At 37.6% G+C, this 61693-nt stretch overlaps 3 protein-coding genes and 1 pseudogene across 5 annotated transcripts; 2 read left to right on the top strand and 2 right to left on the bottom strand.

The window, feature by feature from the left end:
* Window positions 1-1552: 1552 nt before the first annotated feature.
* On the bottom strand, window positions 1553-2875 carry LOC143853838 (protein FAR1-RELATED SEQUENCE 5 pseudogene; annotated as a pseudogene).
* A 6387-nt stretch (window positions 2876-9262) lies between these two features.
* Window positions 9263-15389, bottom strand: LOC143854718 (BTB/POZ domain-containing protein At5g03250-like). Its single transcript, XM_077364817.1, has 4 exons — window positions 15259-15389; window positions 12942-13011; window positions 11362-12558; window positions 9263-9961 (listed from the first exon to the last, which is right to left on the bottom strand). Exons 1-4 carry the CDS (start codon window positions 15315-15317, stop codon window positions 9464-9466), a joined length of 1824 nt encoding a protein of 607 aa, XP_077220932.1. The 5' UTR covers window positions 15318-15389; the 3' UTR covers window positions 9263-9463.
* Window positions 15390-21693: 6304 nt separating this feature from the next.
* On the top strand, window positions 21694-30956 carry LOC143854184 (uncharacterized). 3 transcript variants are annotated; one of them, XM_077364021.1, is made up of 12 exons: window positions 21694-21864; window positions 21950-22027; window positions 22113-22186; window positions 22271-22341; window positions 23024-23077; window positions 23221-23295; window positions 29837-29907; window positions 30005-30082; window positions 30177-30250; window positions 30336-30406; window positions 30541-30594; window positions 30730-30956. In XM_077364021.1, exons 1-12 carry the CDS (start codon window positions 21848-21850, stop codon window positions 30817-30819), a joined length of 807 nt encoding a protein of 268 aa, XP_077220136.1. In that variant the 5' UTR covers window positions 21694-21847; the 3' UTR covers window positions 30820-30956. The 3 variants fall into 3 exon arrangements, with proteins under 3 accessions (XP_077220136.1, XP_077220135.1, XP_077220134.1); XM_077364020.1 differs by having other exon boundaries at window positions 21705-22027; window positions 30669-30800; XM_077364019.1 differs by having other exon boundaries at window positions 21706-22027.
* A 19317-nt stretch (window positions 30957-50273) lies between these two features.
* LOC143854400 (Plasma-membrane choline transporter family protein) lies at window positions 50274-60115 on the top strand. The gene is made up of 3 exons (XM_077364362.1): window positions 50274-51433; window positions 58720-59068; window positions 59704-60115. Exons 1-3 carry the CDS (start codon window positions 50406-50408, stop codon window positions 59965-59967), a joined length of 1641 nt encoding a protein of 546 aa, XP_077220477.1. The 5' UTR covers window positions 50274-50405; the 3' UTR covers window positions 59968-60115.
* The last annotated feature ends 1578 nt before the right edge of the window (window positions 60116-61693 follow it).

Genomic DNA, 61693 nt, shown 5'->3' with positions numbered 1-61693 from the left:
CCCACTTTATCTTGTACGCCTAATTTAGGGTCACTACCATCAAATTCAGAAAAATCTGTGCAGCCATCCTGTAAAAAATTCACCCAACCAAATTTTCTGATAAATTATTCATCAAAAATGCAAAATTAGCAGTTCATATAGCAAACCAAAACTCTGAACTGACCTGTCAAGATTGCAGAAACTACAGTGGATCTGTCTAATAACTTGCTATGCTTTATAATAGAAAAATGGAAAGATAAATTCACCCCGGTTTACCAAACAATAACCAAGTTCACAACAATAACCAAATGTCCGTTGACAAAACCATCTCAAAAAAAAAAAAAAAGTATCCCTTGACAAATGATCACTAATTCTTTGCAACCACTAGTCTGCAACCTGCTACATGAATCCTGGAACACCAGAGGCAAAAAAAATAAAATAGCAGTTATGAAAGAGAACTACCCCGATTAGAATTGACAGTAATTTGAAGAATAATAACACTTACCTCAAATGTGATGCTTCTCCACCTTTAGTTTCTCCATTGAAATTTCCAGCCACCTATATTCACAGCTTGTTCTCATTTCCACCCACTTGTTAGCAAGCACAATAGTAGATATTTAAACAAATAAGAAAAAAATGCGGAGCATAATAAAATGACATGAGTAATAACCATATTTTGTTTCACCTTAGCCCTCTTTTGACAGCTTGTTCTGTAATGTCCATATTCCTCACATTTTTTGCACTGGCGTTGCTGTTTTTGTGCTTGAGTGGCCTCTATGCCAGATACATGACGCGTTGCGCGCTTCAGCCTGCTCTTCGTCCTTACAATTTCGGGGTCTCGAATTGTAAACCCAGGTATTTGACTGGAATCAATGTTTGACTGAGGTATTTGACTGGGACCAATGTTTGACTGAGGTATTTGACTATGACCAATGTTTGACTGAGGTATTTGACTAAGACCAATGTTTGACTGCACTTGGCTACCAAATGTAACCAAGTCACTCTGCGGAGAGACAATCTCCTTCTCCTTCTTTTCAACTTCTACAGCAAGCTCCGTACAAAAATCAGTCATCTTCTTGAAGAGAATCTCGTCATTGCCAACTTTTTCAATCAGTTGCTGCCATGTTGACATTAGACACCACCTCTTCAGTCCATTCACGCCACTAGTATCTCCTTGGGTTTCAGATGTTGTGCCCCCAGCTCGATACCTTGCATCAATTGACCATCTCTTTAATAAATAGCGTTTGGTGATAGTAGGTACTTGCTTTCTATCCATAACGTGAATGATATGTCTGCATAATATTCATTCCCTCTCAAACTTAGCACATTGACATGTCGCAGTTACATCGTTAGAACTGTCAAACGGAACCCTGAAGTATTTCTTCTTGTCATCTGTCCTAATTCTTACACTGTATTCCACAACATTACCGTTATTTCCCAACTTGTCTTTCCATAAGGCAAAATTACCCATCATCTCATCTTTGAATATGGTGAACATCTTCTTCGTATAGAATTCCCCAGCCTTTCGTTCCAATGGGCTGGTTGTCTTCAATTTGGCAATTGTATTTTTAGACTAAAAATCTTCTTCGGATTCAGCTTTATGCCGCTCAACCAGTGCCTTATCATATTGACCAAAGAATTCAACTAAGGAGGTGTCCTGGTTAACATAACCATCAAAGAAGGAATTTATGCTTTCACTCCGTTGACTAGATGTCATTTCTGCTGTGAATGTGTCTCTCCCATAGGCGGGGACCCAATGCTCACGGAGATCCCACATTTTTCCTAACCAATGATTTTCATCAATATCATATTTATCAACCAAAGTTTTCCATTCTGACTCAGAATCCTCTATTTTCCTCCTAAAAAACCAATGATTGTAATCTTTATAGAAATCACTGTCGGCATCTCTCATGTCTGCAACATGCTCAAGGAGATGCTTCTTTATGTGCCACGAACAAAACTGATGTCTGGTCTGTGGAAACACTTTCCTAATTGCATTTCGCATAGCTCCGTCCATATCAGTTACTATAGCACCTGGAGCTTTACCAAACATACACGTGAGCCACTGCTCAAATAACCAGGTGAAAGTTTCCTCTCTCTCGTCTGCAAGAAGTGCACATCCAAATAGAGTCGACTGTCTATGATGGTTAACTCCAGTGAACGGTGCAAACGGCATTTTAAACCTGTTCGTTTTATAAGTGACATCAAATATGATCACGTAACTAAAGGTAAGGTATGCTTCTCTCGCCCTTGAATCGGCCCAGAACATCGAATGCAAAGTCCCATTCGCGTCTAACTCCAACTCGAAATAGAAGTTCGGGTCTTCAGACTTTCTCTTTTGGAAATGGTTTGCCACTGTCACCATTTTTTTACCCATATTGTTCTCCCTAAGTGCTCTCAAATGGGCAATAACTTGATTTGTTGAGACCACAGGAGCATTGGAAGTAAAGTTAATGGCGTTTTTTACCTGAGCAGGCTTGAAATTGCTTCCGCCGAGCTGTTCAATAAAATTCTTACAACTTTTGTTATTACAGAACTGACTATGTGAATGATGCATTTGCCTTTTAAGTGGGGAAGTAAGCTCATGAGAATGGATGTCGTCGAAAGTTGTAATTTTCCACTGATTATCTCTGAACTTGATGATCATCTTCGCTTTACAATTCATTCTGGTAAGCCGACGCTCCCTCAACTCCTTAACATCATCTCTCTTCTCCTTAACCCTTTTCTGTCCCTCTTTGTCACATACAAACTGTCTCGATATCACCTTCTTCGTTATATTTGACTTCATTGTACTAGATATTCGTAGTCCAAAACCAGTAGCGTACGCATAATTATTGTAGAACTCATATGCAGCTTCCCAAGTTCCAAAAACTTGATCCACAAACGGCTTATTCATAACACTTTTCTTACCGGCAACCTCATTGGGACTAGTAACTTCGTGACTACAACCCTCATCTCAGCATCATTGAGATTCACCTCATAATTTTCCTCCACTATAGTCCCATCCCACACAAAATTATCATCACAGAGATTAAACCTATTGCCAAACTCAATTAATCCATTTGCATCTACTTCGTCAATAGATTGATCCATTTTTTATACCTAAAAAATACAACATAGAAATGGTTATGTGTAGAACTAAGAAAATCAGAGACAAGAATAGATGATAAAGATAATCACATTTTTTTATGTTGTATTGCTGACAGGGACATATATTGGCTCAATATTACTCCACTCATTGCATGATTTAGCCATCTCTTACATGATAAACTTGTAAATTCTATTTTGTTTTTGTTGTTCTTTTCCCCTATATAGGCTCAGCAGTCCTTGATGCCAAGACTCATGTAATTTCAATCATTTTACAAATCACACATAGGTTATGAATCACCTGTTTATCGAATGCACAGTTCTCAAATAGGATGTAAAGCTGGGATTAAGGCCAATTCACTGTAGACGATATTAGATTAACCCAATGATATTGGAATGGTATTCACATTGTGGTTTCTAGGTGCTTTGTGTCACTGCCATGAGGTTCTGGGCTCATCCAGCTACCTTGAAAATAAAATGAAGAAAATCTGCTTTTCTCTAGTTTCTTTTGGATATAATAATAGATGGGAGCTTACTACATGCTACAATTGTCTCATTTTGCAGATGAACGCGCAGCATCATATGGGCAATGTGCAGGGTAAGAACTAGCTAGTTTATTTCTGCTTGTGTTCCGTAAGATAAACTTAGTTCTTTCTTATCATCTTCGTCCTTCTTCAGTGAACTCATAAACATTAAAAACATGTTACTAAATAATATAATAATATGAACTTGATGAACCTTATAAAATATTACCAAATCTTTAGTTTAGAAAATTTACAGCTATTTGAGCTTGTATGTTGGTTCCTGTTTGCGTTATCATATTTGGAATGACTTGCCATTGGCAAAATTACTGAAAATCTCATTATTGAGAAACCAGCTATGGAATATGCTTTTCACCTTCTCAAAAATTACTGGAAATCTCATTAGCGATATGAGCTCGTGACATGGTAAAAATTAAACATCCCTCTTTTTCCAGGGAGAAAAAACCCTCTTTCTTATGTAAAAATTAAACCCTATTTCAGAGAGAGAAAATCGAAAAAAAAAACCAAATTAAAGGAGGCATATACGCTATTTTGCCAAATCTAAAACAAAAAGAAAATCTTCATGTAAACCCTATTTAACGAAAATAACTTCATTTAGGGCTGCTAAAAAGAAAAAAAAGAAGAGATACACAGCATATGAAGAAAGAAATGCACATGGTAATGGGGTTTAGGGTCTTCCTCCGCCGTAGAGAAGCTCGGCTGGATGGAAGAGAGGCCGGAGAGAGAGAGAGAGAGAGAGAGAGAGAGAGAGAGAGAGAGAGAGAGAGGTTTAGGATTTTTTGTTTTGCCCAAAATTCCCAACAGAGAGATTGTAGGAGAAGGGTTTTTTTTTTTTCGAGGGTACGTCCAAGACGCACCCTCCATAACGCCGCTCCTCTTTTTTTAAATCACGCGATTGGGCCCACCTTCTGCAGCCAATAAGAAGCTCTCTCTTTCTTCAAGCGTACCTACTCAGATGCGCTTCAAGCGTATACTCTTTTTCCTATATATATATATATGAAAGTGTTCCTAAGCTATAGCTCAAAAACACATGTGGCCCAACATAGATAAGCTTATCTAAGCTATATATGAAAGTGTTCCTCATATATATATATATATATATATATATATATATATATGAAAGTGTTCCTAAGCTATAGCTTAGATTAGCTTATCTAAGCTATAGATAAAAAACACATGTGGCCCCACATTTTTTGGGGATCCAAAGCATTCATTTGGAAGGCCCTTACAAGGATAGGGTGTGTACCAAAAATCAGCCCTATAGGATCATCCTAACCCTGCCATCTGTGTAGGGAAAAAATTGGCAGAAACATGGACACACATTGTTTATTTGTTTATATATAGGAGAAAAGTATGTATGTATGAACAAAAAAGTGATTCTGCACGAGCGCACATATAATTTATCTATGGGATTAGGGCTGCAAATGAACCGAGCCGGCTCGTGAACATGTTTGGGTTCGGCTCGTTAAAAGCTTGGCTCGGGCTCATTCGTTTACTAAACGAGCCGAACTCGAGCCAAAAAATTAGGCTCGCTAAATAAACGAGCCGAACTTGAGCTTTGTATAGTTCAGCTCGAAAAAGCTCGCGAGCTTTTTAGGCTTGGTTCATAAACGAGCCGAGCTTTAAAGCTTGGATTATGTTTGTTTTTTATATATAAAATAAAAGAATGTGGGTTGTTTATCACAAATGAAAGTTTGGCCGAGTGGTTAAGGCACTGGATTTAGAGGGGGCTCGGGTTCATAACCACAGATGTATGTTTTTATCATTCTTGAGACGAGCCGAGCTTAAGCTCGGTTCGTTCCACTTAACGAGCCAAGCCGAGCTTTCTCGAATATTTCACGAGCCGAGCCGAGCTTTTTTGAAAACTAAACGAGCTGAGCCGAACACGAGCCTTCATAAAAACTAAACGAGCGGACCCCAAAGCTCGGCGCATTTGCAGCCCAATGTGGGATCGCTCATCTACACAATTCCATTTGTTAATTTCACTAGGAGGGATGAACATTGTAAAAATACAATTCAAGAGAAGAGAGAAAGGTCATGCGAGATAAACCCTAAAACCCTAGCTCCTGAAGAATCGATTTTTCCTCTCTATCTTAGACAACTCGATTCGAATCGCTTGAAAGGACAATTCCACTCGAAGAGCCCTAGTTTCATCTATTTTAGTTTCCTCCCAATTCGTGAGGAAGTATGCATGGAATCCTTCTTTCTCCCTCCTCTAGAGCTAGGGTTTTGGGGTTTTGATGTTCTAATAGCAAAGTGAACAAGGGATTTGAAATAACTAGGGTTTTCCAAGATCGTGATTTGTCTTTTAGGGTTTTTGATGTTCTAATAGCAAAGTGAAATGGGAATTTGAAAAAACTATGGTTTTCCAAGATCATGATTTGTCAAATTAGGGTTTTCTCATATGGAGAATCACAGAAATTACTATCTTTTTCATGGCTTTCTCTATGTTACTATTTGAACCACCCATAAGTCTCTTTCAGAAGCCCAATGGCTTTGTCTGTGTTGCTATTTGAACCACCCCTTTGATTATTTTTTTCTCTTTTTGTCTGTGTGTCTGTTTGATTTTTTAACTCATCTATGTACTGTTTATGATTATCACTTTCCATGTCTATGCAGAGCAGTTAAATTAATCAAAATTGGTTTCTTGCCTCATTCCATTAGAAATAAGGGCTTGTTTGGATTGCAAGGAAACAAATTCTGATAGGAATAAAAGTTGTTGGGAATTTTTTTTCTTTCCATGATTAAAAGGGAGACGATCTGATTATGCTTAATTTAGATTAGGATAATTCATATTCATGTGATAATGGAATACGGTGTTTAGAATAGGATAATTCATATTCTAAACAAAGTCATTACTTATTTCTTCCATTCATTTTTTGTCTACTTATGAATTCATCTTTTATTTTTTGCATGTTAGAGAAGCTTAACCGATGGCTTCGTTAAGCAACAATAGTGGTAACTTAGATGATTTAAGACTACCTTCCAAATACAGTTACTGTGGTAAGATAGCAGTCTTGAAGATTACTCAGACTGATAGGAACAATAACAAAGATTACGTGTATTACAGTTGCTATGGAAACACCGTGAGTAAACATTCATTACATGTAATTTAGTTTCTTGCTAACTTTTCAAACATTTATGCAACATGCAGGAAGGCAACAAGTGCAAGTTTTTATATTGGGTGACTTCGATTTGGATGGCGCCGAATTTGGCAGCAAAAAGGACTCTAGGATTGACAATGGACGCGAAGGCATTGACGAGAATAGGTGGATCAAGACCGCTTCAAAAGACTCGAGAATGAAATTATCATGATTAAAGTGTGAGGAACTATGGGATTTTTGTTCTTATTTTTCTTGTATCTTTCTAGTATCAAGTGAGTAGAATTTGAAAGAAATTTGAAATTATGGACATTTTTTATTAGAAACAGGTTTAAAATAGAAATGTTTCACTGAATTGGTACCAAGTTCATGACTTTATGGATTGAAGGATTTTCCTGGGCTTTGTTTCTTGCTTTATGAGCAGCTCTAGATCAATTCTTCTCCATATTCTGGTTTTTTGCTCCATTTTTTTAGCATATACTATTCATTCTTTTGAATTAGGTGGCCAGCACTATTTTATGTGCAGAAGAGGCTCCCTGTGGAGGCCTTTAATTTATTTTTTCACATGTATTGAGAATTTCAAATAAATCCAATCCCTGTTGCCAGTTCATTATTTTGTACAGGTGTGGAAGTTTGGATACTGGGGATATGGATCCATGTCTTCCTTAACAAGTGCACGTGAAGTTTGCTTTCTCTGCATTAGCTGTCAGTTCTTTCCATATGAAACCGGATGGGAACACCAAGCTCAAATAGGTGAAGTTTTAGATAAGAAATGTTAAAAGGAATCAAAGAAGTAGGAAAAGTATATGGTAGGAATTTACATTAAATACCAGAAGAGTGATGGAAAATCAATATTAAAATACCTCCATGGACTCACTTTTCAGATTGCAGGAATTTTCTGGAAAAGTTTGGAAAGGGAATACTTTTCCAGAATCTCTTGCTTTTCAACTGTTTGGTTACGCGTGCCAAAGAAATAATAATGATAACTTGAACCAACACGATTCAAGTCATACTTAAAGGGACCTTAAATTTAGGAGACAGATATTCACGCCACCATGTTTTGATAATAGGACGAACTCACCTTGTTTTACATGTTTTAATCGGGTTTCAAAGGCTGTTACAATTTCAAAAAAGCGCTTAAAAAGTGTAAAACAAAGTACTTCCCACTATCAAAACATGATCACACGGATATCAATAGCTTAAATTTAATACAATAGTGATATGGAAACCGAGTTGGGGACCTAGAGTGGAACTGAACAAATAGCCTCTCAACTAGGGGTGTAAACGAGCCGAACCGAGCCGAGCTTGGCCTAGCTTGGCAGGAGCGGCTCGCGAGCCTTACCGAGCTCGTTAATGGTGGCAATATATTTTCACTCCCCTTTCCTTCCTTGGACAGCCCACCATGTAGTATATTTTTAGACCATTATTTTTACTCTAGAGGGGTGGCCTGGGTAAGAATAGGGGGCGACTATCTTGAAGAAAAGGAAAATGGAATATTTGCTCCCCTCTTTTCCCTCCCGGACAGCCCCATTTGGTGGATTTTGCTTTTGTTTTTTGGTTTACGAGCTTGGCCTAGCTCGGGCTCGGCCCATTAATGATTCAAGCCAAGCTAGAGCCGAGCTTGAGCGAGCTTCTGAGCCCGAGCCCAAACTGACACCCCTACTCTCAACACATTAGCAATCTTTCCCTTATTTTTCAATGAAAATGGCAAAACTACCCTTCCCATGCCATGTGGGGATTTGTTAGGTTACACTCTTGGTTTCACTCTCGGACTCCATAGCAGCACTCAATTTAATATGATATCCCTCTAAATATACCATTGTAGTCATCTTATTTCCTTCTAAATTGTGAAAGGGAAAAAAATCCTAGGAAATTTTTTTTCTCCAAACCAAATGGGGTTTGAGTTCTAGATAATTAAATTTTAGCACAAGGTGTAGTTGCAAACTAGTAATTCCATGCAGTCTATTCAAACCGATTAAGATAGGGTTGGTGACTATTCAAACTGAAGAAGATAGGCTTGGCGATCAGAATATGAGTTAGGTGTAGTTGCAAACTAGTAATTCCATGCAGTCTATTCAAACCGATTAAGATAGGGTTGGTGACTATTCAAACTGAAGAAGATAGGCTTGGCGACCAGAATATGAGTTAATCCTCCAAGGCCAATCTTGTAAAGACAAGTGATAAGAAATCACCTATGAAAATTACTGTTACAATAGATGTTACTAGCATTTTTTTGCACAGTACTTATTGCCCAAAAGTAAGGGTATTTTCATTTATAAGAGGCATGATAAGCTTAAATGCCCATCTCAAGACATGTTGCAAATGTTGGGTTAAGTGATGGGCCTACTGTGAAAAAATCAATAATTTTGGAAGCAATGGCAATCCAATTCATTGTCAATAAATGATCAATTGAAATGAAAATAGGGAAAAAACCAACAGTTCATATACAACATCATGATGGTCTTCAAATTTAGATGGCTACTGAATTACAACTGAACTGAATTACGAACTGCCTCTTAAGCATAATTAAAACGATTAATTCGCAAACAGAGGAATCAAAACTCATCAACTCTTAAAAGAATGAAAAAGTGGAGAAATAATCGGATATATACATACATATGTGCGTACACGCATACATAAATGTGTATATGCAGGAATGCATGTAAATATGCATGTATATACATCATAAAATTCAGAAGAATTTGTTAGACTGAGCATTAAAAGATAGGAAGAAAAAGAGGAGAGAAGAATTTGTTAAACAAGGGACTTCCACCGATTCTTTACATTTGCAGGCACTTCCTTCCCATTGCAGGGATGCGGCTTTAGTCTAAATCCGAGCTTTCTTGAGAAGATATTCCACGAATTCTTTGTTTTCCCAAGCTTCTCGATCTCTTTCCTCATGTCTAAGCACTCCTTCTCGAGCTCTAAGACCCGTGATTTCATGTCATCAATACCTAAGGGCTGACTTTCTATTGGATCATGGGTGGGTTCGCTTTGGGCTGACCTGTCATTCTTAGGAAGCGCAAGATTCGCATGGAGGGGTTGTGAGTTCTCTAAGTTATCAGAGACGAAGAACCACCCAGCAATCGAAGTCCGAAGCCTAAGCTGTTCAAAGAAGAGGACTTGGACAACTACTCTGAGAGGTAGCCTCTCATTCTGGGCTGCATGGGTGCAGGCCTCTAATGAGAGCTTTTGGCAGTTCATTAGCCTACAGAGATGCTCCCTCTCAGAGTCTGTGAGCCATGGGTGTGCCTGTAATTAAGAAACAAATTTGACGGCCTTAAAGTAAAAGGCAACAGCATATGAAATTAATTTCATGCTATGTACATTTAGTATGAAGAAATTGCTATATGGAATTATGGATATGTATGTAAAGTGTATCTACTTGCAAATGAATTTGCATTTCCACAATGTGTAAGTGCCTCTTTGGGTGCCACCAAGTTTTATCTTATGTGCAAATAATATTATTTTAATTTAATCTTATTTGGAAATGGAGATTAAGGCCTTCGGACGCCATTAACTATTAGTTTTTAGGACTATCATACCCATTATTTGCAAATAATTATATTACTTTCAAAGCAATTTGTATAAAGATTATGTGCAAATACTTTCTAGAGATATCTATCCCAAGAGGCTCGAAGTATTGAGCATTGACACGGGGTCCACAAAATGATGCACATTGCACAAAAATATGTGTATGTATTTACATGTATGTACGAATGCACAAAAACAAGTTCTTGAAAGTAATGTTGCAAAGAGGAGAAACAATTAAGACTCATTAGTTTTAGGCAACTGATATTGGCACTGCAATGTTTTGATAGTGGGGTGAACTTACCTTGTCTTTTATTATTTAACCAGATATCAAAAGCTATTATAATTCCCAAAAAGTTCTCAGCAGCCAGTTAAAAAAGAAACGACAAGGTGAGTTCAGCCTACTATCAAAATATTGCAGTGCCAATATCAGTAGCCTAGTTTTATTATGTTTCTGTATAGAAACATATAACATATGACTGAGAAACAATCTTTATGTGTATCTATGCAGATGTGTCTACCTGCAAATGGAAATCTGTGTCTGTAACATGTAATAACACTGACAAGAAAATCATGCAATGATGCTTATGATATATTTGTAAAAAATGCATAAAAAGTTTCTAAATTTGTATATTCATGTAAAGAGTATTTGTCGAAACCATGCAACTTGTTATGTATGTATGTCAACATGCCTGTGTGTGTGTGTGCTGAAAAAAGGATCAGAAGTCAAAGTTCCAAGTGAGATTAGAAAGTTGAAACTGAAAATAATTTAATGTAAACTCTGAAATTTAAGAATCCAAAGAGATCACCATTCAGAAGCGAAAAGAAAGAACCCACAGAGATTAATTGGTGAAAAAACCCCAGACATGAAATAAAGTCAATCAGGGGATCACGTATACTAATATAAATTGTTCAAAGATGGAAAATGGGGGGTCTACTGTATATTATTCCTATTGTTGAATCACTCCTCCCAAATAAAATTCAGCAGCACTTTTATTAAAAGAAGAAAAGAAGTAAGAAATCTTGGATGCATGTGTAAAGGTGATCAAGAAAAATGAATGCAATGTTCTATATAAGCAGAAGAAAGTGGGAGATTCAAATGAGAGTAGAGAAATTCTTACCTTTAGGAATATATCAATGGCACGGTAGATTCCGTCATCTAGTGGCCTGGCATATTCGGGGATGACAGCTGCTAGTGACTGAAATTTTGGGAACTTCAAGTTGACATCTGGTGCAACCTCTGCAAGGTAACCATCCACTAGTTTGGCAACCATGGTGATTGGTGTTAGATTAGGGGAACCAATCCCATCAACGACAATGCAAGGAGAAGAAGATGCGGGACCCAATTGATCCACCAATAGGAAATGGTCGAGAATTCGTTGAACACAGTCGATATCGTAAAGGGTCTCAACTGAGTAACCCAAATTTGGTATAAGAAGATCTTCCAATGCTGCTTGGTCCAACTGTGCTCCTATCCTTTTCTCCAAGTTCTCTCTACACGATGGACTCGCGTGTAAAATCATTGAAGTGCGAAGCAATCCAAGCAAAATCTTGGTTGATGTGACGCCCTTCTTCATGGGAAGCAAACCCACAATCTCTTCAAGGAGAGCTCTCTGATCCCTCTCTGAAGGTGCGGAAACAGAAGCACCGCGGCTGGTATTTTCACGAAAGCTTGAGTGCCGGCTCAGTCCTGGAAGATACCGCTTAGCATAGAACATGAGAGATCCCGCAATGCTCTCGGGCTTCATCCCTCTTGATTCCACAGCTAAAACCAGTCTTTTATATAGGTTTAAACTAAGAAAAGACACATCCTCATACCACCAATCTTCACTCGCAGTCCTTGGTTTAGCTCCACTCCCTATTCCATTCCACAAAATGGTTTCATTTGGGCTCTGTAAAGATGTAGGCCAACCAAACAAGGTTGGGTCAGAACAAGCTTTCATTGCCAATGAGTTGATACATCTCGAGACAATGTGGAGCTCTTCTGCGTGTGGAAGAACGTCCTCACATGTTTCAAGAGCCTTTATGGAGTCTTTCCAATTACTGAAAACTTCGTTAAGGAAACATTCGGTCTGTGCGATGAGATTTCCTTCCCCATAGTCTTCTGTCATACGAAGGTGCTCGGCAGCACACCGGAGATAGACCACATTCAAGGCCGTCAGTTCTAGTTTAACACCATAACAGAATTTTGCTACAAGCTCGAAAGCTTTGGCACTTCCTGGGATCTCGTGAAGTTGCAATGTACAGATAGTTCCATCCTCACCAGAGGAATCTCCAATCAGTTTTTCCAATGTTCCACTCCGGGAAAGCAATGGAAACTACATGAATAAGCAGACAACTGTCAGGAATGTGCACCAATTTTATTTTATTTTTTGAATAGAAAATATCTTTCTATCTATATATACTGAAATATTAAGCAAAATAGTATGGACAATCTTAATACAAAAGGAACAAATAATTATAAGATACAAAATAAATGGAAAATCAAGGTATTTGCACTCCATCAAATAATATGCACATGTTTTTTCAATTGAGGCTGAAATTTTTGATAGAAATTTGTTAAAAGATTTATGTTTTTCAAAGGAACGGAAGGTCATTCAATGAATTATTATTGTAATCATCTTAAATAATTTAGTATTAATTATTTATAACCTTGTGAAAAATGAAGGAAAGAAAGAAAATTAAACCAAGTGAACAACACCTTGTGGAGATGAAAGGACATTTCTCCAACTTCAACAACAACATCACTTGGAAGCCCAGTTGTACAAACCCTGCAGAAAGACAAGTACTCTTTTTAATACAAAGAGATATAAAAAAAAAAAAAAAATACATCAGCAAAAATGTTATATTTGATTCTAATGAAATCTTATGGAATTATAGCATAATCCCTGTGAACAGGCATGACCATTCTGAAGAAAAGAAACTATCATCTCTAGGTAATATCCATTATCAAAGGGAGAAAATGCGATATGGAAGGGGATCAAGATGTCGCATGGAAAGACCCTTGAAAAAACTCATTAATTTGGCTTACTTAGAAGAGTACAGTGGATGAAAACATAAAAAGGAGTAACTTATCTTTTTACAGATCAACAAGCCTTACTTGAACACACAAAAGACATGTTTGAGGATTAGTAGAACTCTACAAGATAAACTAACTCAAAAAAAAAAAAAAACCTTGATCAGGTACTGTACCGAGTTTCAAGTCACCTAGGACTTGGGCCGTTAATGAGCCTGAGTTTGCTTTTGTACTTAAATCCTTGATTTACTACTCGGCCATTGATGAGTATGCATTGACTCTGATTCTTTAGACATTGACTTGCATAAAACTAGTACTCTGTTAGCACTTAGGACTAACCACTTTGACTTCTAGTCATTGATTAACCATATATTCATTCACAAGTGACTCAAAAAACTGGTTGATGATAATAGGTTTGATTAAGAGATCAGTGCACTTAGGAGATAAATATGTTTTTTGTAAATAAACGTTTTAACCTTTCAGTGAATTTGAAACTTTCAGCGAAAGCAAAATCAACGCATTGTCATTGTTTCAAGCCACCTAGGACTTGGGTCTTTAATGAGCCCTAGTTTGCTTTGGTACTTAAATCCATGATTTACTACTCGACCCAAATGCCATCTAAATGCATTGTCCATCCAAATGCCCGGTTAGAGAATCAGATCAAAACATAAGATTTTTAATCTTGACGAACTTGAATAATAGACAACCAGTTTTTAGCTTGACTAAGTTTCAGCCACCACTGAGTCCAAACTGACTTTCGAATAAGCATTGCCACCAAATTCCAAATGTATGTATCTCATTCAAGGAAACCAGATCTGAAATATTAAAGCTGTAAGGGTGGGGCAGGGGAAGGGATCAAGAATTGAAAGGGGAGGAGATTTTGATAGTTTTATACTTTTATCTACAATAGATGAAGCATACATAGAGTTCTTGCCACATGCTTTTACATAAATAACTAAATGGAAATAAAAAATTGAAATTGTCCAAGGCAAAGATCTTTTCCATCAAAAATCATGAATTGCTTGATCAAATTGTTGAACTCCTACAGATTCCAGGAAGGCATTCTTTTCCTACTCAGATCTATCCAGATCACCATCTATGAACTAATGATTTTGACCAGAATCTTAGGATCCAGCACATTCTCGCAAAAACCTCTATTTTTGCATGGGACTACAATTCCAAGTCAATTATGCTCTATGCCTTCCTCACATTTACTGTTTCCTATGAATTGCTCTGTGGTAGAGCTTCCATCATGGAACAAATGAAACATATAGTTTTGGACTATTATCAGCTGTTCATTACACCCCAAAGCCAAGATATCCACAATCCCCCACATCATTTTTCCTACTTTATACTTTTACTTTGCTGGTAACATATGGAATAATATTTCCATTCACATTTTACAAGAACATCAAGAATCACAGAACAGATCATTTCTACAGAGAAGATACATTCTCCATCTGTAAGTAGATACATATACACATAAACATCATATGCATGCATTCATTTTATTGATGGGTAAGTCAAGATTGAACCTGGAACATTGCATTCATACATACATACATCAAGCAGGAATTAGTCTACTCATTTTAGCAATGAAATACATCCATACGTTCATAAGCATGTATACATACCCTCTTGTAATTTCCATTTCAGCATAAAACATAATCTTCCTAATTTTCCAAAATTTTCAGAAACCCATCAAAAGTAACAAAAACCCACAAAAACAAATGAGGTGGGAATGAAAGAAAAACAAGAAAAACCGTCCCAGTAGGGAAATGGTCTCCCACATAAGCATTGTAGCTTCCATTTCAGCATAAAACATAACCTTCTTAATTTTCCAAAATTTTCAGAAACCCATCATAAGTTATAAAACCCACAAAAACAAATGAGGTGGGAAATGAAAGAAGAACAAGAAAAACAGTCCAAACAAGGAAATATTCCTGTATACAAAAAGAATACACAATGAAACGTATAAATATACAGATAGGTATAAACATACCATGTTTGGCCGTCCCGTTGGAAGGATTCTGATTTGGAGCCCAGCTTCATGCAAGCCATGTTTCTCAGATCTTTTGAGTTTTTTTTATCAGAAGAGGAAAAAGCAAAGAAATAAAATTGGTTTAGCTTCGTCTTGCCATGAAGAAAATAAACGTGGAGAAATGAAATAGAGAGAAAAGGATACATTTGTTTTTTTCGTAGGCTACTGATATTGGCACTACCATGTTTTGATAATTGCATTAACTCAGCTTGTCTTTTATTATGTAAATGCTATGAAAGGATTCTACAGTTCCCAAAAAGCTCTCAGAAGTTTATTAAAAAGGAAAAGACAAGATGAGTTATTGTAATTATTAAAACATGGTAGTGCCAATATGAATAGCATTTTTCGTTTTGTTTACGTTTTCAGTGAGATGGAATGGATGGCCCGGGTCTAAAGGAAAGAGTAGAGAGCAGATTCGTTATTAAGGGCACTTGGGTCAATAAGGGGGTGACACGAAGGCAAACTTTTCCTGAAAATTTTCATTAGAAGATTTACTTTGTTTTTAATTGGCCATTTATTGATTTATTTTCAGATTTAGATTTAGATTTGAAGTATTTATCTTGTATTAATTAAGTAAACCGAAACCCCTGCTTTCAAGGGAATTTATGGAGTTCATTGACCTCCCAAAGTTAATGCGTTTTGCTAGAATAGAGTTATAGAGATGGTTAAAGATGGTTCTTTTGGTAGTTTTTTTCTTTTTGGGGGCAAGTAAGCTTGGACCCAAATCGCATTTATTAAAAGAAGAGTAAGAATTTACAATGGAGAAATTTCAACTAGAGTAAAACCATCAAATATGATATAAAAAATATCTTGTAGGTATTAACAACTACAAATAAATTCATGATAAAACTTCACAATAAAGTTCTATTGAAGGAACTTTGAATTCAATATATCCTTGAATATACATGCATTTTTATATACAAATAGGGCAGAACGAATCCCATATTTGGGATTGTGATTAGAGGAAAAAGAATACATTTTGGGTTCCTAATTGAAGATAGAAAAGGAAGAAAATATACATTTGGATATACATCATATTATTGCGTGTTGATGCAAGTGTGTAATTACTTAGGGGTGCAACTTGGGTCAGGTTTTACCTGACCCGCATTGACCTGACCCGAAAATTGCATGGGTCCGGTTTAGAAATCATGGGTCTTGGCTAGGGTCGGGTTTTAGTTTAAAAACCCGGCTCAATCTTGGGTAGGGTCGAGTTTAAAGAAAAAAAACACGAAACCCGACCCGACTTATGTAGGTGTACTATGACATTTTTAATTATCTCTTGAATAACATAGGAAATTATTTTTCAATATAATGATATAATTGTTTTCATTGAGTTGATCATGTTTGTGATGTGGAAATATAGTTTCCTTCTTAAATTTATACACTTGATTACAAAAATTTAGAGATTTTTTGTGTGAAGAATTCTTTTTTTTTTTTCTACAATGCGTCAACGTAAAAAAACCCGACCCGACCCGAGAATCATCATTAGGGGTGGACATGGTTCGGTTCGGTTATGGGGTATACCCAGAACCGAACCATATATAATCGGTTCCCAGAAATTGGAACCAGAACCGAACCATTTATCTTTGGAACCGAACCGAACCAGAACCGAACTTGATCGGTTCGGTTCGGTTCTGGGTTTACCCAATCTTTGACCAAATGGAGATATTTTGCCTACTCTTATATTTTTCCTAATCTTCTCAATAGAGAAAATTTTCGTGTGGTTTTCTGCTCCATGAACTACAAACAGTTATATTGGTTTTCTATCAAATATTCATCATTGCGTCCACATCAAATTGGCATGAGAGCCTCTACAATCAATGATTTTAGAAGGATTTATCATGGTTGGTCATGGGAGAAGATCAAATCCAGATGATGTTTTGGGACATTTGGAGGGTGCAAATTATCAAGGGTACCTGGGAAAGGGGAAGTTGCTCCAATTTTGGTCAAGACATCGAGCAAGTATTCCTAAACTTGTAAAAGTGGAAGAATTTTCCGGCTAATTGTACAAGACTTAGAGGTTAACGCAACAATACAATGTCTGAAAGCCCCCTAATATCCAATGCAAAAATCAAATCAAACCAATTCCTCAACCGCATATCAAGGTCAAGTTCCACAATCGGTTGGGGGGTGATTTTATCCGTTAGGGGGCGCATCACCCTTGGTTCTCGGTTCCAGGAATGCAAACCCAGAACCGAACCATATATAATCGGTTCCAAACACTTGAACCGGAACCGAACCAAACCAAACCAAAGTGACTAGTTCGGTTCGGTTCCCCGGGTTGGACCCGAACCATGTCCACCCCTATTTATCATGGGTAGGGCCGGGTTTGGGAATCGTGGGTTTTCCGGGAAAAAACCGGACCGGACCGGACCCATGATATTTCTCGGGTAGGGTAGGGTTCTTCAAAACCCGACCCGCACGACCTGAGTTATAACCCTATTATTATTATTACTTATATGTCATATTATTGCATGTTGATACAAATGTGTGGTGATCCATTTATTTCCCAATAATCCTTGACAGAATATTTAGTGAGGATATAGCTGGGTATGCTTTCCCTATATTATGTGACAAAATATTGTGTGCGGATTTTTCTGGGTATGCTTTCCCTATATTATGTGACAGAATATTGTGTGCAGATTCTCCTTTCCGAATACACCCCCTCAAGTTCGAGTGTGAATATTGAACTTGAGAATGAGTTTATGAAATTGCACAGTACCAAGAGGTTTAATAAATAAATCAACGGGTTATCGGTGAGTAAAAATGTAAGATGTACGAAGGACCTCCTTCCTGAATTTGTTCTCAAATGATGTGACAGTCAATCTCGATATTCTTAGTGCAATAATGAAAGATTGGGTCGGCGGCAATGTGTAAGGCAGCCTTATTTTCACAAAACATTAAGGCATGTTGAGAATGGAACACTTCAACATGAAGGCATGTTGAGAATGGAACACTTCCAGATCATGAAATAGATAAATAAGCCAAGTGATTTCACAGCCGGTGACCATTGCTCAATATTCGGCCTCAACAGACGCCCTAGAGATTGTGATTTGTTTTTTATTTTTATTTCCAGGAGAAGAAGAGGAGCCTAACATGATGCAATATTTGGTGGTAGATCACCGTGATTCTGCATAATTGGCCTGATTAGAATCACAAAATGCCTAAAACTAACGAAAGCTAGAAGATGACAAGAGAATGTCTTGACCAGGAGATAATTGCATATAAGCTTCTTCGAGATCGTCATTCAATAAGGCATTGTTGCCATTGTTGGATGCCAACCATGACTAATTAGGTGCGACCAGTAACCAAATTAGCAACAGGAGCAAATGTTTCTTCATAGTCCAACCCATCTTTTTACTATAGCCCTTGGCAGCAAGATGCGGCTTGTAACGTTCAACAGAGCCATCAGGGTTATACTTAATTTTTCAGACCCACTTACACCCAATGGGCTGTTTGTGAGAAGAAGATGAGTAAGAGTCCAGGTTTTATTGTCCTAGAGGCCCCAATTTTAGCATCCATGGCTTCACACCATTTGGAATCACAAACAGCAACAATAGTTGTCAAAATATTAGAAACGTGTTGCAGCAACCATCAATAATCGGCAGCCACTGAGTCTGCAATTAATAACTTGTAACTTGCAGCCGGCTACCTTCATATGATGGGAAGAATGACAAACATTTGACCTGTAGCTTTGATACCATAACAAAACTTCACAATAAAGGTTTATTGAATGAACTTTGAATCCATTATATCCCAGACTATACATGTATTTTTATATACAAACAAGGCAGAAAGAAATGTATACTATTCATTTTGGGGTTTCTAATTGAAGAATGCTGGACCCCACAACAGTAGTTTCGTCCTGAGTCGAATTTTCTTTACATTCCCTCCAACTCTCGCGAGTGAACCTCTAAGATCGGTCAGTAGACAAAAGTTCTAACAATTATTGCAAGATTGCATGTGATTTAATTGTTTGAATTAAATTAGTAACGTGTGGTTACACGAAGATCCTTGAACTATATTGCATGACCCGTAGCATATACTCCAAGTACTTGATAATTAACCCTAAGTGTAAAAATAATTGGATTTTACAGTCGTGCTATTAGCAACTTGTATAAGTCAAAGATATGTGGTGAGACATGGTTATTTCCAAGTGGACTTGAGAACAAGTATGGCCTTGTGCCAAAGTTTGGATCCGTTGGATTGTCGCAGTTACACCTAGCATACCCATTGGTCTACAGGATCTTGGTATAAGCCATAGTTGGAGTCTCTTGCGGGTTTAGTAAGGACTAGTCTCTCGCGGGTATTGCGACTTTGCGAGGACGGGCTGATTCACGATCAGTGTTAAAATATAAAAAATAAATAACGCGCTTTTGGAGAAGTTGGTAAGTTAACATGGTATCAGAGCCAAAGGTCTTGAGTTCAAACCTCCCGGATAGTAAAAATCCACATGCGATGGTCGGCCCAAAGTGGGACCACATGTGCCACGTGTTTGCCAAGTAGGTCACACATGCGGGGGAGTGTTAAAGTATAAAAGATAAATAACGCCTTTTCTCCAACAGCTTAACTCCAGCAGCTTAAGCTTTTGGAGAAGTTGGTAAGTTATCAAGTTGTCTACTGCAAGTATTACAGGGACAATATTTATCGCAGGATTGCAAATATTTTCCGCGAGCATTGCATGGATCTCTCACGAGTTTAGTGATCGAGGATCTAGTTGTCTCTCACGAGTATAGATGAGGACATGATATTCCACAAGTTGGTGGGGATTTGGCTTACCACGGGTATAGCGGACCTTGACTAGTAGACCATTGGGGTTGTGGGATGCCAGATTTTATTATTTCCAGTTATATTGCACCAGTTCTGTGCTAGATCTGATGTTTTAGTTACAATTATTGCATGGATTTGCTAGCACAATTGATTGTTTATCAATATTTCTTATGCTTAATATTCATGCTTATTATTAAAACTGTCTATCATTGAGCGTTAGCTCATTTGTGTTTATTTATGTTTTACAGATAATAAACGGTAGAAGGTTTTGACTGCGGGATCGGAGAGAAAGAAGATATTCGAAGGATTTAGGATCTAGTTTGTTGCTTCAATTACAGACATTATTTTTAGTTGAGATTAATCGGTAGATTTGTAGCCGTTGGGGCAAAGTAGTTGATCACAGTTTATTCTCACTCTCTGATGATTAATATTTAATTAATAGAATTTATTTAGTTTAAGTATGCTCCGCTAATTGCAAAAATCATTTTGATGCCTTAATATTTGTGGCCATGGGCATAAATATGTGTAGACCTGGCAAACGGGTGGGTCGGGTCGACCCGCTGGTCATGCGGGTGCGGGTCATGCGGGTTGCGGGTCAAAATGACCCGCATTCCTGTGGGTCAGCAAACAAGTGACCTGTGCCAAGTGCGGGTGGGTCGGGTCGACCCGCATGTTTTTACAAAAATGAGTTTTTATTGGGCGGTGATAAATTCACCCCCTTCCGTTCGTTTCTTCCGTGAAGATCGAGGACTCAAGGACAAAAAAGAGGTCCGATTTTAGGCGGCGCACCCCTTCTTATCCCACGCATCATTTCACTTCACCACCATTTTGCTTCCTTCATTTTCCAGTTTCAGAGAGCTCCGAATCTGTCACTTCAATGGCATCTCAAAATCCCCCACAAAAGCTTTTATTAATTCAGCTGTAGCTCTCGTCCTTCGTTTCTGGTTATGGGGAAAAACGAAATGGGTTTTTTTGTAGTTGTGGTAGGTTTCAAAGGGGTAAGATGATGGAGAAGGTGGTCGGAAAGGGGAAATGGAGCGGACGGGACGGAACAGATCGGAGAAGATGCTCAGATCCATTCAATGAAAATGAGAGAGGCCCCTTCAAACCCTAAAACAGTCTAAACAAAAGAGAGAATGAGAAAATCGAAATGGCCTCTCTTTTATGTTTTATTCTTTTAAAACCCTAGCTATGATCTGAGCCCTTGATCACATTTTTTCTTTTAAAATAAAAACTGTTAAACAAAAAAGCTAAAAACCCGCGGGTACCCGCAGGTTGACCCAACCCGACCATGTTTTTGCGGGTTGGGTGACCCGTGGGTTAGTTCTGACGGGTCACTAAAAAGCCAACCCGTGCCCGCAAATTTGCGTGTGGGCCGGGTTGACCCGCGGGCACGAGTCACATTTGCAGGTCTAACTATGTGGCGCTGTTATTTACCTGGACCGAATCTCGGTTTTGGGGGTGTGAAAAAAAATTATTTTTTGTTACCTGTCGTCTATATACAATTTTGTTTTTTAATCACAGCCTTTAAAAAATGAAAGTCATGCTTGATGATAAGGACTCCACTAAAATTGAACGGCTCAGATTGCCCAATAATCACAAGATAATCCTCGCCCCACGTACTCAAAACACAAACGCATGGAAAGTTGAAAAAAGAATAGAATATGAAAGAAAGCACAAATCCATGCGCCAAAAAACAACTAACGCCCATCTTTCCCTTGAAATTGAATGGTTTTCTCCTCAAAACAGGAGGAAATTTTCCATATAAGAAAAACCTTTCATGGACACTCAAAAGAGGTAATTATTTTCACCAAATTGCATTTTCCAACATGGGTTTTTCTTGGATAGTCTGTTTTTGTTGGATTTTTCTTCTGTGTTACAGCACTGAAGCAGTTGTGACCGTTGATGTCCATGCTGCTAAGGATCTCATCCGTTCAGGCCACCGTTATCTGGATGTCAGGTTTGGGTTTTTTTTTTTATTTCCTCTTATAAAATTGGATTGATTTTTTAAAAATTAAATTTGGTGTTTTGTTTTTTTAAAACAGGACAACTGAAGAGTTCAAAAAAGGGCATGTGGAGAATGCCTTGAATGTTCCTTACTTGTTTATTACACCACAAGGTATTTTCAGTCTCTGAATCTTCTAATTTCCTTTTATGGATTTTTTTTTGTTGAAAATAATATATTATTTTTTTTTTAATTCAGGTAGGGTTGAAAACCCTGAATTTATGGAGCAGGTTTTGAAGGTTTGCAACAAGGATGATCATCTAATCGTGGTAATTTTTATTTCATTATTTCAATTACACTATTACAGGGAGATGATATATGCACTTCTTCATTTTGATATCTGCACTTCTGGTAAATGAATTTTCTAGCGTTTGGTAAACTCATTTTCCATGGGGTTTTTTTCAAAATTGAAAATTTTCTTCTTTTTTTCTTCAAGGTTCTGTTCACTTGTTTTCTAGCTGCATGAAAAGAAAAGAAAGCAGAAGAATCTTATGTGGAAAACTGGAAAAGAAAGGAAAAGAAACTGTGAGAAAATTCCATTTGTGAGAAAATTCCGTTGTTCACTTGGCCGAGAAAGGAAAAGAAAGTATTTAGGCGAAGTGCTCACCCTTTTGGTGAGAAAATTTAGAGGGAAAGTGCAAGAAAGTTGGTTTTCCACGTCATTATTTATATTTTCCACCTGTATAATTCCGCTTTCCAGAGAAAACAAGTGAATGGCGGAAAACGTCAAATCATGTCCAATCACGGGAAAATTTGGCTTACTTTCTTCTCCTGACCTTTCTCAAGAAGGCAAGTGAACAAAGCCCAAGAAAAACTTCAAACCTACTAAACCTTTATCTTTTTCCATGAAACATTTTTCTTATGGAAAATATTATTGTCCATAATTTTCTCTTCTCTTGATAAAAAAAAAAACAGTACTGGAATTTGATTTCTTGGGATGTAATTGTGAAGGGCTGTCAAAGTGGAGTGAGATCATTGTCTGCATCTCTTGATCTTCTCAATGCTGTAAGTTTTATTTCTTATGTGGAATTCTCAAAAGTTATAATTTTCTTATTAAATTAGTTTTTTTTTTTTTTTTAATCTGAGGCATATAAAGAAAAAAGGTAGAAAAGAGAAAGGAAATAATTGAAATTGTTTTTTAATGGCAGGAATTTAAGCATGTAAACAACATGGGAGGAGGTTATCTTGCGTGGGTAGAGAACAGTTTTGCTGTTAAGATACCAGTAAGTTGAGTTGTGAAAATGTTATTCGACTTGATAAATTCTAGTATGAACTTAAAATCCATACTTGAGGAAAGTAAAGGAAATTAGTAATCTTAAAATACTAACTTTGAAATGCAAATACTACTTTTTCTTTTTCTTTTTCCAGTGTGATTTTTGTGTGTGTATCCACAGATTCTACACAACAAATGACAATCATAGTTTTAGAACACCCATTTGTCGTGGTGCACCTGTGTCTGCCTCCTAGTGTAAAAACCAATTACTCTAGAAGCTTAAGATGTTAGAGTTGGTGTTATTTAATCAATTATACTTTCAACACTCCCCCCCTCGTGTGGCCTCTCTTTTTGGATTGATTGCACACATGGCTCATGTGACTCTTTTGGATTGGCCGACCATGTGGAATTTTAATATCAAAGAGTTGTTGTGTTTTGAACCCATGACTTGCTATGAGAAACAACCAATTACTAAGCTTAACCTGTGAGAGTTGGAGTTATTTAATCAGGAGGTTTGCTAGGAAAGGGGGAATCGGTTTTGGGAAAAAAATGGGCATCAATCAGTGGAGCCACGTACACTAAAAGACAAAGGAAGGGAGTTCAAATCCCCATAAAAGCAACAAATATGCCTTTGAAAAGGTCTAATCAACGGTTAAGTCTATCCCGTTTTTATTTCCCACTAGTTACAGTCCCGTGCGATGCACGGGGCGAAGAAAAATTAGTATTCTAAAAAACTATCTATAACCCTCTCTCTATCTACGGAATTGCAATTTTTATTTTTTTTAATTTCGTGTGTATCTATTCATAGAAGTCCAATAGGCATTACTCTCCATAAATATAGCGTGTATCTAATCTATACACACAACTTCTATGTATCGTCTCTTTTAAGAGAGAGAAAAATATACATGCCAGTTCCGTATATAGACAGACCCTTAATTTTAGGCGATATTTCCATTCCTTGATTTTAGCCTTTTTTTCGAATCCAAAATAAGAAGCGTATTTTACTAATTTAGGAGATTTAATCTGTCGAGAGATATTATTTTAATCAATCCTTGATTTTTGGCAGTTTTTCCATTCTTTGATTTTAGGCGTTTTAAATTCCAGGTGCCACATCCCCTTAACATGTTTTTAAGTTTCCTTATTAAGGTTACGTGTGATAAAGGAATATGTGTGAAATGGTGTGCCACATCCCCTTAATGCGTTATTAAATTTCAAAATGCAATGGGGGTGACACGTGACGCAGCCTCAGCTTCTCACATTTAGCTTTATATATATATATATATATATATATATATATATATATATATATATATATGAGAGAACATTTCCTACACACTTGTGTAGGTAAGTTACCTACGCACTACCTTAAAATACAGTGGGGGCCCACATTGTTTGGGTGATCCAAACAATTCATTTGAATGGTCCTCACATAGATAAGATGTCCATAAAAAATCAGATCCATAGGATCATCCTAACCATTCAAACTATGGAGGCAAAAAATGGACTAATTTGTGAAGGTTTATACACGTCCATTTTACCTCCACAAATCGTAGGGTTGGGATGATCCTATGGATCTGATTTTTTGTGGACATCTTATCTATGTGAGGACCATTCAAATGAATTGTTTGGATCACCCAAACAATGTGGGGCCCCACTGTATTTTAAGGTAGTGCGTAGGTAACTTACCTACACAAGTGTGTAGGAAATGTTCTCTCTCTATATATATATATATAGAGGAAAGTGTCTCTAGTCTCTCCCCTAGATAAGCTTATCTACTCCTCCCTTTAAAAAAACACAGTGGGCCCACACTGTTTGGATGATCCAAAGCATTCATTTGATAGGTCCTAACATAGATAGGGTGTGCCCAAAAAATCAGCACCAAAGGATCATCCTAGAACTACGTTTTGTGGGGCACACCGTGTCCAAAATGGACTCATATAAACGTGGACGTTTATATGTGTCTATTCTGGGTACCACAAGGCCCCACAAAACGAAGTTCTAGGATGACCCTTTGGTGCTGATTTTTTGGGCACACCCTATCTATGTTAGGACCTATCAAATGAATGCTTTGGATCATCCAAACAGCATGGGCCCACTGTGTTTTTTTAAAGGGAGGAGTAGATAAGCTTATCTAGGGGAGAGACTAGAGACACTTTCCTCATATATATATATATATATATATAGAGGAATAAGATTGTACGCTCGACCGTACCTAAAGTTAGGTACGGTAGAGTGCCAAATCACATGGGTCCCACATTTTTGGTGAGCATCTAAACCATTCATTTGCAAGGCCTCATCATAGAAAGGGTGCATACCAAAAATCAGCTCCATAGGATCATCCTAACCCATCCATTTGTGGAGGCCAAAATGGACAGACAGTGTTTGTCCACAAATCTGCCCATTTTGGCCTCCAGTTTTGGAGGGGTTAGGATGATTCAATGGTGCTGATTTTTGGTATGCACTCTATCTATGATGGGGCCTTGCAAATGAATGGTTTAGATGCCCACCAAAAATGGGGGACCCATGTGATTTGGCACTCTACCGTACCTAACTTTAGGTACGGTCGAGCGTACAATCCTTTTCCTCATATATATATATATATATATATATATAGAGAGAGAGAGAGAGAGAGAGAGAGAACGGTTTCTACACACGTGTAGATAAGTTATCTACACACTAGCTTAAAATACAGTGGAGGCCCACATTGTTTGGGTGATCCAAACCATTCATTTGATTGGCCCTCACATAGATAGGGTGTCCACAAAAAATCAGCTCCTTAGGATCATCCTAACCCTTCGAACCGTTGAGGCAAAAAATGGACAAATTTGTGAAGGTTTATACATGTCCATTTTACCTCCACATATCGTAGTGTTGGGATGATCCTATGGAGCTGATTTTTTATGGTATGTGAGGGCCAATTAAACGAATGGTTTGGATCACCCAAACAATATATATATATATATATATATATATATATATATATATATATAGAGAGAGAGAGAGAGAGAGAGAGAGAGAGAAAACGGTTCCTACACACATGTGTAGATAAGTTATCTACACACTAGCTTAAAATACAGTGGGGGCCACATTATTTGGGTGATCCAAACCATTCATTTTTAAGGCCCTCTCATAGATAGGGTGTCCACAAAAAATTAGATTCATAGGATCATCCTAACCATTCGAACTACGGAGGCAAAAAATGGACTAATTTGTGAAGGTTTAAAGACATCCATTTTACCTCCACAAATCGTAGGGTTGGGATGATCCTATGGATCTGATTTTTTGTAGACACCCTATCTATGTGAGGGCCTTTAAAATGGATGGCTTGGATCACCCAAACAATGTGGGCCCTCACTGTATTTTAAGCTAGTGTGTAGAGAACTCTTTACACATATGTGTAGGAACCGTTTTCTCATATATATATATATATATATATATATATATGTATGTATATGTATATGTATATGTATATGTATATGTATATACATATATATATGAGGAAAAGTGTTGGTGAGCTTAAGCTCACCAAACTTAAAGTGTTGACAAGTTATCTACATACTAGCTTAAAATATATATATATGTATATGTATATACATATACATATATATATGAGGACAAGTTATCTATATTTTAAGCTAGTATGTAGATAACTTGTCAACACTTTAAGTTTGGTGAGCTTAAGCTCACCAACACTTTTCCTCATATATATATATATATATATATATATATATATATATATATATATATATATATATATATATAGAGAAAACGGTTCCTACACATATGTGTAGAGAGTTCTCTACACACCAGCTTAAAATACAATGGGGGCCCACATTGTTTGGGTGATCCAAGCCATCCATTTTAAAGGCCCTCACATAGATAGGGTGTCTACAAAAAATCAGATTCATAGGATCATCCCAACCCTACGATTTGTGGAGGTAAAATGGATGTCTTTAAACCTTCACAAATTAGTCCATTTTTTGCCTCCACAGTTCGAATGGTTAGGATGATCCTATGGATCTGATTTTTTGTGGACACCCTATCTATGTGAGGGCCTTAAAAATGAATGGTTTGGATCACCCAAATAATGTGGCCCTCACTGTATTTTAAGCTAGTGTGTAGATAACTTATCTACACATATGTGTAGGAACCGTTTTCTCATATATATATATATATATATAGAGAAAACGGTTCCTACACACATGTGTGGATAAGTTATCTACACACTAGCTTAAAATACAGTGGGGGGCACATTATTTGGGTGATCCAAACCATTAAATTTTTAAGGCCCTCACATAGATAGGGTGTCCACAAAAAATCAGATCCATAGGATCATCCTAACCATTCGAACTGTGGAGGCAAAAATTGGACATAATTTGTGAAGGTTTAAAGACATCCATTTTACCTCTACAAATCGTAGGGTTGGGATGATCCTATGGATCTGATTTTTTGTAGACACCCTATCTATGTGAGGGCCTTTAAAATGGATGGCTTGGATCACCCAAACAATGTAGGCCCCCACTGTATTTTAAGCTAGTGTGTAGAGAACTATCTACACATATGTGTAGGAACCGTTCTCTCATATATATATATATATATATTGTGTGTGTGTGTGATGGCCTTTAAAATGGATGGGTTGGATCACCCAAACAATGTGGGCCCTCACTGTATTTTAAGCTAGTGTGTAGAGAACTCTCTACACATATGTGTATGAACCGTTTTCTCATATATATAGGAAAATGATTGTACGCTCGAACGTACCTAAAGTTAGGTACGGTAGAGTGCCAAATCACATGGGTCCCCCATTTTTGGTGAGCATCTAAACCATTCATTTGCAAGGCCCCATCATAGATAGGGTGCATACAAAAAATCAGCACCATTGAATCATCCTAACCCCTCCAAAACTGGAGGGCAAAATGGGCAGATTTGTGGACAAACACTGTCTGTCTATTTTGGCCTCCACAAATGGATGGGTTAGGATGATCCTATGGAGCTGATTTTTGGTATGCACCCTATCTATAATGGGGCCTTGCAAATGAATGGTTTAGATGCTCACCAAAAATGTGGGACCCATGTGATTTGGCACTCTACCTAGACCTGGCAAAAGCGACCCGTGCCCGTGGGTCGACCCGACCCACCCGCAAATTTGCGGGCACGGGTCTAAGTTTTAGTGACCCGTCAAAATCTAACCCGCGGGTGACCCAACCCGCAAAAACACGGGTCGGGTCGGGTCAACCCGCGGGCACCCGCATTTTTACGGTATTTTTTTTTTTTTTAGAATGTTATCAGCACTACTGTTTTAGTGTTTTTTACGAGGGAACTCCTCACTTTATAAAAAGTACAGTATGGCCCGCACCATAGGATTATCCAAACCGTCCATTAGATGGGCCATAGCCTAAATAGGTTATGCCCCAAAATTATTTCCATTGGTTGATTCTAACCCTCCGATCTATAGAGGGTTAGGATCAACCCTCTAACCTTTAGATTGGAGGGTTAGGATCATCCTATGGAAATGATTTTTGTAGCATAACCTATTTAGGCTATGGCCCATCTAATGGACGGTTTAGATCATCTTATGGTGTGGGCCATACCATACTTTTAATAAAGTGAGAGTGCGCTCATAAGAAAACAGAGTGTTGATAACATTTCCTTCTGTTTTTTATTTTATAATAATTTGCTACCAAACTTCTCCTACGGCAACTTGGCCATCTACGTGCAAAGTTGCGCAATGTCAAATGTTGCTAGCAAACAAAAACAAAAAACAAAAAAAAGTAATCATGAAAAAGTAAAATAGCTAAAGTTTATAAAGTTTTAAATGAAAAATTACCTAGAAAGGGTTATAAAGTTGTAAAATTACAAAAAAAATACTAATAAAATATAGCAAGTTATGACCATTACCGGAAAACCAGATACGGTCAAATCAGAGAATTGTTACAATATATATTTGCGGGATTTGCGGGTGACCGGCGGGTTGACCCGTACATGAAATGGCTACCCTCAGAATCGCGGGTATTTTTTACCCGTACCCGCACGGGTCGTACCCGTACCCGCGCGGGTCGTACCCGTACCCGCGCGGGTTACCCGTTTGCCAGGTCTAACTCTACCGTACGGTCGAGCGTACAATCCTTTTCCCCTCTCTCTCTCTCTCTCTCTCTCTCTCTCTCTCTCTATATATATATATATATATATATATATATATATATATATATATATATATATAAGAAAACGGTGTTGCCTTTAAAATGGATGGCTTGGATCACCCAAACAATGTGGGCCCTCACTGTATTTTAAGCTAGTGTGTAGAGAACTCTCTACACATATGTGTAGGAACCGTTTTCTTTATATATAGAGAGAGAGAGATACGGAATCCTGTTTTCAGAGTATTTTCCTTTAATCAGAGTTTTTATATGGTGCATGCTCTATGGTCCCGTATTTTTTAAAAAGATCTATATGGGCCACATCATAGAATATGAGAGAAAGCACAAATCTATTCCAAAAACAACTAACGCCCATCTTTCCCTTGAAATTGAATGGTTTTCTCCTCAAAACAGGAGGAAATTTTCCCGGTGCAGAATTACTCCCAGACTCCTATAAAAGAAGACTCAATGAAGACTCAAAAGAGGTAATTTTCCATATAATTTTCAAAACAAAATTGCATTTTCCGACATGGGTTTTTCTTGGATTTTCTGTTTTTGTTGGATTATTCTTCTTTATTGCAGCATTGAAGCAGTTGTGACCGTTGATGTCCATGCTGCTAAGGATCTCATCCGTTCAGGCCACCGTTATCTTGATGTCAGGTTTGGATTTTATTTTATTTTTTTCCTTTTACAAAAAAGATTGTTGGGTTGATTTTTTTTTAATTAAATTTGGTGTTTTGTTTTTCTAAAACAGGACAACTGAAGAGTTCAAAAAAGGGCATGTGGAGAATGCCTTGAATGTTCCTTACTTGTTTATTACACCACAAGGTATTTTCAGTCTCTAAATCTTCTAATTCCCTTTTATGGATTTTTTTTGGTTGTTGAAAATATTATCTTTCTTTTTTGAATTCAGGTAGGGTTAAAAACCCTGAATTTATGGAGCAGGTTTTGAATGTTTGCAACAAGGATGAACATCTAATCGTGGTAATTATTATTTCATTATTTCAAATTACAGGGAGATGATATATGCATTTCCAGAATCTGGTAAATGAATTTTCCAGAAGTTTAAATACATGCAACAGTATTGGAATTTGATTTCTTGGGATGTAATTGTGAAGGGCTGTCAAAGTGGAGTGAGATCATTGTCTGCATCTCTTGATCTTCTAAATGCTGTAAGTTTTATTTCTTATTTGGAATTCTCAAAAGTTATAATTTTCTTATTAAATTAGTTTTGTTTTAATCTCAGAGGCATATGAAGAAAAAGGTAGAAGAGAGAAGGAAATAATAGAAATTGTTATTAATGGCAGGAATTTAAGCACGTCAACGACATGGGAGGAGGTTATCTTGCGTGGGTAGAGAACGGTTTTGCCGTTAAGAAACCAGAAGTTGAGTTGTGAAGATGTTATTCCACTTGATAAATTGTATTATGAACTTAAAATCCAAACTGGGAAATAAGGGCCCGTTTGGATACCTTATATTTTGTATTTGGATTTGGAATTGAGTTTTGAATACAAACTGAATAGATCTAGAGGGAGAGAGAGAGGGTGAAGGAAGAAGGAAACTGCCAGAGGATTTCCAATTACTTATTTGAAAATATGATTTATTTCACTACCAGTTGCTAATTTGGAAATCAAAGAATTTGATCCGATCCAAATCACAGCACAAAAGGGGCTGCAAATGTGAGAAATCGAAATCGAAATCTTCTTGGCATCCAAATGGGCCGTAAAGGAAATTAGTAATCTTAAAATACTAACTTTGAAATGCAAATGAATGTCATGCTACTTTTTCTTCTTTTTTCCCTCCTTGGTTTTGGCTGTGTGCTTTCCTGTGTGTATCCACAGATTCCACACAACAAATAAATGAGAATCATAGTTTTAAAACACCCAACTGGCGTGTAAAAACCAATTACTCCAAAAGTTTAAGATGTTAGAGTTGGTGTTATTTAATCAATTATACTTCAACACTCTCCCTCAAGTGTGGCCTCTCTTTTAGGGTTGACTGCACGCATGGCTCATGTGACTCCTCTTTTGGGTTGGCCGACCACGAGAAATTTTAATATCAAGGAGTTGTTATGTTTTGAATGAACCCATGACTTGATGTGGAAACAACTAATTACTCTAAAAGCTTAACCTGTGAGAGTTGGAGTTATTTAATCATTTATACTTCAGGACTTTTTACTTTATCTACATTCTTGTTCGAGTCTACATTTTGCCCTACAAAGTTGATCAAAACTTCTTTGACTCTTATGGTAGCTGCAATCAACCTAGTACTCAGTCGCATCAACCAAATACTTGATCATGCTGCTAGGGTTTTGCAAAATTGCAAGGGCGGTCTTCTGTTATATACACGCTCTAAACTGAAGACAGCTCTTGCAAAAACCCATTTTGTATCTTAGCCCCTCTTTTTATAGGACAGAAATTGGGGATAGGCGGACCCTACCAGATTCATTTATAAAAATGGAAAGAATTACAACCTTGTATAAAGCATCCCTGATGCATCTTTAGATACAATGATAAAGAGGTGCATTGAGGTAAGTTTTTCATTTATAACTCTTAAATCATTGTATAGGTTGCATTTCCCCCCTAAAAAATGAGGGGTGAGAGAGGAGAAGAAGAACAATTGAATGAGTTCTCAAAAAACATGGAGAATCACTCTATCTATCAGGCTCCTATTAGACCTTACTGAATTCTCAAGAACAATTGAATGAGTTCTCAAAAATGTGGAGAATTACTCTATCTATCAGGCTCCTATTAGTCCTTATTGGGTTAGTACTCCCTCCTCTCTTAAGTTTGGTTGCTCGCCCTACTCTCTCCTAAAGCCTTGTACACTTCACTCGCTAGGTCGCTTCAAAAAGTCCGTTTGGCCTAGCAAGATTTAAGAATTATGAGATCTCAATATTTGAGTATGGAGCAGAGTTCTCGGAGCGAAAACCACATCAATGAATGGAGATGAATTATAGTAGATTATTTCTTTCTGGTTGTTTATCAATAACATGTGCTGGGATGGCAACAAGTAACTCCCATTTGAAAAACTGCCTCGACGTAATGAAACAAGGCACCTGGCAAAAATGATTCATCAAAATCGAAACAAGTTTCTTTTTTTTTACAACTCTCTACCTAGGGGTGCAACTAGGTCGGGTTGGGTCGGGTTGAGGCCAACCCTAACCCAACCCGAGATACCATTCAGTCAATCCTAACCCGACCCAACCCAAGTCTCGGGTTGAGAATTGTGAACCCTAACCCAACCCACCTCCAAAAGCGGGTCGGGTTGAGTCGGGTTGGGTTCAGGTTGGTTTCGGGAAAATACACGTAAAAAACATAATCTTAAGAAAATGATGATAAAATTAGACGACGGAGGTCTGGTTCAGGTCGGGTTACCAAGGCCTCAGCCCTAACCCAATCTGAAATTAAATCGGGTTGGCTTTTTCCAACCCAACCCAGGAAAATGCCAACCCATCTCGAGCCAAAATCGGGTTGAGCCCAACCCAACTTGCACCCCTATCTCTATGTCCATTCCCTTGAGAGCTGTAACTTGAAATAAAAAATGTCTTCATAATCTATTCATTGTAGTATGCTAGAGGAGTGTGGAGTTGTGTTTTGGCACATCTTGGGTTTGTCTTCACTTCACACATTAATGAGCTCTCCGAAGGTTTGAATCTTGACATGTGGCCTCTAAGAGGCCGGACCTCGTGGAAACTAGCTTTCTTGACTTGCATTAGGGCGCGATTTGAAAAGAAAGAAACAATCGTGAAATACTCAAGAGGGGGGGTGAATTGAATTTAACTCAATATTAGGCCTTTTGAAAATTACCTATGAACTCTAATTGGAATTTTTCTTCACTTAATTAAATATTTGGTTAGTGCAAATATAATTGAAAGAACAAAGTGAAATGCCAAGCCAAACAATAATGGAAATGCAAGAGTGAGAAATGACACACCGATATATAGTGGTTCGGCCAACGGCCTACTCCACTCTACTCAAGGTCGCACTTGAGGGATTCCACTATTGGAGACCTCCACGATGCCCGGCTCCGAGGCGGTTACAATTCCAAGGGATATTAAACAAGGATGCCCTTACACCTTTACAAAGACTCTCCTTCTCCGCCGAGTTCTAAGCGGTTGCTCTCTAGGGAATTAAAAACGGAATGCCCTAGCCACCTATACAAGATATGAAGATTGAATAGCTTGGCTTCTTCTTGAAAGCTTAATGCTCTTTGTAGATCCTTGATTGCTCTTCAATAAAGGTTGCAAGTGAAAGCTCTAAAATCCCAACTCAAATAGATTTGCAAGTTGCAAGGCAAGTTTGGGGAAAAACAAAATCTCAAGCAATAATAGGTTGCAAGTTTTCTTTGATGCTCAAAGATGTTTTCAAATGATCAAGAGAGAGAGAAAAAACTTCTCTACATATTGTATTTATAGCCTCTCCAAAAAATATGACCGTTTGAGGGTGGAAATATCAAAAAACAAGAATTAATTCAAAACCCAACGGCTCTTTTTTGAGCTGTCGCAAGGTTCTCGGAGTTCCGAGAAATATTCTCGGAGTTCCGAGACAACGGCCAGAAGAAATAAAATTTCTACTGGACCATTTCTCGGAGTTCTGAGAAATTTTCTCGGAGTTCCGAGAAAATGTCCAGACGCTACTGGACCTTTTCTCAGAGTTCCGAGAAGCCTAAAAATCTGCAGTTTTTGATTTTTATTGCTTGTTTGATTTTTAGCTTTTGGAACTCAACTCCTATGATTATTTTGGAATGTTTATGAGGGTCCCAACATGTTGGTCCACCACATAACCATTCACTAATCCATTTTAAGTTCTTAAGTGTTCTTGAAAAATAATTTGAAAACACTTTGAAAACGTTTTGCCTTGACTTGAAAATCTAAAGAGAAAGGATGTACAATGATACCTATGTAGCTTTCAACTTCTCTTTAGTCTTGGTCTTCAATTGATCTTCCATCTTGTGTATGCTTGCTTGAGAGATGAGGTGAGCTTCACTTAGCTCCTTTGACTCTTGTATGGGATATCTCCAAGCATGACCATGTTGTGTGTTGGTTTCTTCAATGATCAATCCTATCTCAAACACAACACTTCAAAGCAAATTGATTAGTATTCAAAAACACAATCAATTATGTTTAGAATCATCAAAACAAGATAGGAGAGTAGACCCTTGGGCTTACAATCTCCCCCTTTTTGATGATGACAAACAAAATTGATTATGAGGTGTGTGTGGAGTGACATAGTAGGCAAGTGAATACTGGAACTCCCCCTCAATATATGCACACATATAAATGATACAAGTTATAAGCATGTGGTGCATATAGTCAATTGAATCGATAATCAATTATAAACTTCTCCCCCTTTTGTCATCGACAGAAAGGGTGTAAAAAAAAATTTAGGAGTGGATAACTCCCCCTACATCAAAGCTTATGGTATAGAAATATATAACCAAGTAATGTACATATACCTGTTCATGATTGAGATGTTGACATATGTCAAAATGTTAGGTATTTTAATTAAAGTGAAGATACCTCTCAAACTTAGAAAACTAAGAAGGCTAAGAATATCAATTGAGTGATTTTTAAGATTAAAAATTTGACATCTCATTCATGCAGATACTACCAACCAAAGATTATATATATAAATACTATATAGATAAGCTGGTTAAAGGCACAAAGTATTTATTTGGCAATTTCTTTGATTTGATCCGCACTCCATATGTTTAAGGCACTTCGGATATAACAAATTCTATCATCACTAAGGGGTTTTGTAAAGATATCCGCTAATTGATCTTCAGTGTTGATATATTTTAAGCAAATATCCCCTTTTTGTGAGTGATCTCTGATGAAGTGGTGCCTAATCTCAATGTGTTTTGTTCTTGAGTGTTGTATGGGGTTCTTTGTTAAGCTTATAGCACTAGTATTGTCACATTGGATGAGAATATTTTCCATTTTAATTGCATAGTCCATCAATGTGCTTTTCATCCATAGGACTTGAGCACAGCAAGCTCCAGCTGCCACATATTCTGCTTCTGTTGTGGACAGAGCTACTGAATTTTGCTTCTTGCTAAACCATGAAACAAGTGATTTACCCAAGAATTAGCAAGTCCCACTAGTGCTTTTCCTATCTACTCTACATCCAGCGAAGTCTGCATCTGAATATCCGATGAGAGTGAAGGAAGATGATCTTTCATACCATAGTCCTAAACTTTGGGTTCCTCTTAGGTACTTGAAGATCTTCTTAACTGCCGATAGGTGAGACTCTTTTGGATCCGATTGAAATCGAGCACAGAGACAGACAGTAAACATAATGTCTGGTCTGCTGGCCGTCAAATAGAGTAAACTACCTATCATACCCCTATACATCTCTTGATCCACAGATTTGCCAAATTCATCCTTTTCTAGCTTAGCAGTAGTACTCATGGGAATTCTTGATATCTTACTGCTATCCATGCCATACTTCTTTAATAACTCCTTTGTATATTTTTCTTGATTTAAAAATATTCCATTTTTGTATTGTTTAATTTGGAGTCCTAAGAAGTAGGTTAACTCTCCCATCATGCTCATTTCAAATTCATTTTTCATTAAGGTTGCAAATTCATCACACAATTTTTGATTAGTTGAGCCACAGATGGTATCATCCACATAGATTTGGACAAGGAGGATATCATGATTTTCTCTTTTGATAAACAAGGTTTTATCCACCTTTCCCATCTCGAATCCCTTTTCAACTAAGAAAGTGCAAAGCCTCTCATACCAAGCTCTAGGAGCTTGCTTTAATCCATATAAAGCTTTATCAAGCCTGAAGACATGATTTGGATGTTTGAAGTCTTCAAAACCTGGAGGTTGCTCAACATACACTTCCTCTTGGATATAGCCATTTAGGAAGGCACTTTTGACATCCATTTGATATAGTTTAAATCCTTTATGAGATGCATATGCCAAAAGTATCCTAATAGCCTCCATACGGGCAACAGGAGCAAATGTCTCATCATAATCTATCCCTTCCTCCTGATTGTACCCTTGGGCTACAAGCCTAGCTTTATTTCTAGTGATAATTCCATTTTCATCCAATTTATTTCTATACACCCATCTCGTGCCAATGACTGGATGATCACTAGGTCTAGGTACTAGCCTCCACACTTTGTTCCTTTCGAATTGACTTAGCTCTTCTTGCATGGCCATCAACCAATATTCATCCTTTTCAGCTTCCTTGATGGATTTTGGTTCTAATTCGGATAGGAACGCCAAATTGTTACTCACACTACGATAGTATGATCTAGTTCTTACTGGCAATGTGGCATCACCTAAAATTTGGGATTCAGGATGATCTACCAATGTTCTCCTATCCCTAGGCAATGAGTCATCATTTTTATTTTCTACTCCCTCACTAGGTAATGTATGACTTGTTGATGCATGAGGAGGAGCACTCAATTTTGGAAAAAGATGTTCAATGGGTTCATCCTCATCATGTGGCATTTCTTGAGGTGTTGGCTCTCTTTCATCAAATGTCACATGCATGGATTCTTCTACAACTAGGGTTCTTCGATTAAATACTCTATATGCCTTGCTATGTGACGAATACCCTAAGAATACTCCATCATCCGACTTCTTATCAAATTTGTGTAAATTTTCTTTAATGTTTAAAATGAAGCATTTACATCCAAACACTCTAAAATAGCTTATATTTGGTTTCAAGTTTTTCCAAAGCTCATAAGGTGTTTTCTTAGAAATTGGCCTTAAATATACCCTGTTTATAATATAGCAAGCGGTGCTAACCGCTTCCGCCCAAAAATATCTAGGGAGATCATTTTCATGCAACATAGTTCTAGCCATTTCTTGGAGAGTTCGATTCTTTCTTTCTACTACTCCATTTTGTTGAGGTGTTCTAGGTGCGGAAAAATTATGTTTTATGCCATGTTCATTACAATAAGTGTCAAAATGTACATTTTCAAATTCCGTTCCATGATCACTTCTAATGTGGGAGATGGCAATACCTTTTTCATTTTGAATTTGATTGCACAATGTAAGAAAGTTTTCATAAGTTTCATCTTTATGTCCTAGAAATATGACCCATGTGAATCGTGAGTAGTCATCCACAACTACAAACACGTACCTCTTTCCACCTAGGCTACTAGTCTTCATTGGTCCAAAAAGATCCATATGAAGTAGCTCCAAGGGGTAGGAAGTTGAAATCATATTTTTAGGTGCAAATGAGCTTTTCAATTGTTTTCCTAATTGACAAGTTCTACAAATGTGATCTTTGATGTATTTGAACTTAGGCAATCCTCTAACACTTTCTTTTGAGGAGAGGGTCGAAATGAGATCCATTCCGGCGTGACCCAACCTCCTATGCCATAGCCAAGAATCCTCACTAATGGCATTTAGACAAGTCACATTTTGGAGTCTAAGATCATCTAGTCCAATTGTATAAATGTTATTGTCTCTAGACCCTATGAATTTTACTTCTCCATTTATCTTATTTTTAACAATGCATTTATCGGGATTGAAGACAACTTCAAAACCATTATCACATAATTGACTAATGCTAATAAGATTATGGGACAAGCCATCAACAAATAGTACATCATGTATGGGAGAGGTAGAGTTACCTATGGTGCCTTCACCTTTGACTTTTCCTTTCTTATCATCTCCAAAGGTAACGTCTCCACCATCCTTGAGCGATAGGGATGCGAATTGAGTAAAGTCTCCGGTCATATGTCTAAAGCATCCACTATCAAGGTACCATGTGTTCTTCTTGTTATGGCTTTTAAGGCATACCTACATATGAATAGGCAAGTAAGATCCCTTAGGTACCCAAATCTTCCTAATTTTGCTATGTTCATTTGTTTTCACATTAGAGTTCAACTTAATCTTATCTTGTTTAGCATGTAAGCAAGCAACCTTGTAATGACCTTCTAGACGACAATAAAAGCAAATTTTGGTACCGCTAGAAGAAACCTTTTCAAGTTTAGTTTTATAGTTGGATATTGTGGTGTTCCATTAATGTCCAAGTCCACTTTTGTCACTTGACATTCTTTGAAGATTTACAAGCCTATCCAATTTTAATGAACTATTTTCAAATTTTTCAAAAAGTTTCTTTAGTTCATCATACTCAAAAGATAATCTACTTGGGCTAGACCTTTTTCAATGTCTAGAATCATCCGCCACTTTGATTCTCCTGTTACACCTAGAATACCCTTACTCCCTTCACCAGAATTACCTGATTCGCCTGTAGCTAGTCCAATGGCCGACCCTACAGATATGTTGGTAAGCATGCAAGAAATGCTGAAGAACCTAACCCATGAGATGACTGGTATGAAAGAAGAAATGACTCACATGAAAATCCAAATCAATGATAAAGTCACAACTTCAAGAGGGCCAGTACCCCAGTCTCATCCTGCTGAATACCCAGACCTGAATAGACGTATTGTTTTACCAGTAGAGATTGACTTAGAAGATGAACAATACGCCAAAGAATACTGCGCGCTAAGGTCTAACAACGAGAAAGAGTTTTCTGACAAATTAGAAAAGTTGGCACAGGAGATGGGGCATATGAAATTTCAAGGACCCAAGAAATTCGATATATCTGAGTTTATAATGTTCCCTGGGATTACCCTGCCACCTAAGTTCAAAACTCCAGATTATGATAAGTATGATGAGACCGGGTGCCCCCGAAATCATGTAAGGTGGTTCATCCTCCTTTCTCGTCAATATGGCCTTAGCCGTGAGCAGATGGCGTAGCTATTCCTAATCTCTCTCGTAGGAATCGCTAAGAAATCGTTCTTGAGATTAAAACCTGAAGAAGTTAGAACCATGGAGGACCTATCAAACAAATTTGTAGAACAGTTCTCGATGGAAGAGGGAATAGAGGTTACAAAGAGGGATTTAAAACAGTTGAAACAAGGTCCGCATGATACCTTCACCTCTTTCATTCGTAGATGGAAAAAAAAGTCAGCGCAGTTGAGCCAGAGATTATCTGAGGAGGATGAGATTAAATTGGCGGTTAAAAGTCTGTCTTCATCATATTTTCACTTCATGGCCCCTCAGCACTATCCTAATTTTGACCATCTAATCAAGACGGGGACCAAAACCGAAGACCTCTTCCGTTATCTATTCATGTATATGGAGCCTCATTTTGCCCTATCTATATATACATTATCCTTCTTTTTGCCATGGATGTGCTCTCCTTTGTTGTTCATTCTCTTGTATCCATGTGGTTATTGGACTGTACTCTACTCTTTATCATTGTGTCTTGTCTAGTAATCATCCATTCACATTCAAATTGTGAATGGAGCAACTATTGAGTGGTTTAAAAGTGATTACGTTCAAATCATGGGGTAAATGTGCCTGAATCTTTTACATTTAGATTAGATGCACATAGTCAGGGGGAGCTTCCACTTTCATATGTGCAAACTTTTAAATGGCAAGCAACTTAAACTCAAAAGTTATATTATAGTTCAGAGCATATTCATACTCTGGAAGAGACTTGCCTGCATTTTCCCAAGTAAACCCATGTATGAAGCAACTTGTGAACTTAAACAATTATGTTATAGATTTAAGCATATTCATGCTCAGGAAGAGACCTATCTGCTTCAAGGTTGGAAATGTTACCCAAGTGTTGAAATCATTCACCATTTTCAATCATATCACCCTATTATGCCCTATTACATAGGTTTCACCTAGGGCCATGATTGTGATATTAAATAACCGCAAGTGCACGGATCGTGTAAATACAGGTCAAACTCAGGGAAGAGAATTATGATGTCTACCCTTATACTATTCGAAAAATAAGCTTACTATATATTATTGCCTGGCATATACTCAGGATTTCCGTGGACAAAAACCTCGGAGCCAACAATATATCGTAAATTTATTAACTAAATAGATATGGGTCGAAAACAATGTAAAAAAGATTACCAATTTAACTCTTATATTTAGGCAAAGTGTACCAAAATTCTAATAATCTCTTTTAACTACGTATCTAATCTAATTAGAAAATAAAAACCTAAAGGCTTAAGTGAATTGGAAAATTGCAAAAGTAATTGGGAATGGTGTAAAAATACTTAATTCAATATAAAAGATTACTTAGGGTTAGAATCCACCATGGGCTTCGGATTAGATTATTAATCAAACCATTTTTGTATTGAATCGCATACTTGATAGTTATGTCTATGAGAGATAAGATCAAATGATGTTATTTCCCATGAGTAATCTATTAACTATACTATCCAATTTTATTGAATTTATAAGTATTTTTAATGTTTATCGGCAATTACTCATACGAAAGGGAAAAACCAATGGCATGAGTGATTGGGATCCAACAATTACAAATCCTTATATATGTTATTTTTTTACTCCATTGAATTTAATCAAAAACCTTTCTCCTTCCCCATGGTTTCATCTAAACCCTGAGTAGGTTGGGTTTAGTTACACATAAAGAAGGGGAAAGAAGCAAAAATAGAGAATATAGAGAAAAGAATTGCTATTAAAGAACTTAGAAAGGAAAAGAAACAAAAATAACTCTTCTTTAATTAAAATTGAAAATAAGAATACATCACATTGAAATTGAAACAAAAGACAAAAATAAAGAAAACTTATTCTTTTTCTCCTTCAATAGTTGAATCCTTGTCCTCCTTCAAGCATTGATCTCCCTTGGATTGATTATTTTATGGTTATATCAAAGAGAGAAAGAGATTCCTCTCGTCAATACGAGTCCAACAGATCCGACTACGCGCGAATCGGAGCTAAAACAAAGAAGTTATGGTCCGTTGAAGGTTTAGAAAAAAATTAAAAAACTGTCAAGACAAGACGGGACTAAAAATTCAAGAAGATCGAAGAGAATTCAAGAGAGATTGATATATAGATTTTGGGTGAGAAGGGTTGCTAAATTAAGAGATTGAAAAAGATGTAAGGTGAAGATTAAAAAGCTAATCTTAGGAAAAAATGAAAGGACAAGATTAAGGCTTGAATGAGCTTTCTATATCTCTTCTAAAAACACATGGATTACTTTCTTTTTCTTTTTTTCTTTCCAAAGTTGTGTCTAAAACCTTCCAATTATTTTGTCAAGCAACTTTCTAAATCGTAGAAAAATAATGGAAAGTTTCCAAGTTGAGGAATATGTGCATGAAACGACCAAATTGTCCTTATCTTTCAAATGAATTGCAACCATGCCATATACTTTCGCAAATGACAAATCTACCATTCCTTTGTAATGCACATAAATAATTAATAATTCCCTTCTCCCCTCTTGATCATTTCAATCTCAACCATTGGAATTAAGATCCTTTCTCTTCTCTTATTTTTCATCATTCATCCTTGAAATTTCATCTTTCAAAGCAAAGTAGGGAGTGTGGCATTTTCAATTTCATCCCACTAAAGCATAATGCCAATTCGGCCAGCTAAGGCATCTTGGAACTTTGGATTTTCATGGCAATTGGTCAGTTCCTCACTATTTTCATATGTTAAGCTCCATTTCCTTCACAATTCCAATAAAAACCCTGAAACAACAAAAACAACAAAAATACCTTAGTAGCACCGCTTAAAATATAAAATATGCATGCATCCTACCACTACTATTCACACATAAATGTGTTCTTCAGGCCACTGACAAATTCATAGGGGGTGAGCCAAATGGTATATATTCATGATTATATAGACCAATGTGATATGCTCACATGGTTTATTGCCCCCATACTTGTGCTTAACTTACGAATCATTAGATATAAAAAAATGATGATGTCTTATCATATCTCTTTGATAAGCATCATATGAGCTTGAATGGTATATCATATACTAGGCACATAACTTAGACAAGCTATTATTCACCTTGACACCCCACGTGCACTCTTACAAGTTGTATTCCTTCCTTTTTGCTGTTGCCAAAAGGGGGAGAGTTTTTGGGAATTGATTAGGTAGTCCATGGTTATATGCACCACATGCTTTACATTCATATATTATTCTTGTGCATATAGTGAGAGGGAGCATTACTCCATTATTTATATTATATTCATGTTTAATGTCTTATTATCTTGATATCTCCTACATTTCTAATCAATTTGTTTGCCATCATAAAAAAGGAGGAGAATGTAAGCCCAAGGGTTCCCATGGGTTAATCATTCACCTTACATTCATGTTTTGATGCTAGCAAACCAAATTTATTAGCATTTATGGACTAATGTGTTGCCTTGAGATGTTGTATTGTATATAGGATTTTTATGTCATAATCGCCATTATACAACTCTTCTCAACACATAGCTTGTGGATCAAGAAAGCAAAGGAACCAAGAGCTTGCACCTACATTGGTGACATCCTCATTTGAAGATGTTCAAGTCAAGAAGCTTAACGTGAAGATCCTACAAGTTCCCAACAAGTGTCAAGAAGGAGCCTGAAGATGAACATGCCATTGTGAGTCCTCATGCACCTTTCAACATGATTTGAAGATTGGAGGAAGTCACAAGAGCCAAGACAAATTTTAAGATGTTCTCTCAAGCCGAAGAAGTCCAAGAAAGTGCAAAGGAGCAAAGACATTTCAAGAAGACTCAATGGTATACACTATTAGAATGTATTTGGAGTTCTCTTGATTTTATGTTAAATGCACTTTCAAAAAGGTTTTCAAATGGTTTCATACTTTAGCTTTTATATCCTTGAAAACCATACACACACCCAAAAAATGTGCTTGAAAACCTAAGACTTAAGCCCAAAGACCATGGCTCAAAAGTCCCTACATTTTAAAGTTAAAATGGAATTTCACACAGGGCCGGTCGACCGGGATATTTCAGGCGACCGCGGGATGCTACCTGGAATTCCAAGAGATCTCGAATTTTATCGGGCCGGTCGACCGGGCCAATCAAGTCAACCACAGATTTGTTTTCTGAAAATCCAGAAAACATCCAGGTTGGGTTTGGCAGACAACCGCGATGGTCCGGTCGACCGCGATAGTGTTTTTGAGCCGAATGTTTATTCAAACATATTGCCCTCTCCGGGCGATCGCCATAGGGCCGGTTGACCACACCGGTATGAAATTTAAAATTAAAAAGAAGAGCCGGATAAGGGTGGGTGACCGCCGTGTCTCGGTTGACCGCCGCGGCTTAGAAATAGAGCCGTTGAGGCTTTCGCAGGTTGACTTTTTCAACCCTGTTTTTCACAGTTTACCCCCAAACGGTCATATTTCCTTGTGGGCTATATATACACTCTCTAAACCTTTCTAAACAACCTTTTACAAGATCATATCCCATCTTCTTGAACCTAAACTTTTATATGAAAGGTTAAACCTCTTTGAATTTGTATTTTTACATTCTATCAAGAGGATCTCCATCGGCTTTACATTTGTATCTATTTCTTTGAGAGTTTGTGAGCTTTCAAAGTTGTAATCCGCCTATCAAGAGGCAAGAGAGAGTTCTTATCTTTTATTTCTTCATTTGTATCCGAGGGTCTTCAATTCGGCCTGTTAACAAAGGTGAATCGTTCTAAGAGGGTGTGATCCCTTAGCAAGGCTTCGTGCAGAAAGGGTGTGTCCCCTTTGGAGTTGAAGGAGTTGGTGTACGGCTTTGAGATTTGCCAGTTGAAGAATCTTAAGTTTTAGTGGAGATCCCAAGGAGATAAACATGGAAGAGTGGAGTAGGTCTTGTGATAGACCGAACCACTATAAATCGTGTGTTCCTTGCGGTTGCTTCTCTTCTCCTTCTCTTGCACGTGTGGTGCTTGGTAATCTCTAACCTAACTTGTATTTATGTATTAATCGAACAAGGGTTAGAATATAAATGCTTAATTAGTAATTTAATTTTGATAATCCATTTAATTAAGCTCAAATTTTTAATTAACCAATTCACCCCCCCCTCTTGGGTTGTCACACCCGTATTTCAGGTTCTACCTCGACTTCTTTCGGGACTACTTGTTTCACATGTTCCTTGGGGTTCTCTTTGCATTTCGGGATCTCATTGATTTTGGGAACGCTTCTTGTCGGGTTTTGGCGAGGACGGCCGAAACCACCTTTTTCTAACAAAAGGGATGAAAAAACAAAATAACAAAAAACACAAAAATACAAAACAACAAAAACAATGAAAACTAAAAATGGGCAAAGATGGTGATTGCCAGGTCACTCGGAGCCCTCTTTTCATTCCATTTCCGATTTTGATCGTGGTTTTTCGGTTTTAATCGATTTTCTGACATTTTATCCGGTTCTGGGACGGGCGGTGACGTAGGGTGGCCCCTTGGTAGGGATTATCCTCGCTGAGCCAAACGATAGGCTATGGCGACCGCAAGACTGAGATTTATCTGAACTTTAGGGGATCAGAATCGTTGGGCTTGATTCTTTTAGAATTGCTCCCGAGGCTATCGTATGTCCCCTTTTTCTTTTCCCTTGCATTTCTGGTCCTCACATACCATTGGTTTTTTGATTTCTTTCTTTCCTTTCATCTTTTAGCTTGTTAAGTGTTTGTCTTTGGTTTATTATGTGTTTACTTTCAGCTTGCTTACTTTTCTAGCATGTGATTGGTTACTATTTTCTTAGCATTATCTCTTGCATAGGCTCGCATGCTAGTGTATTTATTATGCTGCTCTGGTTATTTACTGCTTTGCTTTATCTTCTGCGTAGTTAGGTACATGTTAGTATGTTTACTTCTTTATCTTGAATGTCTACACTTTAGATACATCTCTTGTACAATTTCACATGCTTATTCACATGTTTAGCAGTATCACTACCTGTTTTTATGTTCATGTCTGTTGGACCTGGAAGGGGTTACTAGGTCAAGGAAAATGGGGGTATCAAATATGAAAATGGGGTTCTCACATATGAAACTAGGGTTATCACACCTGGACAAATTTTGGTTCTTATCTGTTGAGCCTAGAAGGGGTTGCCAGGTCAAGAAAAATGGGGGCATCACATATGAAAATGGGGTGACCAAGAGATGATATGGGGTTATCACACATCGAAAACTTTCAGTACATGTCTGTTGGGCCTGGAAGAAGTTACCAGGTCAAGGAAAATGTGAGTATCATATATGAAAATGGGATGACCAAGAGATGAAATGGGAGTATCACATATGAAAATTTAGAATTACCATGGATGGTGGGGACCTCTATTATTACTTAACCATATCAGGCCGAGTTATGCCAAACTGTGGGACCCACTGTAATAACTCAGCAATTGATCCGTTACCGTTTCAAAAATAGGGTGACTTCTACTCCAAAAATTTTTTAAGTGTATATGAATACAGCCACTATTTACAAGATAACAAAAAAAAATAGTAAGTGTATATGAGTACATAAAAAAAATCATATACAACTTCTCCTCAAAAAAACCCACACCCTTATGCAAAGAAGGGAGCTTGACAAGGTACGTCCAACCTCGTGAGTATTGGTGTAGAAGGTCCAATAGCAGTTTCATCGAGGTTCGGTCTGACGACGGGAGGTTCTTTGCAACTTCTTATATTGTAACCAAGTTGTCGGCATCGGGTGCACTTGTAATGTAATCCACCTTTCAACTCGCGATCCATTCTTCTCGTATGTGGCCTTCCAAGCTGTCGCTTCGCAACCGGTGGTACTATTGTCATCAATGGTTCTAGACTTTCATGCCATTGTGTCCGATCTAGTGTTGCGTGCACAACCTCAACGTATATATCCCGATACCTCTCTGCATCAAAACATTCGTCGCAGTAATCCTACGGATCAAATTCTGCGATGTTAATGGCTGCGATTGCATGTCCCCACGAAAGTCCATATGTTTGGAAGGCACGACAACTACACGTTTGAGTAATCAAATCGACGGAATCTGTAGTTTCAAGGGACTTTACTTCGAATTCATGAGTCCTTACTCGATAAGCTGTAATTGGCAACTCTCCCTCAGTGATGACTCCATATGTTCTTCTGCATAATGAGTCAGCTTTGTGTGCCAACTACTACCTAATTTCTAACGCTTCTGAATGAAGTTGGCAATTTTCTGGCATCCTTCAAGACAACGTTGAACACACTCTGATCTATTCATAGTTAATATATCATACCTATCCCCCTTGAAATAAAAACTAGCCCAGTTTTTCTTCGGAATGTTACTTATCAACTTATGTGCGTGTTCATTCTTTGCCTTAGTCTTCTCTATTGTTTCTTTGAAAGCACTCTCCCTCAATGTCCTTGCGGCTCTCCAGAATAATCTCTCAAGTAGAAGATCTTTGAAGTCGGACCGGAAGTTGGCAACGAGGTGACACATGCAATAACTATGATAACAATTGGGAAATACTGTAGGTACTGCCTGCAACAACCCCTTCTGCCGATCGGAGCATATAGTGAATACATTCATCTGCTCTAGCAATACGTGCCTTTTCAACAACTTCAGAAATCACTCCCAACTATCTTCATTCTCCGTCTCCTCCACCCCAAATGCTAATGGATATAAACCGTTGTTACCATCGGCACCGATTGCAATCAATAAGATTCCTAGATATTTCCCTCGCAGATGTGTTCCGTCCACCAAAACTATAGGTCTTAATGTTCGAAAAGAACGTATGCAGGGACCAAATGTCCAAAATAAGCGAGCAAATTTATCATCTCCCCTTGGACGTAAATCTCTATGTCGAAAAACACGCATGTAGCTTCCAGGATTTCTGCCCATTATCTCAACTGCAAATGCAGGCAATATGCGGTAAGAGTCCTCATTCCCATACTAAATCTCAAATATGATGTTCATCGCATTGTATGCTTTTCAATAGCTAATAGTTATACCCCAATGCATCTTGATATATTCTCTTATGGTCATTGTACGAACGTCCTCTGGGCGAGCGACTAAACGTAAACATGTCTCAGCTACCGAAGCTGCTGTAACGAGAGGGTGATCATTGCCCCTTATTTTAGCTGTACACGTATGGTTGGCAACAAACGACTTCACTACCACAAAAGTCGTATGATTCACACCCGTTATACGTCATTTGCAACCATCTTCCTTGCATCGAACGGAGTACTTTTTGCGTGATGACTTTGCCTTTTTAAATATGGATCTCTGTCGAATAGCATATTCTCGAACAACCTTCTTGAAGTGTCTCATGTCATAAAATATTACCCCAAATGTTAACTAGTCAAATTTTAATGTATCAACTTCTATCTCTTTGGCTCCAACTAACATGCCATCTACTTCCATTGGACCACTACCATCACTCAAAACCGATTGAGTACCACCTCTGATAGGAGTACCCCTCTGATAGGAAAGCCTTCATTGTAGCCTCCGTTGATAGGCTGAGCGGTTGGACTAACAACGATATTTTCATGATGATCATCATCGTCCTCAACTTCCTCCTCCTCTTCCTCCTCATAATCATTATCATCATCATCATAATCATCATTTCTTTCTTCTGCATAATCTAAACCCCTTACACAGAAATCATTTTCAAAAACATTATTGACATCCACTTCATGATCTCCAACATTTTGTAACTCATCTATACCTTCGGTAACATGGTTAGCATGCAAACCACTTGCCAATGTTTCATTTAAGTCAAATTGAGACCTGTATAGTTCGAAAATATATAATCAGCCTCAATCCATATGATTAATTCATAATTTGAACTATGGAAGTCTTGAAAGATTACCAAAGAAAAAAAATACCTTATGTTGCGTTGATCTCCAACATTTTGTAACTCATCTGGTAACATGGTTAGCATGCAAACCACTTGCTAATGTTTCATTTAAGTCAAATCGAGACCTGTATAGTTTGAAAATATATAATCAGCCTCAATCCATATGATTAATTCATAATTTGAATTATGGAAGTCTTGAAAGATTATTAAAGAACAAAAGTACCTTATGATGTATTCTCCTGGACCACCTCCTATACTAGTATCAAGGATCTCTTCACTTACAAATTCACTTTCGTAGTCTTTTTGCAAGTCCACTTCAAAACGAGGGCGAAGTTTGACATTTTTCCGTTCGCGTGCACATTCTTGGAGCGGAATCGAAGTAGATGGAATGTTAAGATTAATAGAGGTTCTACTAATACAAACATTGTTTGGAGGAAGAATTGACGAATTCAATAAATTAATATTGTTCTCACTTATGGTTTTATTTATGTATATCATCATAGAATTGAATATGTCTATGTCAAACATCCTCAACATTGTTTGAAGGACATCATCATCATCAATGTCGATTAAAGTGATTATATATGGATCAACAACGTATCGATATTTGATCGATAGTAAAACATTCTTTTTTGTTATACCAATTCTTCTTTGGATTGCACTTTAAAATTCATCAAAATTAATTCGGCGGGAAACAAATAACAATGTCTTCCTCCTCCGGACATAGTCCCAAGAAACCTCATCTTTCAAATATCCATCATAGTGTAAAAAAAGAGAAACTATTGAATCGGGCATTTTTTTTATAATTTTACACAGGGGTTCTAAACTCTATAACATAAACTTCAAGACAAGAGGCTATAAAGTTGTGGCTTAATGGGGCTTATCTAAAGTGTTTTCAATTGGACAGATTGGAATAAAATAGGGTCATGGACTAAAAGGTGGTTTCCAGTACCTAAATGGGGGTTTTCCATGGGATTATCAAAGCCAAAAAATAAGGGATTTTTTGGATAATCCCTTAAACAACCCTAATCACAACAGTTATGAAATACTTAGCAAGGGTTCAACTCAATGGTAGGGCCATCAAACATTAATAACACTTATCAGCCCTTATAAACCCTTAGACAACCCTAATCACGGCAGTTATGAAATACATAGCAAGGATTCAACTCAATTGTAGGGCCATCAAACATTAATAACACTTATGAACCCTTATAAACCCTTAATACACCCTTATACACCATCATAAAAAGACAGAGTTATCAAACACATTAAATGAGATATTAGGGGTTACAAGCACAAACCCTAGAGGACAAAAATAAAACTCACTTTTTTCTCTTTTTTTTGTTCCAGACGTTAATGGGGATTGGAGAAGGTAAAGGGTTGGTAGAAAAAGAAGGGAACACTTTTTTATCCTTTTTTTTATGGCATGACGTGTATTTTGAGGGTGGAATGGTATTTCAGTCAAAAACCTTGTCAGGAAAAGCAAAATTGAACCCTTTGACAAGTTTGAAATTCAAGGGGTCCATCTCACTATGTCAGATATTTTGAGGTACCGTTTGACCAAATTTCCGTGTCAAAATATAGTTGTTCGGATATCCATTGCTTTCCTTCATTGTCACGCCAACTAAAACCATTCCCATCTGCGGTTTTGAAAAAGATCTAAGACCAAAACCCTTATCATCTTTGTCTTTTCCTACCTTTCTTTAACAGAAACAACCCATCGACAAAAAATGCCCATCTTTTAGAAAAAGATCTAAGACCAAAACCCTCATCATCTTTGTCCTTTCCTACCTTTCTTTAACAGAAACAACCCATTGACAAAAAATGCCCATCTTTTAATAGGGAAATGTTATCAGCACTACTGTCTTTTGATGAGGACACTCCTCACTTTATTCAAAGTACGGTATGGCCCGCACCATAGGATGATCCAAAGTCCAAACCATCCATTAGATGGGCCACAGCCTACATCGGTTGAGCCCAAAAATCATTTCTAGATCTAAATGTCTTGTCAGACATTGAGATGGAAGAGTTAGGATCAACTTATGGTAATGATTTTTGGGGCACAACCTATTTAGGCTGTGGCCCATCTAATGGACGGTTTAGATCATCCTATGGTGCTGGCCATACCGTAATTTTAATTAAGGGAGGAGTGCCCTCATCAAAATACAGTAGTGCTGAACTGCTGATAACATTTGCGTTTTTAATAACCTCTTACCTCGTTTCAAAACAATATTTCCACAGAGGGTATTTTCGTAATTTCATTATTCATCTTCTCACTCATCCACAGAGCTGACCAAAACGCGAGAAGAATAAATTATCCTCCACGTCAACCCATCTAAGATCCAACCCTCATTTTCTCCCCCTTTTTTTGTCTGATTCTCTCTTCTTCTCACCTCCTCTAAAAATCTCTCTCTAAAAAAATCTATGTTCCATGGGAAGTACTAGTACAGATAATCCAAACCCATCATCTCTCTACGAGTCCTCATCTTCCCCATCTCACCCCCTCCTCTCAAAACCCCAAATCGATCCAAATGATAACCAAACAATCGAATCAGAACCCAATCAATACCCAGAAATAACCTTCAATCATAACCCTAGAAAATTCCAAGATCTCCCTTTTCTCTTCCTCTTCCTCATCCTCTCTCTCTCCACCTTCGCCTTTGGCATCTTTTCAATCTTTAACCAAAACCCTAATTCTTCCAAAATCACTTCTTTCGTATACGATAATTCCACCTCTTCTTGTGTTAAAGAATCCCTACAAAATCACTTCTTTCAATATGAATTAGGGTTTTCTTCTTCTTCGTCTCTATTGAAGGATTTGATATGGACACTCGTAATCACGTTTCTTTTAAGTGGTCCTTTAGCTCTTTTCCTTCTTTTTTCTTTGAGGCATTACACCAAACAGATTGTGTACATTTCAATTCCTTTGTTCATTCTCATCCCAATCTTTCTCAATGTGTTTTGGTTCGTTGCCTGCGCGGTTTCTACTAATTGTCGCGATTCCTTTCCGCTGGTGTATCGGATTCTCATCCTCGTCTTTGTTTTTCTCATAATTGGGGTTTTTATATGGATAATTGTCGCGAATTGGCATCGGATTGAGCTGACTGTGAGAATTATGGGTGTTGGAGCTGAGGCTCTTGGGAGGAATTTGGGGCTGTTTCTGGTTCTTCCTAGTTTGAGTGTTGGGCTTGTTGTGTACTTTGTGCCTATTGTTGTGTTTTTGGTGTTTTCGCGATTGAATGGGAAAATTGTGCCTAAGGTGGTGAGTGAGGATTATTCTTGTGTTTGGAAGCAGGATAGTTGGGTGCCCGCGTATTTTGCACTGGCTATTGTTACTATGATATGGTCTCTGGCAACTATGGTGGAAGCTCAAGTGTATGTGATTAGTGGGACTATTGCTCAGTGGTACTTCTCGAAGGAGGGTTCGACTCCGAGCCGGAGTATAAGGGGTTCTATGAGGTGGGTTCCTGCAATTTTCTCTCTTTGTGATAGAGTTATAAGCAGACATAGTTGCAAACATTTTTAGACTCCGAACCCGTTATAGATGGCTACATAGTTTAAGCATATGATGTCTTTTGGTGATACTTTAGCAGGGTTGCTCGTTTATATGATCAAAATCATGCCTGAACTTGATGTTAGAAATTTGTTTGTTTATTTGTGTTGCTAAAAAAATTTAGCGGTGTGTCAAAAAAAAGAAAAAGAAAAAGAAGCCTGCAATTGAATTATATTCCAAAATAGCCTGTACTTCGTATAGCAGGCATGATCATGGGTTTAAATTTCAGTTTCGCCCTTGGCCGAACCCGACGTTTTCAAAATTTCTCATTTCTACTCTTTTACTAACGCTCTTTTTTACCCTTGCGCTCTTGTAGGATTTCCTTTACGTTGCATAGACAATTACTTTTTTCCATCTTTCGTTGACATTATTACAGTTCACTGGATTTGATTTTAGTTTTCATGTTGTTGTATTCACTTGTGGTACTTCCCATTATTATTTGAATCCCATGCTTCTTTAATTTGACATGAAGCTCAATGTCATTGATTCCTAACTTAACCTTTTCCATTCGATCATATAGTGGCCATCACCTCTGTCAACATCAATGAATTCAACCATTGGCATTGCCACCTTGTTAGGGGTTTTACTTTATGTTGGACAGTAGGAATCCTTTTTAAATAAAAGGAAATCAGACTTCTGTTTATACAAAGTGAGATCTCTACAATCTCTACAGGTGTGGAGCAGAAATCCAATGAAAATCTTAACGGTCCCATTTACTAAATTTTCTCTGGTGAGGTTTTATGCCATAATTTTAACTTGGTAAAATACGTCACATTAGGACCAATAAATTAGAAGAAAGAAAAATACAACTACTCTAGCATATTTCACCTTTATCCTATGATTTGTGGACACGAACACAGAGTGTTGGACATGGCAAACCCCCAAAATTTAGAAACGGGACACGGCTAAAATAGAAAGTATATATGATACTACACCAAATATTAGTTAAAAAGGAGCTATAAAAGTGTTTGTAATAGTTAATAATAAAAGACATAAACACAATATGCAATAATAAAACAGAATGTCACACTTGACACACACACAAAAACATGCTCACACACCCACATTAAGTCTATCACTTATAGTAGTACATTTAAAAGTGTCCAAAGGAGTGTCGACAGGGGTGGACACACGTGTCGTGTCGGACACGCGGGACACGTGTGTCAGCAATAAATTCATATTGTCGCCTAAATCATAGCCTTTATCATTTGAATGTGTTTTGATTTAGCTGAAAGAATCCCATTAGGCTCCCTCTTCTAAATATTAGTATTCAATTCTCATGGCACTTCTTTTTCTTTGAACAACCAAATATTAAAAATTTATGAAAAGTAAAGTGAAAGACAATAAATTAGAGTGGGTGACTACTAAGAATTTAAACAACATGTGTGCTTTGCGACTTATTCAAGCTTGGAAACCAATACAAGTTACAAAGCAGTATGTTTGGCTTCTTTTTGCTCACAGATAATTTTGTATGCAATAATTATAGAAAATGTTGCAATCAATACTTTTTAAAGCACATGAAGCACACTTCAAGGCGAGGTCTAGTACTCAAAAAACATCAAGGCTTACTAAAAAGAGTGACACTAGTGAGGCTTATGCCTCTGGCTTTGAGGCCTAGTGAGGTGTTTGCCTCGATACCCTTCAGGTTCCTCTCTAGAACAATTGCATTAAGCTTGCGGAAGGCAGAAATCTGAAGTTAACGAAGTTGATTTTCTTTTCCTTTAAAAAAAAAAAATCTTTATTTGATGCTCATTTATGGGCCAAAACACTCTTATATAAGACTTATAGACAATTGAGGGTTTGGGGGATAGTTATTTGAGAAGCACTATTCTTTGCTACTCTCTATCAATGATTTAGGTAACATTATTTCATGTATTCCCTATTTTGGTTCACCTTTGCGTTGTCATGGGTGATGGATCCTCCCTTCCCCATCACTCATGTTGGTAGCATTTATATGTGTTTGATCTTTAGGTTCCTTTGATGGCTCAAATGTTTATGTAGTCCATATCATACAGCATAAACTCTAGTATGTGTCCCAATTTCTGTGTTACTTTAGCTATACACCAACTTATAGTCTCGTGAAGGATTTGCAAATGGGGAAGCTCCTCGGTGAAGTAATAATTCATGACCATCTCTATTTCTTGACGGATCTATTAGCCGTTTTTCTATCTGCACACACTGTCACGAAAAAAGAGTAGCAGAAAGGAACACATACATTTAACAGAAGCTAACCTTCTGGTGACCATGGTTTTAAATTTCGATCAAAACCCGAAATTTCGGACGGGTTTTGGTCGAGACCAAAATCAAAATTGGATATACCTGAAACGGTTGGAAATTTCGGCTGAAATTTAATGAATTTCACCCAAAAAACTCGATTTTTTCCATTATTTCGATAATTTCAGTCGAAATTTTGTATTTTAGTTCATCGGATTTTGGCCGAAATTTCAGTTTCGGAGGACCGAAATGCTTTCTGAAACCGAAATTTGAAACCATGCTGATGACTTCTCATTTTGAAGCACAAAAGCACTTGTGACAGAGGCCTTCCATACATTCTTTCACATCATAATCATGCTCCCGTCGAATACTCTTGTGAAGTCACCTCCCTCACGACTTATCAGTATGGATCCTAATTATTCACTCTTTGTTTTTGAGGCTGCATATTTTATATTCATGTTCTTTCCGCTACTCGTCAGAAGTTTTCCCGAAGGTTGTGACTTGTATTTCATAGGCTACAATGATCAGCATATAGGGTACAGATGACATTCTATATCTACCAGGAATATCTAATCTCATCCTGTGTGTTATTTGATTAGCCTCATTTTATGAGATGCTGATGCCTGCAAGTAAGACTATCTCCCACTCCCGTCCCGGGGCACCAACGGGGTTTTGTTCTTTGAACAGATGGCAGTGTTTTGCAGACGCCTCTAATCAAACTTTTGTTGCGACTTGCTATGTTTTCTCCCCCATTGCTAGTAGGTTGATGGGTCGTGCGCCCGGCACACATGTTTTGGTCTTGTGTGTCCACAACTCAAGATAGGTGACCTAATAGCCGCCGCCCGACTAGACATACTCATAGTCCCCAACCATTGGGCATGAGATTATTTAGGGGGAGGACACATCATCAATATGCTGTTGTCATTACATCCACTTCGACTTCTAGGGCACCTACAGATGCTACGGGATACCTCTTACAACCATATATAACAAGCATTATACCCATTAGAACAAGACGCAGCAAGTTTTGACAACACACGTACTCAGCAGTACTGATGAAATATATAGCATTCACTGAGGCAATTTTTTATGACAAGTTGATAGAAGCTATGCAAGAAGAGATGGGACCCTTCATAGGAATGATACATGGGAGATAGTAGATAGGCCTTAGATAGGAACTTGGTAGGCTGCAATTGGATATACAAACTCAAGCAAAAGTCTAATGGGACTATTGATGGGCACAAGGCGACATTAATGGCCATGGGGTATAATCAAAGATATGGATGGCAAGATTAAAAATAAACATGGACTTGACTATGATGAGAATTTCAGTCCAGTAGTCAAGAGCATTAGGGTGAGATATATATTTGCTCTGGCCAACATTTTGGGTGGACCCTTGGGTGGATGCGAAGTATATTTTTTCGTGGCTCACTTAGTGATAGATGTTTACATGGAACAACTGGAAAGCTTCAAACTTGCAGGCAGAAGCAACTACTTGTGCATGCTCAAAAAGGCAATCTATAGGCTAAATCAGCTCTACAGCATGGTTTGATAACCTTCACCAATCTCATAGAAACAACGGGTATAGAAAAATCAAATTTGGAAATTCTCTATTTGTCATGCAGACTCTATCAAGGTTAATTTTAATTTTTGTATGTGTCGATGGCATCGCAGAAATGATAGTTTTGGCAGTCAGAGACTCAATGGCAATCTATAAGAAACCTTCGATGTAAATGATTCAGGACATCTGCATTACTTTCTAGGAGTAGAAGTTGAAAGATCCCATCATTCAAAAAAAAGCTGAGAGATCCGAGGATGGAATTTGATTGGCTCAAAGAATGTATGCTTTAGGTGTGCTCAACAGGTTTTGCATAATAAATTGCAAATTTGTTGATACTCCCTCTGTTTACAATGAGAAGCTCAATGCGAATAGAACAAGGTCAAAGATCCACATACCTATTGAAGGATGGCAAGAGGTCTTCAATATCTTACCATGGTTACCTGGAACGCGGTTCGTTCTGGTACGTGGTACGGGAACGTGTATGGGGTACGATGGTAGCCCAGTACCCAGTACGATGATGGTAGGCTAAGTCGGTTCGCTATTTCGGGTCACGGGTCAGTATGGAGCACTAATTTGGGTCTCCATGGTTCTCTATATATATAATTTCATATATTTCTATAAGAATATCATTCTATAATCCATACTACATACATTGTAAGATCCTAGCCACTCGTTTTATTAGGCCTGGTTTAATGCCATGACATGCAAGTGCATAAATGGCCACCATGATGAGTAGTTGTGGTGGTGGCTCACTTTTTTTTTCCCTTTTTAGAAAGCAAAGAAAATAAGAGAAAAGCTGAAGATAGAAATAACTTCTCACTTTTTCTTTTTCAGAATTCATTCTATTAATAATTTTTCCTTCCGCCAAATGTGGTGTTGACCACGTTGCAAGCAACATAGGGATTTGCTTGCTGGAGTCGGCTTATTATGCTCTAGCAGAAAATTTTTAAAAAAAAAACACAATATTCTTTTGAGAATGCAGGCAAAATAGATAAAATATCTTTTCTTGCTCTCAAGAGTGACACTGGTATTTCACTAGTAAATAACTTTTGACAGCTTTTTAAAAAAGAGGTGCCAATATCAATAGGCTTGTGGTCGACTTAGTGTCTTTAAGTGGCGTTATTCCTTCCACGGTTTTTCTTCTCCTTGATCTCTCTCTCTCTCTCTCTCTCTCTCTCTCTCTGCAAAATCAAGGAAGCCGGGAAGGATGTTTTACAATACTGCATGGATTGTATTTGCAGAGGCGATCTCCAATGGAAGTTTATGTTGGAACAAGTTTCAGGTCAATCTCTCTAGCTCTTCTCTCTTTCTTCTTTTTTTCTTTTTGTTTTTTTCTTGTTTGCCTACAATCGGTATGATTAGATTAAAGCAGGAAGGTGAGTTTTTTTTGTTCTCTTTCCCCCTTTTTCTCTCTCTCCTTTCCTGTGGGTCACCATTTTTGGCGATCCGTGTGGAAAAGAACCACGTTTCAGGTCGTGCGACCCCGGTAACATTGTATCTTACCCACATAAGGCCAGATGTCACATCACATATGCGATAAACCAAGTTTGCCATGATTTAACTGATCCTCAGGAAGAGCACTTACATGCAAATAAATGTATTTGAGATATCTGGAAATGATAATTGGTCATGAACTATCTACAGTCTCTCAAGACAAGACTGTCAAGGTTTGTGGTTATTGTTATGCAAATTGGGATGGAAATACCGACATGCATAGGTCAGTTGTTGGATATTGTATATTGATGAATGATTGCTTGATCTCTTTGGATTAGTAAGTAACGAAAAACAATGGACATATCTAGTGTAGAAAATGAGTATAGAGCCACGACCACGATGATAGCTGTCAGCTGAGCTTACATGGCTAAGAGCCTAAGACACCTCATTTACGAACTTCACTTGAGGTAGATGCTCACATATTGTATTCTGACAACCAAAGCACCATCAAGCTGTCACAAAATCCTGTTTTCATGCTAGGACCAAGCATGTTGAGACTCAAGATTGACTACCACTACATTCGTGAAAAGGTTGAGAACGAAGAACTGTCTCCATGCTATGTAGCAACTTAGAAGTCAAGAATAAATTGAAGATGTCTTCACCACATGACTTAGAGTGTACCATTGTCATTTTTCAGTACACAGGTTTAACATGTCCCAAGGAACATGTTAGCGTGAGGGGGAATGTTACGAGTGTTTGAAATAGTTTTAGGGGTGTTTTGGTCATTTTACTAAACACTGTATGTATGACTTGTTAATTGATTCATTATATTAATGTTGCATTTTTTTTATTTGAATATTGAGTAGGTGAGTGTTGCAGATGCTGTGGTTAATAAATATTTTTTACTTGAATATTGAGTAGGCGAGAGTCAAAACTATTCAACATTAAAGAGTTTGAGTAGTTACTGAAGTTTTCCCAATATCTTGAGTTCTGCAAAGACTTTTACCTTCTCACCGGGCTTTGGTTGGTGACTTGGTGGTTATTTTGAATAGATGTAGGCAGTTGAAAGGATGGGACTGTAGCAAAACTGATTAACTGAAAGCCAAGACAGCAAAGAAATTACCATGTAGGTATCTATTCTTCCACAAGCGGGTAAACAATATCTACACGTATTTCCAATAGAAAATTTTCCATGTAAGCCAATTAACATCCAAAAGGTTGGGGGTTGTATATTTAGACTTACCCGTAAGCGATGGTATAGGACTATCCAAGATGTCAGTATCCATATGGTTCTATTGCTCTATTATTTGTACCCACTATGGGTATGCAGTCCCGATTACGTGTCTTTAATGTGCACTGGAATGCTACACCATACCGTGTCTGGATTATCTAGAAGTCCATGTCTGGAAGCAAAAACAGAATTAAAGGCAGTAGGTTTCCAATGCACATCAGTTCAATTTGTGCAAGAAATAGTAGTTCTCTTAATATGGGGAACTAATTTCATATGCTGCAGCTGCAACTGCAACTGATACTAGCAAAATTTCCCGTCCTTGCAATTTCTTGACTAACAGCATCTGTGTCAAATGCACTTGTGGCATTAATACTCAGAATGGAACATCACCACTAATGGGTGTCCTTGCCTTCATTCTTATTGTCCACGGAACTAGCTGGAGAGAGGGAGGAAGGGAGGCAGAACTCATTGCAATGGTCATGGTGGTAATGAAATATTTAATTCATAACTTGTCTATCCATTTCTCTCAAGAGAAATGAAATTGCCTTACCTACTTTGCTGTCCATTTGTCTGCAATAAAATTATTTAACATGTTTCCTCAGTTTTCTAGAGAAAAGATGCTGAATAAATAAGACTGCTATTCTTTTGTGAGGAGACTGTTATTAATCCTTTTTGTATTGCTTTCCTAAATATGGAGAGACTCTCTCCCCTCATTTTCTTTGTTCTCATCTTTTCCATACTAAATGTTGCAGAAATGCTTTTGGTCCCTCTTTCGGCACAGTATGTTTCTCGGGCTTATTAATCGGTGCGGTCCGTGTCATACGCGCTGCTGTCGATATCGCAACGCGGGAAGATGCTGTTCCCGGGATAGTTAATCTGATCCTCCGGTGTTGTGTTAATTTCTTACTCTCAGGAATTGATTTTCTCAACAAGTTCACCATCAATTTTACGGCAATAACTGGTGAAGGTTACTGTTCTTCTGCTAAGATGACATATGAGCTTCTCAAACGTAATCTTCTCTCTGCTGTTTTTGTGGAGACCATCTCAACACGTATCCTCATCGGGATTATTTTCGTCTTGTCGGCAATATATGCTGTTGTGGTGAGTTCAGGCTCCCTTTTAAATCCCCATTATCTTAACGAGCCAGTAACAATAAAAATGTTCATTTGAACTAAAAGATGAAGATGAACATAACTCATTATATAGGGGTGCAATTTGGGCCGGGTTGGGTCTGGTTGAAGCCAACCCTAGCCCAACCTGAGATATCATCATTCCCTCAACCCTAACCCGACCCAACCCGAGCAGCCTTGGGTTGAGCCTCTAAATCTCTCAACCCTAACCCAACCCGTCTAACCCATTTTTTTTCCAAATTGGGTCAAGTTGGGTTGGGTTTGGGTTTGGGTTAGCTTTGGGCAAAACAGAGGGAAAAAAAGCCCTCAGATGTTAAAAATAACAGTAAAATTAGAGGATAGAGGCCGGGTCCATGTAACCCCACATTAAATTAAATCGGGTTGGCTTTTCCCATGCCTAACCCAAGCCAACCATACCCGAGGAGATGCCAGCCCAACCCAAGCTGAAATTGGGTTGAACCCGTCAGGTTCAGGTTGAGCCCGACCCAACCCAGGTTGCCCACCTTTCATTGTATGATAGTACATTTCCTACTGATTGTTCTCTAGTCTGAGATGCTTAATTTATCCTTGTCTGATTTTAAGCGTTTTCTGAGTATTTGAAAACAGGTCTTTGTGATTCTAAGGGCCGTCAGTGCTCTTGGGGTAGAGGTGTATTTTGTGGCCGTTCTGGCATGGTTGCTGCTCATCTTGGTATTGGGTTTCTTTGTTCATGTGCTGGACGGTGTTATTGAGACTGTATATGTGTGCTATGCCATAGATAGAGACAAGGGGGATGTGTGTAAACAAGAGGTTCATGAGGTTTATGTTCTCCTTCCAACCAGTAGGAATGACAGACATTCCCATGACAACAGAACTCCATTCAGGGTATGATACTCAAATATTCAATGTGTTATTATCAAAGTCCTCTATTAACTCGCAGAGGACAGTGTGAAGCTTCTTCTTTGTGATTAAACTCTTTTGTAGCTGGCTCTTTGTATAATTGAGGTTTGGTTTTTCTAATAAACTGGTTTTTTTCCCCAACTCAGTGTTATGAGTGGTTTGCCTTGTTGATGCACACTCTCGCACACATGTACACGCACACACATACTCTACAAACACCTGCTCATACGTGCGCAGGCACACACAGACACATATACACACATTCACATACTCTACACACGCACAATTTATTTATAAATATACGTGCAATTTTATCTGCGGTATCCTATTTTGATAATGGCACTACTCACTATGTTTGTTACTTTTCTAATTAGATGTTGATAGCATCTTTAGTGTTGTAACTTGTAACAGTCGTTAAAAGCTGGTTAGGAGTTGGGGCAGTTACAGTTGTTCAGCCGGATAATCCCCTTTATAAAATTGCTAACGACAAGAAAATGGGTCAAAATAGGTAACTTTTTATATCACAATATTTTCTATATCTATCTCCAAATGGTTTGACCCTTATATAAAAAATGGGCTTCCCATTTTTGTGGTTAGCCTACTCTTTGCTAGGCCTAACAATTTTTTTGTTTAGCCTTCATTTGGTTTGTCGGCCATATAACCTCCTTTGTACATGCCTTAATAAGCTTCTTGAGGTTTTTCTCACTTTATAATGTGGGACTAAACTAAGAAGTACAATAAAGCTTTCTTAAATCTGAATAACAAAAGGGATTTGCTAGGGACCATCACAGAAGGCATTTAGGGCAGCCACCTTATATGGATTAAGTGAATAAGACCAAATCTGTTGAAAAGTGAGCCTATGTGGCTCTCTAATGCAACAGCTGCCTGCGAAATGCCTTCTGCGATGGTCCCTAGCAAATCCCATAACAAAAATATCCTTATAGAAACTTTGGAAAACCAAACTAAAAACAAAGAAATTCATTCTTAAATTCTAATATCCTTTCTGCTAAAAATTCATTAACATGAAAAAGAATGATGGTACCAAGTTATCATTGGATCTCTTAAAGTCAGACTTATGTTTGCCAGAACTAGACAATGAACATTGTCTTGTATTCAATGTTTGTTTTGTTCAATAACATTCATGTAAATTCGAACTCTACGACTTCGAAGAATTTAATATGATTAAAGATTTTGCTGTCTTTGTAACGACCCAATTTCCGCATCTGGTAGCTACGGGAAAGATATCGATAATAAGACATTTTTTTTTTTAAAATGAGTAAGCGATCTTTATTTTCATACAACAGTACATAGTTTTAAAATAAATAGAGGAAGCTCAACAAACACTTATTCTCAACAAATACTCAATCTCTAGGGTATGACTATACTGTCATTCCCAAAACGGATCGCTCATCCCTATCCTACTGTGATCTCAGATTTGTTCATCTGCGAAAGTTCCATCGTTTTCATTATTTTCATCATTTTCACCTGTGGATGTATAAATTGAGCAAAGCTGACTCATAAAATAAAAGTCAATTTAATGAGCTTGTACTATAAAAAGGTTTCTTACAGGATATATAAAGGAATTGGAGCAAAACAAAAATACAAAGATCTCATTAAGAGGTATGTAGACTACCCAAAAGATATGGACAATATGAGAAACAAGGAGGTCAATATATCATGCCAAGGAATATAGTAGTCAAAACAATATCGAATAGAT

Source organism: Tasmannia lanceolata, unplaced genomic scaffold (genome assembly GCF_043159265.1).
Source record: "Tasmannia lanceolata isolate RefF3 unplaced genomic scaffold, GAP_Taslan_0.1 ptg000020l, whole genome shotgun sequence".
In the NCBI taxonomy this organism is placed as follows: Eukaryota; Viridiplantae; Streptophyta; class Magnoliopsida; order Canellales; family Winteraceae; genus Tasmannia; species Tasmannia lanceolata.
The sequence above is the reverse complement of the archived record's forward strand: the minus strand, read 5'-3'. Positions and strand labels throughout refer to the sequence as shown.

What these genes read in the sequence shown, in the direction of transcription:
- LOC143854718 (XM_077364817.1), bottom strand. Translation starts at nt 15,317, where the DNA reads ATGGCTTGCATGAAGCTGGGCTCCAAATCAGAATCCTTCCAACGGGAC. An exon ending in CAACGGGACGGCCAAACATG is followed by an intron (nt 13,012 to 15,258) that starts GTATGTTTATAC and finishes GTCTTTCTGCAG; the next exon opens with GGTTTGTACAACTGGGCTTC. An exon ending in TGTCCTTTCATCTCCACAAG is followed by an intron (nt 12,559 to 12,941) that starts GTGTTGTTCACT and finishes TTATTCATGTAG; the next exon opens with TTTCCATTGCTTTCCCGGAG.
- LOC143854400 (XM_077364362.1), top strand. Translation starts at nt 50,406, where the DNA reads ATGGGAAGTACTAGTACAGATAATCCAAACCCATCATCTCTCTACGAG. An exon ending in AGTATAAGGGGTTCTATGAG is followed by an intron (nt 51,434 to 58,719) that starts GTGGGTTCCTGC and finishes TAAATGTTGCAG; the next exon opens with AAATGCTTTTGGTCCCTCTT. An exon ending in CGGCAATATATGCTGTTGTG is followed by an intron (nt 59,069 to 59,703) that starts GTGAGTTCAGGC and finishes ATTTGAAAACAG; the next exon opens with GTCTTTGTGATTCTAAGGGC.
- LOC143854184 (XM_077364019.1), top strand. Translation starts at nt 21,732, where the DNA reads ATGAAAGAAAGCACAAATCCATGCGCCAAAAAACAACTAACGCCCATC. An exon ending in CACCGTTATCTGGATGTCAG is followed by an intron (nt 22,028 to 22,112) that starts GTTTGGGTTTTT and finishes TTTTTAAAACAG; the next exon opens with GACAACTGAAGAGTTCAAAA. An exon ending in CACCGTTATCTTGATGTCAG is followed by an intron (nt 30,083 to 30,176) that starts GTTTGGATTTTA and finishes TTTCTAAAACAG; the next exon opens with GACAACTGAAGAGTTCAAAA.